The 72,089-nt window shown below is 39.4% G+C and overlaps 2 protein-coding genes across 2 annotated transcripts; one reads left to right on the forward strand and one right to left on the reverse strand.

Moving 5' to 3' along the window:
• The first annotated feature begins 42,635 nt into the window (after positions 1 to 42,635).
• LOC308321010 (cystatin-like protein) lies at positions 42,636 to 46,856 on the forward strand. The gene is made up of 5 exons (XM_080771777.1): positions 42,636 to 42,776; positions 43,461 to 43,646; positions 45,589 to 45,684; positions 45,956 to 46,042; positions 46,196 to 46,856. Exons 2-5 carry the CDS (start codon positions 43,464 to 43,466, stop codon positions 46,283 to 46,285), a joined length of 456 nt encoding a protein of 151 aa, XP_080627903.1. The 5' UTR covers positions 42,636 to 42,776; positions 43,461 to 43,463; the 3' UTR covers positions 46,286 to 46,856.
• Positions 46,857 to 48,457: 1,601 nt separating this feature from the next.
• Positions 48,458 to 50,851, reverse strand: cep20 (centrosomal protein 20). Its single transcript, XM_080771839.1, has 4 exons — positions 50,809 to 50,851; positions 49,786 to 49,983; positions 49,081 to 49,165; positions 48,458 to 49,006 (listed from the first exon to the last, which is right to left on the reverse strand). Exons 1-4 carry the CDS (start codon positions 50,834 to 50,836, stop codon positions 48,832 to 48,834), a joined length of 486 nt encoding a protein of 161 aa, XP_080627965.1. The 5' UTR covers positions 50,837 to 50,851; the 3' UTR covers positions 48,458 to 48,831.
• Between the last annotated feature and the right edge of the window lie 21,238 nt (positions 50,852 to 72,089).

The following is a 72,089-nucleotide window of genomic DNA, read 5'->3' on the forward strand; positions in this document are numbered from 1 at the left end:
CCCATGTTTTTTGAAATTTTGAAAAAAAAAGTTAGCCTCGTTTCTCATCATTTTGGACCGTGGGCTATAGCCCATATCGTACGGCATACTATGGCACGCCGTTTTTCATTATTTTTGAGGATTTAAAAAAAATGAAAAATGAAAAAAACGGTGGGCTATAGCCCATGTTTTTTGAAATTTTGAAAAAAAAAGTTAGCCTCGTTTCTCATCATTTTGGACCGTGGGCTATAGCCCATATCGTACGGCATACTATGGCACGCCGTTTTTCATAATTTTTGAGGATTTGAAAAAAATGAAAAATGAAAAAAACGGTGGGTTATAGCCCATGTTTTTTGAAATTTTGAAAAAAAAAGTTAGCCTCGTTTCTCATCATTTTGGACCGTGGGCTATAGCCCATATCGTACGGCATACTATGGCACGCCGTTTTTCATCATTTTTGAGGATTTGAAAAAAATGAAAAATGAAAAAAACGGTGGGTTATAGCCCATGTTTTTTGAAATTTTGAAAAAAAAAGTTAGCCTCGTTTCTCATCATTTTGGACCGTGGGCTATAGCCCATATCGTACGGCATACTATGGCACGCCGTTTTTCATCATTTTTGAGGATTTGAAAAAAATGAAAAATGAAAAAACCGGTGGGTTATAGCCCATGTTTTTTTAAATTTTGAAAAAAAAAGTTAGCCTTGTTTCTCATCATTTTGGACCGTGGGCTATAGCCCATATCGTACGGCATACTATGGCACGCCATTTTTCATCATTTTTGAGGATTGGAAAAAAATGAAAAATGAAAAAAAACGGTGGGTTATAGCCCATGTTTTTTGAAATTTTGAAAAAAAAAGTTAGCCTCGTTTCTCATCATTTTGGACCGTGGGCTATAGCCCATATCGTACGGCATACTATGGCACGCCGTTTTTCATTCTTTTTGAGGATTTGAAAAAAATGAAAAATGAAAAAAACGGTGGGCTATAGCCCATGTTTTTTGAAATTTTGGAAAAAAAAGTTAGCCTCGTTTCTCATCATTTTGGACCGTGGGCTATAGCCCATATCGTACGGCATACTATGGCACGCCGTTTTTCATCATTTTTGAGGATTTGAAAAAAACGGTGGGTTATAGCCCATGTTTTTTGAAATTTTGAAAAAAAAAGTTAGCCTCGTTTCTCATCATTTTGGACCGTGGGCTATAGCCCATATCGTACGGCATACTATGGCACGCCGTTTTTCATCATTTTTGAGGATTTGAAAAAAATGAAAAAAACGGTGGGTTATAGCCCATGTTTTTTGAAATTTTGAAAAAAAAAGTTAGCCTCGTTTCTCATCATTTTGGACCGTGGGCTATAGCCCATATCGTACGGCATACTATGGCACGCCGTTTTTCATTATTTTTGAGGATTTAAAAAAAATGAAAAATGAAAAAAACGGTGGGCTATAGCCCATGTTTTTTGAAATTTTGAAAAAAAAAGTTAGCCTCGTTTCTCATCATTTTGGACCGTGGGCTATAGCCCATATCGTACGGCATACTATGGCACGCCGTTTTTCATAATTTTTGAGGATTTGAAAAAAATGAAAAATGAAAAAAACGGTGGGTTATAGCCCATGTTTTTTGAAATTTTGAAAAAAAAAGTTAGCCTCGTTTCTCATCATTTTGGACCGTGGGCTATAGCCCATATCGTACGGCATACTATGGCACGCCGTTTTTCATTATTTTTGAGGATTTAAAAAAAATGAAAAATGAAAAAAACGGTGGGCTATAGCCCATGTTTTTTGAAATTTTGAAAAAAAAAGTTAGCCTCGTTTCTCATCATTTTGGACCGTGGGCTATAGCCCATATCGTACGGCATACTATGGCACGCCGTTTTTCATAATTTTTGAGGATTTGAAAAAAATGAAAAATGAAAAAAACGGTGGGTTATAGCCCATGTTTTTTGAAATTTTGAAAAAAAAAAGTTAGCCTCGTTTCTCATCATTTTGGACCGTGGGCTATAGCCCATATCGTACGGCATACTATGGCACGCCGTTTTTCATAATTTTTGAGGATTTGAAAAAAATGAAAAATGAAAAAAACGGTGGGTTATAGCCCATGTTTTTTGAAATTTTGAAAAAAAAAGTTAGCCTCGTTTCTCATCATTTTGGACCGTGGGCTATAGCCCATATCGTACGGCATACTATGGCACGCCGTTTTTCATTATTTTTGAGGATTTAAAAAAAATGAAAAATGAAAAAAACGGTGGGCTATAGCCCATGTTTTTTGAAATTTTGAAAAAAAAAGTTAGCCTCGTTTCTCATCATTTTGGACCGTGGGCTATAGCCCATATCGTACGGCATACTATGGCACGCCGTTTTTCATAATTTTTGAGGATTTGAAAAAAATGAAAAATGAAAAAAACGGTGGGTTATAGCCCATGTTTTTTGAAATTTTGAAAAAAAAAAGTTAGCCTCGTTTCTCATCATTTTGGACCGTGGGCTATAGCCCATATCGTACGGCATACTATGGCACGCCGTTTTTCATCATTTTTGAGGATTTGAAAAAAATGAAAAATGAAAAAAACGGTGGGTTATAGCCCATGTTTTTTGAAATTTTGAAAAAAAAAGTTAGCCTCGTTTCTCATCATTTTGGACCGTGGGCTATAGCCCATATCGTACGGCATACTATGGCACGCCGTTTTTCATTATTTTTGAGGATTTGAAAAAAATGAAAAATGAAAAAAACGGTGGGCTATATCCCATGTTTTTGAAATTTTGAAAAAAAAAGTTAGCCTCGTTTCTCATCATTTTGGACCGTGGGCTATAGCCCATATCGTACGGCATACTATGGCACGCCGTTTTTCATAATTTTTGAGGATTTGAAAAAAATGAAAAATGAAAAAAACGGTGGGCTATAGCCCATGTTTTTGAAATTTTGAAAAAAAAAGTTAGCCTCGTTTCTCATCATTTTGGACCGTGGGCTATAGCCAATATCGTACGGCATACTATGGCACGCCGTTTTTCATCATTTTTGAGGATTTGAAAAAAATGAAAAATGAAAAAAACGGTGGGTTATAGCCCATGTTTTTTGAAATTTTGAAAAAAAAAGTTAGCCTCGTTTCTCATCATTTTGGACCGTGGGCTATAGCCCATATCGTACGGCATACTATGGCACGCCGTTTTTCTTCATTTTTGAGGATTTGAAAAAAATGAAAAATGAAAAAAACGGTGGGTTATAGCCCATGTTTTTTGAAATTTTGAAAAAAAAAGTTAGCCTCGTTTCTCATCATTTTGGACCGTGGGCTATAGCCCATATCGTACGGCATATGGCACGCCGTTTTTCATCATTTTTGAGGATTTGAAAAAAATGAAAAATGAAAAAAACGGTGGGTTATAGCCCATGTTTTTTGAAATTTTGGAAAAAAAAGTTAGCCTCGTTTCTCATCATTTTGGACCGTGGGCTATAGCCCATATCGTACGGCATACTATGGCACTCCGTTTTTCATCATTTTTGAGGATTTGAAAAAAATGAAAAATGAAAAAAAAACGGTGGGTTATAGCCCATGTTTTTTGAAATTTTGAAAAAAAAAGTTAGCCTCGTTTCTCATCATTTTAGACCGTGGGCTATAGCCCATATCGTACGGCATACTATGGCACGCCGTTTTTCATCATTTTTGAGGATTTGAAAAAAATGAAAAATGAAAAAAACGGTGGGTTATAGCCCATGTTTTTTGAAATTTTGAAAAAAAAAGTTAGCCTCGTTTCTCATCATTTTGGACCGTGGGCTATAGCCCATATCGTACGGCATACTATGGCACGCCGTTTTTCATTATTTTTGAGGATTTGAAAAAAATGATAAATGAAAAAAACGGTGGGCTATAGCCCATGTTTTTTAAAATTTTGAAAAAAAAAGTTAGCCTCGTTTCTCATCATTTTGGACCGTGGGCTATAGCCCATATCGTACGGCATACTATGGCACGCCGTTTTTCATCATTTTTGAGGATTTGAAAAAAATGAAAAATGAAAAAAACGGTGGGTTATAGCCCATGTTTTTTGAAATTTTGAAAAAAAAAGTTAGCCTCGTTTCTCATCATTTTGGACCGTGGGCTATAGCCCATATCGTACGGCATACTATGGCACGCCGTTTTTCATCATTTTTGAGGATTTGAAAAAAATGAAAAATGAAAAAAACGGTGGGTTATAGCCCATGTTTTTTGAAATTTTGAAAAAAATAGTTAGCCTCGTTTCTCATCATTTTGGACCGTGGGCTATAGCCCATATCGTACGGCATACTATGGCACGCCGTTTTTCATCATTTTTGAGGATTTGAAAAAAATGAAAAATGAAATAAACGGTGGGTTATAGCCCATGTTTTTTGAAATTTTGAAAAAAAAAGTTAGCCTCGTTTCTCATCATTTTGGACCGTGGGCTATAGCCCATATCGTACGGCATACTATGGCACGCCGTTTTTCATCATTTTTGAGGATTTAAAAAAAATGAAAAATGAAAAAAACGGTGGGTTATAGCCCATGTTTTTTGAAATTTTGAAAAAAAAAGTTAGCCTCGTTTCTCATCATTTTGGACCGTGGGCTATAGCCCATATCGTACGGCATACTATGGCACGCCGTTTTTCATCATTTTTGAGGATTTGAAAAAAATGAAAAATGAAAAAAACGGTGGGTTATAGCCCATGTTTTTTGAAATTTTGAAAAAAAAAGTTAGCCTCGTTTCTCATCATTTTGGACCGTGGGCTATAGCCCATATCGTACGGCATACTATGGCACGCCGTTTTTCATCATTTTTGAGGATTTGAAAAAAAAGAAAAATGAAAAAAACGGTGGGTTATAGCCCATGTTTTTTGAAATTTTGAAAAAAAAAGTTAGCCTCATTTCTCATCATTTTGGACCGTGGGCTATAGCCCATGTCGTACGGCATACTCTGGCACGCCGTTTTTCATCATTTTTGAGGATTTTAAAAAAATGAAAAATGAAAAAAACGGTGGGTTATAGCCCATGTTTTTTGAAATTTTGAAAAAAAACGTTAGCCTCGTTTCTCATCATTTTGGACCGTGGGCTATAGCCCATATCGTACGGCATACTATGGCACGCCGTTTTTCATCATTTTTGAGGATTTGAAAAAAATGAAAAATGAAAAAAACGGTGGGTTATAGCCCATGTTTTTTGAAATTTTGAACAAAAAAGTTAGCCTCGTTTCTCATCATTTTGGACCGTGGGCTATAGCCCATATCGTACGGCATACTATGGCACGCCGTTTTTCATTATTTTTGAGGATTTGAAAAAAATGAAAAATGAAAAAAACGGTGGGCTATAGCCCATGTTTTTTGAAATTTTGAAAAAAAAAGTTAGCCTCGTTTCTCATCATTTTGGACCGTGGGCTATAGCCCATATCGTACGGCATACTATGGCACGCCGTTTTTCATTATTTTTGAGGATTTGAAAAAAATGAAAAATGAAAAAAACGGTGGGCTATAGCCCATGTTTTTTGAAATTTTGAAAAAAAAAGTTAGCCTCGTTTCTCATCATTTTGGACGGTGGGCTATAGCCCATATCGTACGGCATACTATGGCACGCCGTTTTTCATCATTTTTGAGGATTTGAAAAAAATGAAAAATGAAAAAAACGGTGGGTTATAGCCCATGTTTTTTGAAATTTTGAAAAAAAAAGTTAGCCTCGTTTCTCATCATTTTGGACCGTGGGCTATAGCCCATATCGTACGGCATACTATGGCACGCCGTTTTTCATTATTTTTGAGGATTTGAAAAAAATGAAAAATGAAAAAAACGGTGGGCTATAGCCCATGTTTTTTGAAATTTTGAAAAAAAAAGTTAGCCTCGTTTCTCATCATTTTGGACCGTGGGCTATAGCCCATATCGTACGGCATACTATGGCACGCCGTTTTTCATTATTTTTGAGGATTTGAAAAAAATTAAAAATGAAAAAAACGGTGGGCTATAGCCCATGTTTTTTGAAATTTTGAAAAAAAAAGTTAGCCTCGTTTCTCATCATTTTGGACCGTGGGCTATAGCCCATATCGTACGGCATACTATGGCACGCCGTTTTTCATTATTTTTGAGGATTTGAAAAAAATGAAAAATGAAAAAAACGGTGGGCTATAGCCCATGTTTTTTGAAATTTTGAAAAAAAAAGTTAGCCTTGTTTCTCATCATTTTGGACCGTGGGCTATAGCCCATATCGTACGGCATACTATGGCACGCCGTTTTTCATCATTTTTGAGGATTTGAAAAAAATGAAAAATGAAAAAAACGGTGGGTTATAGCCCATGTTTTTTGAAATTTTGAAAAAAGAAAGTTAGCCTCGTTTCTCATCATTTTGGACCGTGGGCTATAGCCCATATCGTACGGCATACTATGGCACGCCGTTTTTCATCATTTTTGAGGATTTGAAAAAAATGAAAAATGAAAAAAACGGTGGGTTATAGCCCATGTTTTTTGAAATTTTGGAAAAAAAAGTTAGCCTCGTTTCTCATCATTTTGGACCATGGGCTATAGCCCATATCGTACGGCATACTATGGCACGCCGTTTTTCATCATTTTTGAGGATTTGAAAAAAATGAAAAATGAAAAAAACGGTGGGTTATAGCCCATGTTTTTTGAAATTTTGAAAAAAAAAGTTAGCCTCGTTTCTCATCATTTTGGACCGTGGGCTATAGCCCATATCGTACGGCATACTATGGCACGCCGTTTTTCATCATTTTTGAGGATTTGAAAAAAATGAAAAATGAAAAAAACGGTGTGTTATAGCCCATGTTTTTTGAAATTTTGGAAAAAAAAGTTAGCCTCGTTTCTCATCATTTTGGACCGTGGGCTATAGCCCATATCGTACGGCATACTATGGCACGCCGTTTTTCATCATTTTTGAGGATTTGAAAAAAATGAAAAATGAAAAAAACGGTGGGTTATAGCCCATGTTTTTTGAAATTTTGAAAAAAAAAGTTAGCCTCGTTTCTCATCATTTTGGACCGTGGGCTATAGCCCATATCGTACGGCATACTATGGCACGCCGTTTTTCATTATTTTTGAGGATTTGAAAAAATTAAAAAATGAAAAAAACGGTGGGCTATAGCCCTTTTTTTTAGAAATTTTGAAAAAAAAAGTTAGCCTCGTTTCTCATCATTTTGGACCGTGGGCTATAGCCCATATCGTACGGTATACTATGGCACGCCGTTTTTCATTATTTTTGAGGATTTAAAAAAAATGAAAAATGAAATAAACGGTGGGCTATAGCCCATGTTTTTTGAAATTTTGAAAAAAAAAGTTAGCCTCGTTTCTCATCATTTTGGACCGTGGGCTATAGCCCATATCGTACGGCATACTATGGCACGCCGTTTTTCATCATTTTTGAGGATTTGAAAAAAATGAAAAATGAAAAAAACGGTGGGTTATAGCCCATGTTTTTTGAAATTTTGAAAAAAAAAGTTAGCCTCGTTTCTCATCATTTTGGACCGTGGGCTATAGCCCATATCGTACGGCATACTATGGCACGCCGTTTTTCATCATTTTTGAGGATTTGAAAAAAATGAAAAATGAAAAAAACGGTGGGTTATAGCCCATGTTTTTTGAAATTTTGAAAAAAAAAGTTAGCCTCGTTTCTCATCATTTTGGACCGTGGGCTATAGCCCATATCGTACGGCATACTATGGCACGCCGTTTTTCATCATTTTTGAGGATTTGAAAAAAATGAAAAATGAAAAAAACGGTGGGTTATAGCCCATGTTTTTTGAAATTTTGAAAAAAAAAGTTAGCCTCGTTTCTCATCATTTTGGACCGTGGGCTATAGCCCATATCGTACGGCATACTATGGCACGCCGTTTTTCATCATTTTTGAGGATTTGAAAAAAATGAAAAATGAAAAAAACGGTGGGTTATAGCCCATGTTTTTTGAAATTTTGAAAAAAAAAGTTAGCCTCGTTTCTCATCATTTTGGACCGTGGGCTATAGCCCATATCGTACGGCATACAATGGCACGCCGTTTTTCATCATTTTTGAGGATTTGAAAAAAATGAAAAATGAAAAAAACGGTGGGTTATAGCCCATGTTTTTTGAAATTTTGAAAAAAAAAGTTAGCCTCGTTTCTCATCATTTTGGACCGTGGGCTATAGCCCATATCGTACGGCATACTATGGCACGCCGTTTTTCATTATTTTTGAGGATTTGAAAAAAATTAAAAATGAAAAAAACGGTGGGCTATAGCCCATGTTTTTTGAAATTTTGAAAAAAAAAGTTAGCCTCGTTTCTCATCATTTTGGACCGTGGGCTATAGCCCATATCGTACGGCATACTATGGCATGCCGTTTTTCATTATTTTTGAGGATTTGAAAAAAATTAAAAATGAAAAAAACGGTGGGCTATAGCCCATGTTTTTTGAAATTTTGAAAAAAAAAGTTAGCCTCGTTTCTCATCATTTTGGACCGTGGGCTATAGCCCATATCGTACGGCATACTATGGCACGCCGTTTTTCATTATTTTTGAGGATTTGAAAAAAATGAAAAATGAAAAAAACGGTGGGCTATAGCCCATGTTTTTTGAAATTTTGAAAAAAAAAGTTAGCCTCTTTTCTCATCATTTTGGACCGTGGGCTATAGCCCATATCGTACGGCATACTATGGCACGCCGTTTTTCATCATTTTTGAGGATTTGAAAAAAATGAAAAATGAAAAAAAACGGTGGGTTATAGCCCATGTTTTTTGAAATTTTGAAAAAAAAAGTTAGCCTCGTTTCTCATCATTTTGGACCGTGGGCTATAGCCCATATCGTACGGCATACTATGGCACGCCGTTTTTCATCATTTTTGAGGATTTGAAAAAAATGAAAAATGAAAAAAACGGTGGGTTATAGCCCATGTTTTTTGAAATTTTGAAAAAAAAAGTTAGCCTCGTTTCTCATCATTTTGGACCGTGGGCTATAGCCCATATCGTACGGCATACTATGGCACGCCGTTTTTCATCATTTTTGAGGATTTGAAAAAAATGAAAAATGAAAAAAACGGTGGGTTATAGCCCATGTTTTTTGAAATTTTGAAAAAAAAAGTTAGCCTCGTTTCTCATCATTTTGGACCGTGGGCTATAGCCCATATCGTACGGCATACTATGGCACGCCGTTTTTCATCATTTTTGAGGATTTGAAAAAAATGAAAAATGAAAAAAACGGTGGGCTATAGCCCATGTTTTTTGAAATTTTGAAAAAAAAAGTTAGCCTCGTTTCTCATCATTTTGGACCGTGGGCTATAGCCCATATCGTACGGCATACTATGGCACGCCGTTTTTCATTATTTTTGAGGATTTAAAAAAAATGAAAAATGAAAAAAACGGTGGGCTATAGCCCATGTTTTTTGAAATTTTGAAAAAAAAAGTTAGCCTCGTTTCTCATCATTTTGGACCGTGGGCTATAGCCCATATCGTACGGCATACTATGGCACGCCGTTTTTCATCATTTTTGAGGATTTGAAAAAAATGAAAAATGAAAAAAACGGTGGGTTATAGCCCATGTTTTTTGAAATTTTGAAAAAAAAAGTTAGCCTCGTTTCTCATCATTTTGGACCGTGGGCTATAGCCCATATCGTACGGCATACTATGGCACGCCGTTTTTCATCATTTTTGAGGATTTGAAAAAAATGAAAAATGAAAAAAACGGTGGGTTATAGCCCATGTTTTTTTAAATTTTGAAAAAAAAAGTTAGCCTCGTTTCTCATCATTTTGGACCGTGGGCTATAGCCCATATCGTACGGCATACTATGGCACGCCGTTTTTCATCATTTTTGAGGATTTGAAAAAAAATGAAAAATGAAAAAAACGGTGGGTTATAGCCCATGTTTTTTGAAATTTTGAAAAAAAAAAAGTTAGCCTCGTTTCTCATCATTTTGGACCGTGGGCTATAGCCCATATCGTACGGCATACTATGGCACGCCGTTTTTCATCATTTTTGAGGATTTGAAAAAAATGAAAAATGAAAAAAACGGTGGGTTATAGCCCATGTTTTTTGAAATTTTGAAAAAAAAAGTTAGCCTCGTTTCTCATCATTTTGGACCGTGGGCTATAGCCCATATCGTACGGCATACTATGGCACGCCGTTTTTCATCATTTTTGAGGATTTGAAAAAAATGAAAAATGAAAAAAACGGTGGGTTATAGCCCATGTTTTTTGAAATTTTGAAAAAAAAGTTAGCCTCGTTTCTCATCATTTTGGACCGTGGGCTATAGCCCATATCGTACGGCATACGATGGCACGCCGTTTTTCATCATTTTTGAGGATTTGAAAAAAATGAAAAATGAAAAAAACGGTGGGTTATAGCCCATGTTTTTTGAAATTTTGAAAAAAAAAGTTAGCCTCGTTTCTCATCATTTTGGACCGTGGGCTATAGCCCATATCGTACGGCATACTATGGCACGCCGTTTTTCATCATTTTTGAGGATTTGAAAAAAATGAAAAATGAAAAAAACGGTGGGTTATAGCCCATGTTTTTTGAAATTTTGAAAAAAAAAGTTAGCCTCGTTTCTCATCATTTTGGACCGTGGGCTATAGCCCATATCGTACGGCATACTATGGCACGCCGATTTTCATCATTTTTGAGGATTTGAAAAAAATGAAAAATGAAAAAAACGGTGGGTTATAGCCCATGTTTTTTGAAATTTTGGAAAAAAAAGTTAGCCTCGTTTCTCATCATTTTGGACCGTGGGCTATAGCCCATATCGTACGGCATACTATGGCACGCCGTTTTTCATCATTTTTGAGGATTTGAAAAAAATGAAAAATGAAAAAAACGGTGGGTTATAGCCCATGTTTTTTGAAATTTTGAAAAAAAAAGTTAGCCTCGTTTCTCATCATTTTGGACCGTGGGCTATAGCCCATATCGTACGGCATACTATGGCACGCCGTTTTTCATCATTTTTGAGGATTTGAAAAAAATGAAAAATGAAAAAAACGGTGGGTTATAGCCCATGTTTTTTGAAATTTTGAAAAAAAAAGTTAGCCTCGTTTCTCATCATTTTGGACCGTGGGCTATAGCCCATATCGTACGGCATACTATGGCACGCCGATTTTCATCATTTTTGAGGATTTGAAAAAAATGAAAAATGAAAAAAACGGTGGGTTATAGCCCATGTTTTTTGAAATTTTGGAAAAAAAAGTTAGCCTCGTTTCTCATCATTTTGGACCGTGGGCTATAGCCCATATCGTACGGCATACTATGGCACGCCGTTTTTCATCATTTTTGAGGATTTGAAAAAAATGAAAAATGAAAAAAACGGTGGGTTATAGCCCATGTTTTTTGAAATTTTGGAAAAAAAAGTTAGCCTCGTTTCTCATCATTTTGGACCGTGGGCTATAGCCCATATCGTACGGCATACTATGGCACGCCGTTTTTCATCATTTTTGAGGATTTGAAAAAAATGAAAAATGAAAAAAACGGTGGGTTATAGTCCATGTTTTTTGAAATTTTGAAAAAAAAAGTTAGCCTCGTTTCTCATCATTTTGGACCGTGGGCTATAGCCCATATCGTACGGCATACTATGGCACGCCGTTTTTCATCATTTTTGAGGATTTGAAAAAAATGAAAAATGAAAAAAACGGTGGGTTATAGCCCATGTTTTTTGAAATTTTGAAAAAAAAAGTTAGCCTCGTTTCTCATCATTTTGGACCGTGGGCTATAAACCATATCGTACGGCATACTATGGCACGCCGGTTTTCATTATTTTTGAGGATTTGAAAAAAATGAAAAATGAAAAAAACGGTGGGTTATAGCCCATGTTTTTTGAAATTTTGAAAAAAAAAGTTAGCCTCGTTTCTCATCATTTTGGACCGTGGGCTATAGCCCATTTCGTACGGCATACTATGGCACGCCGTTTTTCCTCATTTTTGAGGATTTGAAAAAAATGAAAAATGAAAAAAACGGTGGGTTATAGCCCATGTTTTTTGAAATTTTGAAAAAAAAAGTTAGCCTCGTTTCTCATCATTTTGGACCGTGGGCTATAGCCCATATCGTACGGCATACTATGGCACGCCGTTTTTCATCATTTTTGAGGATTTGAAAAAAATGAAAAATGAAAAAAACGGTGGGTTATAGCCCATGTTTTTTGAAATTTTGAAAAAAAAAGTTAGCCTCGTTTCTCATCATTTTGGACCGTGGGCTATAGCCCATATCGTACGGCATACTATGGCACGCCGTTTTTCATAATTTTTGAGGATTTGAAAAAAATGAAAAAAACGGTGGGTTATAGCCCATGTTTTTTGAAATTTTGGAAAAAAAAGTTAGCCTCGTTTCTCATCATTTTGGACCGTGGGCTATAGCCCATATCGTACGGCATACTATGGCACGCCGTTTTTCATCATTTTTGAGGATTTGAAAAAAATGAAAAATGAAAAAAACGGTGGGTTATAGCCCATGTTTTTTGAAATTTTGAAAAAAAAAGTTAGCCTCGTTTCTCATCATTTTGGACCGTGGGCTATAGCCCATATCGTACGGCATACTATGGCACGCCGTTTTTCATCATTTTTGAGGATTTGAAAAAAATGAAAAATGAAAAAAACGGTGGGTTATATCCCATGTTTTTTGAAATTTTGAAAAAAAAAGTTAGCCTCGTTTCTCATCATTTTGGACCGTGGGCTATAGCCCATATCGTACGGCATACTATGGCACGCCGTTTTTCATCATTTTTGAGGATTTGAAAAAAATGAAAAATGAAAAAAAACGGTGGGTTATAGCCCATGTTTTTTGAAATTTTGAAAAAAAAAGTTAGCCTCGTTTCTCATCATTTTGGACCGTGGGCTATAGCCCATATCGTACGGCATACTATGGCACGCCGTTTTTCATCATTTTTGAGGATTTGAAAAAAATGAAAAATGAAAAAAACGGTGGGTTATAGCCCATGTTTTTTGAAATTTTGAAAAAAAAAGTTAGCCTCGTTTCTCATCATTTTGGACCGTGGGCTATAGCCCATATCGTACGGCATACTATGGCACGCCGATTTTCATCATTTTTGAGGATTTGAAAAAAATGAAAAATGAAAAAAACGGTGGGTTATAGCCCATGTTTTTTGAAATTTTGGAAAAAAAAGTTAGCCTTGTTTCTCATCATTTTGGACCGTGGGCTATAGCCCATATCGTACGGCATACTATGGCACGCCGTTTTTCATCATTTTTGAGGATTTGAAAAAAATGAAAAATGAAAAAAACGGTGGGTTATAGCCCATGTTTTTTGAAATTTTGAAAAAAAATGTTAGCCTCGTTTCTCATCATTTTGGACCGTGGGCTATAGCCCATATCGTACGGCATACTATGGCACGCCGTTTTTCATTATTTTTGAGGATTTGAAAAAAATGAAAAATGAAAAAAACGGTGGGTTATAGCCCATGTTTTTTGAAATTTTGAAAAAAAAAGTTAGCCTCGTTTCTCATCATTTTGGACCGTGGGCTATAGCCCATATCGTACGGCATACTATGGCACGCCGTTTTTCATCATTTTTGAGGATTTGAAAAAAATGAAAAATGAAAAAAACGGTGGGTTATAGCCCATGTTTTTTGAAATTTTGAAAAAAAAAGTTAGCCTCGTTTCTCATCATTTTGGACCGTGGGCTATAGCCCATATCGTACGGCATACTATGGCACGCCGGTTTTCATTATTTTTGAGGATTTGAAAAAAATGAAAAATGAAAAAAACGGTGGGTTATAGCCCATGTTTTTTGAAATTTTGAAAAAAAAAGTTAGCCTCGTTTCTCATCATTTTGGACCGTGGGCTATAGCCCATATCGTACGGCATACTATGGCACGCCGATTTTCATCATTTTTGAGGATTTGAAAAAAATGAAAAATGAAAAAAACGGTGGGTTATAGCCCATGTTTTTTGAAATTTTGGAAAAAAAAGTTAGCCTCGTTTCTCATCATTTTGGACCGTGGGCTATAGCCCATATCGTACGGCATACTATGGCACGCCGTTTTTCATCATTTTTGAGGATTTGAAAAATATGAAAAATGAAAAAAACGGTGGGTTATAGCCCATGTTTTTTGAAATTTTGGAAAAAAAAGTTAGCCTCGTTTCTCATCATTTTGGACCGTGGGCTATAGCCCATATCGTACGGCATACTATGGCACGCCGTTTTTCATCATTTTTGAGGATTTGAAAAAAATGAAAAATGAAAAAAACGGTGGGTTATAGCCCATGTTTTTTGAAATTTTGAAAAAAAAAGTTAGCCTCGTTTCTCATCATTTTGGACCGTGGGCTATAGCCCATATCGTACGGCATACTATGGCACGCCGGTTTTCATTATTTTTGAGGATTTGAAAAAAATGAAAAATGAAAAAAACGGTGGGTTATAGCCCATGTTTTTTGAAATTTTGAAAAAAAAAGTTAGCCTCGTTTCTCATCATTTTGGACCGTGGGCTATAGCCCATATCGTACGGCATACTATGGCACGCCGATTTTCATCATTTTTGAGGATTTGAAAAAAATGAAAAATGAAAAAAACGGTGGGTTATAGCCCATGTTTTTTTAAATTTTGGAAAAAAAAGTTAGCCTCGTTTCTCATCATTTTGGACCGTGGGCTATAGCCCATATCGTACGGCATACTATGGCACGCCGTTTTTCATCATTTTTGAGGATTTGAAAAAAATGAAAAATGAAAAAAACGGTGGGTTATAGCCCATGTTTTTTGAAATTTTGGAAAAAAAAGTTAGCCTCGTTTCTCATCATTTTGGACCGTGGGCTATAGCCCATATCGTACGGCATACTATGGCACGCCGTTTTTCATCATTTTTGAGGATTTGAAAAAAATTAAAAATGAAAAAAACGGTGGGTTATAGTCCATGTTTTTTGAAATTTTGAAAAAAAAAGTTAGCCTCGTTTCTCATCATTTTGGACCGTGGGCTATAGCCCATATCGTACGGCATACTATGGCACGCCGTTTTTCATCATTTTTGAGGATTTGAAAAAAATGAAAAATGAAAAAAACGGTGGGTTATAGCCCATGTTTTTTGAAATTTTGAAAAAAAAAGTTAGCCTCGTTTCTCATCATTTTGGACCGTGGGCTATAGCCCATATCGTACGGCATACTATGGCACGCCGTTTTTCATCATTTTTGAGGAGTTGAAAAAAATGAAAAATGAAAAAAACGGTGGGTTATAGCCCATGTTTTTTGAAATTTTGAAAAAAAAAGTTAGCCTCGTTTCTCATCATTTTGGACCGTGGGCTATAGCCCATATCGTACGGCATACTATGGCACGCCGGTTTTCATTATTTTTGAGGATTTGAAAAAAATGAAAAATGAAAAAAACGGTGGGTTATAGCCCATGTTTTTTGAAATTTTGAAAAAAAAAGTTAGCCTCGTTTCTCATCATTTTGGACCGTGGGCTATAGCCCATATCGTACGACATACTATGGCACGCCGTTTTTCATCATTTTTGAGGATTTGAAAAAAATGAAAAATGAAAAAAACGGTGGGTTATAGCCCATGTTTTTTGAAATTTTGAAAAAAAAAGTTAGCCTCGTTTCTCATCATTTTGGACCGTGGGCTATAGCCCATTTCGTACGGCATACTATGGCACGCCGTTTTTCCTCATTTTTGATGATTTGAAAAAAATTAAAAATGAAAAAAACGGTGGGTTATAGCCCATGTTTTATGAAATTTTGAAAAAAAAAGTTAGCCTCGTTTCTCATCATTTTGGACCGTGGGCTATAGCCCATATCGTACGACATACTATGGCACGCCGTTTTTCATCATTTTTGAGGATTTGAAAAAAATGAAAAATGAAAAAAACGGTGGGTTATAGCCCATGTTTTTTGAAATTTTGAAAAAAAAAGTTAGCCTCGTTTCTCATCATTTTGGACCGTGGGCTATAGCCCATATCGTACGGCATACTATGGCACGCCGTTTTTCATCATTTTTGAGGATTTGAAAAAAATGAAAAAAACGGTGGGTTATAGCCCATGTTTTTTGAAATTTTGGAAAAAAAAGTTAGCCTCGTTTCTCATCATTTTGGACCGTGGGCTATAGCCCATATCGTACGGCATACTATGGCACGCCGTTTTTCATCATTTTTGAGGATTTGAAAAAAATGAAAAATGAAAAAAACGGTGGGTTATAGTCCATGTTTTTTGAAATTTTGAAAAAAAAAGTTAGCCTCGTTTCTCATCATTTTGGACCGTGGGCTATAGCCCATATCGTACGGCATACTATGGCACGCCGTTTTTCATCATTTTTGAGGATTTGAAAAAAATGAAAAATGAAAAAAACGGTGGGTTATAGCCCATGTTTTTTGAAATTTTGAAAAAAAAGTTAGCCTCGTTTCTCATCATTTTGGACCGTGGGCTATAGCCCATATCGTACGGCATACTATGGCACGCCGTTTTTCATCATTTTTGAGGATTTGAAAAAAATGAAAAATGAAAAAAACGGTGGGTTATAGCCCATGTTTTTTGAAATTTTGAAAAAAAAAGTTAGCCTCGTTTCTCATCATTTTGGACCGTGGGCTATAGCCCATATCGTACGGCATACTATGGCACGCCGTTTTTCATCATTTTTGAGGATTTGAAAAAAATGAAAAAAACGGTGGGTTATAGCCCATGTTTTTTGAAATTTTGAAAAAAAAAGTTAGCCTCGTTTCTCATCATTTTGGACCGTGGGCTATAGCCCATATCGTACGGCATACTATGGCACGCCGTTTTTCATCATTTTTGAGGATTTGAAAAAAATGAAAAATGAAAAAAACGGTGGGTTATAGCCCATGTTTTTTGAAATTTTGAAAAAAAAAGTTAGCCTCGTTTCTCATCATTTTGGACCGTGGGCTATAGCCCATATCGTACGGCATACTATGGCACGCCGATTTTCATCATTTTTGAGGATTTGAAAAAAATGAAAAATGAAAAAAACGGTGGGTTATAGCCCATGTTTTTTGAAATTTTGGAAAAAAAAGTTAGCCTCGTTTCTCATCATTTTGGACCGTGGGCTATAGCCCATATCGTACGGCATACTATGGCACGCCGTTTTTCCTCATTTTTGAGGATTTGAAAAAAATGAAAAATGAAAAAAACGGTGGGTTATAGCCCATGTTTTTTGAAATTTTGAAAAAAAAAGTTAGCCTCGTTTCTCATCATTTTGGACCGTGGGCTATAGCCCATATCGTACGGCATACTATGGCACGCCGTTTTTCATCATTTTTGAGGATTTGAAAAAAATGAAAAATGAAAAAAACGGTGGGTTATAGCCCATGTTTTTTTAACTTAAAAAAAAAAAAGTTAGCCTCGTTTCTCATCATTTTGGACCGTGGGCTATAGCCCATATCGTACGGCATACTATGGCACGCCGATTTTCATCATTTTTGAGGATTTGAAAAAAATGAAAAATGAAAAAAACGGTGGGTTATAGCCCATGTTTTTTGAAATTTTGGAAAAAAAAGTTAGCCTCGTTTCTCATCATTTTGGACCGTGGGCTATAGCCCATATCGTACGGCATACTATGGCACGCCGTTTTTCATCATTTTTGAGGATTTGAAAAAAATGAAAAATGAAAAAAACGGTGGGTTATAGCCCATGTTTTTTGAAATTTTGGAAAAAAAAGTTAGCCTCGTTTCTCATCATTTTGGACCGTGGGCTATAGCCCATATCGTACGGCATACTATGGCACGCCGTTTTTCATCATTTTTGAGGATTTGAAAAAAATGAAAAATGAAAAAAACGGTGGGTTATAGTCCATGTTTTTTGAAATTTTGAAAAAAAAAGTTAGCCTCGTTTCTCATCATTTTGGACCGTGGGCTATAGCCCATATCGTACGGCATACTATGGCACGCCGTTTTTCATCATTTTTGAGGATTTGAAAAAAATGAAAAATGAAAAAAACGGTGGGTTATAGCCCATGTTTTTTGAAATTTTGAAAAAAAAAGTTAGCCTCGTTTCTCATCATTTTGGACCGTGGGCTATAGCCCATATCGTACGGCATACTATGGCACGCCGTTTTTCATCATTTTTGAGGATTTGAAAAAAATGAAAAATGAAGAAAAACGGTGGGTTATAGCCCATGTTTTTTGAAATTTTGAAAAAAAAAGTTAGCCTCGTTTCTCATCATTTTGGACCGTGGGCTATAGCCCATATCGTACGGCATACTATGGCACGCCGGTTTTCATTATTTTTGAGGATTTGAAAAAAATGAAAAATGAAAAAAACGGTGGGTTATAGCCCATGTTTTTTGAAATTTTGAAAAAAAAAGTTAGCCTCGTTTCTCATCATTTTGGACCGTGGGCTATAGCCCATTTCGTACGGCATACTATGGCACGCCGTTTTTCCTCATTTTTGAGGATTTGAAAAAAATGAAAAATGAAAAAAACGGTGGGTTATAGCCCATGTTTTTTGAAATTTTGAAAAAAAAAGTTAGCCTCGTTTCTCATCATTTTGGACCGTGGGCTATAGCCCATATCGTACGGCATACTATGGCACGCCGTTTTTCATCATTTTTGAGGATTTGAAAAAAATGAAAAATGAAAAAAACGGTGGGTTATAGCCCATGTTTTTTGAAATTTTGAAAAAAAAAGTTAGCCTCGTTTCTCATCATTTTGGACCGTGGGCTATAGCCCATATCGTACGGCATACTATGGCACGCCGTTTTTCATAATTTTTGAGGATTTGAAAAAAATGAAAAAAACGGTGGGTTATAGCCCATGTTTTTTGAAATTTTGGAAAAAAAAGTTAGCCTCGTTTCTCATCATTTTGGACCGTGGGCTATAGCCCATATCGTACGGCATACTATGGCACGCCGTTTTTCATCATTTTTGAGGATTTGAAAAAAATGAAAAATGAAAAAAACGGTGGGTTATAGCCCATGTTTTTTGAAATTTTGAAAAAAAAAGTTAGCCTCGTTTCTCATCATTTTGGACCGTGGGCTATAGCCCATATCGTACGGCATACTATGGCAAGCCGTTTTTCATCATTTTTGAGGATTTGAAAAAAATGAAAAATGAAAAAAACGGTGGGTTATAGCCCATGTTTTTTGAAATTTTGAAAAAAAAAGTTAGCCTCGTTTCTCATCATTTTGGACGGTGGGCTATAGCCCATATCGTACGGCATACTATGGCACGCCGTTTTTCATCATTTTTGAGGATTTAAAAAAATGAAAAATGAAAAAAACGGTGGGTTATATCCCATGTTTTTTGAAATTTTGAAAAAAAAAGTTAGCCTCGTTTCTCATCATTTTGGACCGTGGGCTATAGCCCATATCGTACGGCATACTATGGCACGCCGTTTTTCATCATTTTTGAGGATTTGAAAAAAATGAAAAATGAAAAAAAACGGTGGGTTATAGCCCATGTTTTTTGAAATTTTGAAAAAAAAAGTTAGCCTCGTTTCTCATCATTTTGGACCGTGGGCTATAGCCCATATCGTACGGCATACTATGGCACGCCGTTTTTCATCATTTTTGAGGATTTGAAAAAAATGAAAAATGAAAAAAACGGTGGGTTATAGCCCATGTTTTTTGAAATTTGAAAAAAAAAGTTAGCCTCGTTTCTCATCATTTTGGACCGTGGGCTATAGCCCATATTGTACGGCATACTATGGCACGCCGATTTTCATCATTTTTGAGGATTTGAAAAAAATGAAAAATGAAAAAAACGGTGGGTTATAGCCCATGTTTTTTGAAATTTTGGAAAAAAAAGTTAGCCTCGTTTCTCATCATTTTGGACCGTGGGCTATAGCCCATATCGTACGGCATACTATGGCACGCCGTTTTTCATCATTTTTGAGGATTTGAAAAAAATGAAAAAAACGGTGGGTTATAGCCCATGTTTTTTGAAATTTTGAAAAAAAAAGTTAGCCTCGTTTCTCATCATTTTGGACCGTGGGCTATAGCCCATATCGTACGGCATACTATGGCACGCCGTTTTTCATCATTTTTGAGGATTTGAAAAAAATGAAAAATGAAAAAAACGGTGGGTTATAGCCCATGTTTTTTGAAATTTTGAAAAAAAAAGTTAGCCTCGTTTCTCATCATTTTGGACCGTGGGCTATAGCCCATATCGTACGGCATACTATGGCACGCCGTTTTTCATCATTTTTGAGGATTTGAAAAAAATGAAAAATGAAAAAAACGGTGGGTTATAGCCCATGTTTTTTGAAATTTTGAAAAAAAAAGTTAGCCTCGTTTCTCATCATTTTGGACCGTGGGCTATAGCCCATATCGTACGGCATACTATGGCACGCCGGTTTTCATTATTTTTGAGGATTTAAAAAAAATGAAAAATGAAAAAAACGGTGGGTTATAGCCCATGTTTTTTGAAATTTTGAAAAAAAAAGTTAGCCTCGTTTCTCATCATTTTGGACCGTGGGCTATAGCCCATATCGTACGGCATACTATGGCACGCCGATTTTCATCATTTTTGAGGATTTGAAAAAAATGAAAAATGAAAAAAACGGTGGGTTATAGCCCATGTTTTTTGAAATTTTGAAAAAAAAAGTTAGCCTCGTTTCTCATCATTTTGGACCGTGGGCTATAGCCCATTTCGTACGGCATACTATGGCACGCCGTTTTTCCTCATTTTTGAGGATTTGAAAAAAATGAAAAATGAAAAAAACGGTGGGTTATAGCCCATGTTTTTTGAAATTTTGAAAAAAAAAGTTAGCCTCGTTTCTCATCATTTTGGACCGTGGGCTATAGCCCATATCGTACGGCATACTATGGCACGCCGTTTTTCATCATTTTTGAGGATTTGAAAAAAATGAAAAATGAAAAAAACGGTGGGTTATAGTCCATGTTTTTTGAAATTTTGAAAAAAAAAGTTAGCCTCGTTTCTCATCATTTTGGACCGTGGGCTATAGCCCATATCGTACGGCATACTATGGCACGCCGATTTTCATCATTTTTGAGGATTTGAAAAAAATGAAAAATGAAAAAAACGGTGGGTTATAGCCCATGTTTTTTGAAATTTTGGAAAAAAAAGTTAGCCTCGTTTCTCATCATTTTGGACCGTGGGCTATAGCCCATATCGTACGGCATACTATGGCACGCCGTTTTTCATCATTTTTGAGGATTTGAAAAAAATGAAAAAAACGGTGGGTTATAGCCCATGTTTTTTGAAATTTTGGAAAAAAAAGTTAGCCTCGTTTCTCATCATTTTGGACCGTGGGCTATAGCCCATATCGTACGGCATACTATGGCACGCCGTTTTTCATCATTTTTGAGGATTTGAAAAAAATGAAAAATGAAAAAAACGGTGGGTTATAGCCCATGTTTTTTGAAATTTTGAAAAAAAAAGTTAGCCTCGTTTCTCATCATTTTGGACCGTGGGCTATAGCCCATATCGTACGGCATACTATGGCACGCCGTTTTTCATAATTTTTGAGGATTTGAAAAAAATGAAAAAAACGGTGGGTTATAGCCCATGTTTTTTGAAATTTTGGAAAAAAAAGTTAGCCTCGTTTCTCATCATTTTGGACCGTGGGCTATAGCCCATATCGTACGGCATACTATGGCACGCCGTTTTTCATCATTTTTGAGGATTTGAAAAAAATGAAAAATGAAAAAAACGGTGGGTTATAGCCCATGTTTTTTGAAATTTTGAAAAAAAAAGTTAGCCTCGTTTCTCATCATTTTGGACCGTGGGCTATAGCCCATATCGTACGGCATACTATGGCACGCCGTTTTTCATCATTTTTGAGGATTTGAAAAAAATGAAAAATGAAAAAAACGGTGGGTTATAGCCCATGTTTTTTGAAATTTTGAAAAAAAAAGTTAGCCTCGTTTCTCATCATTTTGGACGGTGGGCTATAGCCCATATCGTACGGCATACTATGGCACGCCGTTTTTCATCATTTTTGAGGATTTAAAAAAAATGAAAAATGAAAAAAACGGTGGGTTATATCCCATGTTTTTTGAAATTTTGAAAAAAAAAGTTAGCCTCGTTTCTCATCATTTTGGACCGTGGGCTATAGCCCATATCGTACGGCATACTATGGCACGCCGTTTTTCATCATTTTTGAGGATTTGAAAAAAATGAAAAATGAAAAAAAACGGTGGGTTATAGCCCATGTTTTTTGAAATTTTGAAAAAAAAAGTTAGCCTCGTTTCTCATCATTTTGGACCGTGGGCTATAGCCCATATCGTACGGCATACTATGGCACGCCGTTTTTCATCATTTTTGAGGATTTGAAAAAAATGAAAAATGAAAAAAACGGTGGGTTATAGCCCATGTTTTTTGAAATTTTGAAAAAAAAAGTTAGCCTCGTTTCTCATCATTTTGGACCGTGGGCTATAGCCCATATTGTACGGCATACTATGGCACGCCGATTTTCATCATTTTTGAGGATTTGAAAAAAATGAAAAATGAAAAAAACGGTGGGTTATAGCCCATGTTTTTTGAAATTTTGGAAAAAAAAGTTAGCCTCGTTTCTCATCATTTTGGACCGTGGGCTATAGCCCATATCGTACGGCATACTATGGCACGCCGTTTTTCATCATTTTTGAGGATTTGAAAAAAATGAAAAAAACGGTGGGTTATAGCCCATGTTTTTTGAAATTTTGAAAAAAAAAGTTAGCCTCGTTTCTCATCATTTTGGACCGTGGGCTATAGCCCATATCGTACGGCATACTATGGCACGCCGTTTTTCATCATTTTTGAGGATTTGAAAAAAATGAAAAATGAAAAAAACGGTGGGTTATAGCCCATGTTTTTTGAAATTTTGAAAAAAAAAGTTAGCCTCGTTTCTCATCATTTTGGACCGTGGGCTATAGCCCATATCGTACGGCATACTATGGCACGCCGTTTTTCATCATTTTTGAGGATTTGAAAAAAATGAAAAATGAAAAAAACGGTGGGTTATAGCCCATGTTTTTTGAAATTTTGAAAAAAAAAGTTAGCCTCGTTTCTCATCATTTTGGACCGTGGGCTATAGCCCATATCGTACGGCATACTATGGCACGCCGGTTTTCATTATTTTTGAGGATTTAAAAAAAATGAAAAATGAAAAAAACGGTGGGTTATAGCCCATGTTTTTTGAAATTTTGAAAAAAAAAGTTAGCCTCGTTTCTCATCATTTTGGACCGTGGGCTATAGCCCATATCGTACGGCATACTATGGCACGCCGATTTTCATCATTTTTGAGGATTTGAAAAAAATGAAAAATGAAAAAAACGGTGGGTTATAGCCCATGTTTTTTGAAATTTTGAAAAAAAAAGTTAGCCTCGTTTCTCATCATTTTGGACCGTGGGCTATAGCCCATTTCGTACGGCATACTATGGCACGCCGTTTTTCCTCATTTTTGAGGATTTGAAAAAAATGAAAAATGAAAAAAACGGTGGGTTATAGCCCATGTTTTTTGAAATTTTGAAAAAAAAAGTTAGCCTCGTTTCTCATCATTTTGGACCGTGGGCTATAGCCCATATCGTACGGCATACTATGGCACGCCGTTTTTCATCATTTTTGAGGATTTGAAAAAAATGAAAAATGAAAAAAACGGTGGGTTATAGTCCATGTTTTTTGAAATTTTGAAAAAAAAAGTTAGCCTCGTTTCTCATCATTTTGGACCGTGGGCTATAGCCCATATCGTACGGCATACTATGGCACGCCGATTTTCATCATTTTTGAGGATTTGAAAAAAATGAAAAATGAAAAAAACGGTGGGTTATAGCCCATGTTTTTTGAAATTTTGGAAAAAAAAGTTAGCCTCGTTTCTCATCATTTTGGACCGTGGGCTATAGCCCATATCGTACGGCATACTATGGCACGCCGTTTTTCATCATTTTTGAGGATTTGAAAAAAAATGAAAAAAACGGTGGGTTATAGCCCATGTTTTTTGAAATTTTGGAAAAAAAAGTTAGCCTCGTTTCTCATCATTTTGGACCGTGGGCTATAGCCCATATCGTACGGCATACTATGGCACGCCGTTTTTCATCATTTTTGAGGATTTGAAAAAAATGAAAAATGAAAAAAACGGTGGGTTATAGCCCATGTTTTTTGAAATTTTGAAAAAAAAAGTTAGCCTCGTTTCTCATCATTTTGGACCGTGGGCTATAGCCCATATCGTACGGCATACTATGGCACGCCGTTTTTCATCATTTTTGAGGATTTGAAAAAAATGAAAAATGAAAAAAACGGTGGGTTATAGCCCATGTTTTTTGAAATTTTGAAAAAAAAAGTTAGCCTCGTTTCTCATCATTTTGGACCGTGGGCTATAGCCCATATCGTACGGCATACTATGGCACGCCGGTTTTCATTATTTTTGAGGATTTAAAAAAAATGAAAAATGAAAAAAACGGTGGGTTATAGCCCATGTTTTTTGAAATTTTGAAAAAAAAAGTTAGCCTCGTTTCTCATCATTTTGGACCGTGGGCTATAGCCCATATCGTACGGCATACTATGGCACGCCGATTTTCATCATTTTTGAGGATTTGAAAAAAATGAAAAATGAAAAAAACGGTGGGTTATAGCCCATGTTTTTTGAAATTTTGAAAAAAAAAGTTAGCCTCGTTTCTCATCATTTTGGACCGTGGGCTATAGCCCATTTCGTACGGCATACTATGGCACGCCGTTTTTCCTCATTTTTGAGGATTTGAAAAAAATGAAAAATGAAAAAAACGGTGGGTTATAGCCCATGTTTTTTGAAATTTTGAAAAAAAAAGTTAGCCTCGTTTCTCATCATTTTGGACCGTGGGCTATAGCCCATATCGTACGGCATACTATGGCACGCCGTTTTTCATCATTTTTGAGGATTTGAAAAAAATGAAAAATGAAAAAAACGGTGGGTTATAGCCCATGTTTTTTGAAATTTTGAAAAAAAAAGTTAGCCTCGATTCTCATCATTTTGGACCGTGGGCTATAGCCCATATCGTACGGCATACTATGGCACGCCGTTTTTCATCATTTTTGAGGACTTGAAAAAAATGAAAAATGAAAAAAACGGTGGGTTATAGCCCATGTTTTTTGAAATTTTGGGAAAAAAAGTTAGCCTCGTTTCTCATCATTTTGGACCGTGGGTTATAGCCCATATCGTACGGCATACTATGGCACGCCGTTTTTCATCATTTTTGAGGATTTGAAAAAAATGAAAAATGAAGAAAACGGTGGGTTATAGCCCATGTTTTTTGAAATTTTGAAAAAGAAAGTTAGCCTCGTTTCTCATCATTTTGGACCGTGGGCTATAGCCCATATCGTACGGCATACTATGGTATGGCACGCCGTTTTTCATCATTTTTGAGGATTTAAAAAAAATGAAAAATGAAAAAAACGGTGGGTTATAGCCCATGTTTTTTGAAATTTTGAAAAAAAAAGTTAGCCTCGTTTCTCATCATTTTGGACCGTGGGCTATAGCCCATATCGTACGGCATACTATGGCACGCCGTTTTTCATCATTTTTGAGGATTTGAAAAAAATGAAAAATGAAAAAAACGGTGGGTTATAGCCCATGTTTTTTGAAATTTTGGAAAAAAAAGTTAGCCTCGTTTCTCATCATTTTGGACCGTGGGCTATAGCCCATATCGTACGGCATACTATGGCACGCCGTTTTTCATCATTTTTGAGGATTTGAAAAAAATGAAAAATGAAAAAAACGGTGGGTTATAGCCCATGTTTTTTGAAATTTTGAAAAAAAGAAGTTAGCCTCGTTTCTCATCATTTTGGACCGTGGGCTATAGCCCATATCGTACGGCATACTATGGCACGCCGTTTTTCATCATTTTTGAGGATTTGAAAAAAATGAAAAATGAAAAAAACGGTGGGTTATAGCCCATGTTTTTTGAAATTTTGAAAAAAAAAGTTAGCCTCGTTTCTCATCATTTTGGACCGTGGGCTATAGCCCATATCGTACGGCATACTATGGCACGCCGTTTTTCATCATTTTTGAGGATTTGAAAAAAATGAAAAATGAAGAAAACGGTGGGTTATAGCCCATGTTTTTTGAAATTTTGAAAAAGAAAGTTAGCCTCGTTTCTCATCATTTTGGACCGTGGGCTATAGCCCATATCGTACGGCATACTATGGCACGCCGTTTTTCATCATTTTTGAGGATTTAAAAAAAATGAAAAATGAAAAAAACGGTGGGTTATATCCCATGTTTTTTGAAATTTTGAAAAAAAAAGTTAGCCTCGTTTCTCATCATTTTGGACCGTGGGCTATAGCCCATATCGTACGGCATACTATGGCACGCCGTTTTTCATCATTTTTGAGGATTTGAAAAAAATGAAAAATGAAGAAAACGGTGGGTTATAGCCCATGTTTTTTGAAATTTTGAAAAAAAAAGTTAGCCTCGTTTCTCATCATTTTGGGCCGTGGGCTATAGCCCATATCGTACGGCATACTATGGCACGCCGTTTTTCATCATTTTTGAGGATTTGAAAAAAATTAAAAATTAAAAAAACGGTGGGTTATAGCCCATGTTTTTTGAAATTTTGAAAAAAAAAGTTAGCCTCGTTTCTCATCATTTTGGACCGTGGGCTATAGCCCATATCGTACGGCATACTATGGCACGCCGTTTTTCATCATTTTTGAGGATTTGAAAAAAATGAAAAATGAAAAAAACGGTGGGTTATAGCCCATGTTTTTTGAAATTTTGGAAAAAAAAGTTAGCCTTGTTTCTCATCATTTTTGACCGTGGGCTATAGCCCATATCGTACGGCATACTATGGCACGCCGTTTTTCATCATTTTTGAGGATTTGAAAAAAATGAAAATTGAAAAAAACGGTGGGTTATAGCCCATGTTTTTTGAAATTTTGAAAAAAAAAGTTAGCCTCGTTTCTCATCATTTTGGACCGTGGGCTATAGCCCATATCGTACGGCATACTATGGCACGCCGTTTTTCATCATTTTTGAGGATTTGAAAAAAATGAAAAATGAAAAAAACGGTGGGTTATAGCCCATGTTTTTTGAAATTTTGAAAAAAAAATTAGCCTCGTTTCTCATCATTTTGGACCATGGGCTTTAGCCCATATCGTACGGCATACTATGGCACGCCGTTTTTCATCATTTTTGAGGATTTGAAAAAAATTAAAAATGAAAAAAACGGTGGGTTATAGCCCATGTTTTTTGAAATTTTGAAAAAAAAAGTTAGCCTCGTTTCTCATCATTTTGGACCGTGGGCTATAGCCCATATCGTACGGCATACTATGGCACGCCGTTTTTCATCATTTTTGAGGATTTAAAAAAAATGAAAAATGAAAAAAACGGTGGGTTATAGCCCATGTTTTTTGAAATTTTGAAAAAAAAAGTTAGCCTCGTTTCTCATCATTTTGGACTGTGGGCTATAGCCCATATCGTACGGCATACTATGGCACGCCGTTTTTCATAATTTCTGAGGATTTAAAAAAAATGAAAAATGAAAAAAACGGTGGGTTATAGCCCATGTTTTTTGAAATTTTGAAAAAAAAAGTTAGCCTCGTTTCTCATCATTTTGGACCGTGGGCTATAGCCCATATCGTACGGCATACTATGGCACGCCGTTTTTCATCATTTTTGAGGATTTGAAAAAAATGAAAAATGAAGAAAACGGTGGGTTATAGCCCATGTTTTTTGAAATTTTGAAAAAGAAAGTTAGCCTCGTTTCTCATCATTTTGGACCGTGGGCTATAGCCCATATCGTACGGCATACTATGGCACGCCGTTTTTCATCATTTTTGAGGATTTAAAAAAAATGAAAAATGAAAAAAACGGTGGGTTATAGCCCATGTTTTTTGAAATTTTGAAAAAAAAAGTTAGCCTCGTTTCTCATCATTTTGGACTGTGGGCTATAGCCCATATCGTACGGCATACTATGGCACGCCGTTTTTCATAATTTCTGAGGATTTAAAAAAAATGAAAAATGAAAAAAACGGTGGGTTATAGCCCATGTTTTTTGAAATTTTGAAAAAAAAAGTTAGCCTCGTTTCTCATCATTTTGGACCGTGGGCTATAGCCCATATCGTACGGCATACTATGGCACGCCGTTTTTCATCATTTTTGAGGATTTGAAAAAAATGAAAAATGAAGAAAACGGTGGGTTATAGCCCATGTTTTTTGAAATTTTGAAAAAGAAAGTTAGCCTCGTTTCTCATCATTTTGGACCGTGGGCTATAGCCCATATCGTACGGCATACTATGGCACGCCGTTTTTCATCATTTTTGAGGATTTAAAAAAAATGAAAAATGAAAAAAACGGTGGGTTATATCCCATGTTTTTTGAAATTTTGAAAAAAAAAGTTAGCCTCGTTTCTCATCATTTTGGACCGTGGGCTATAGCCCATATCGTACGGCATACTATGGCACGCCGTTTTTCATCATTTTTGAGGATTTGAAAAAAATGAAAAATGAAGAAAACGGTGGGTTATAGCCCATGTTTTTTGAAATTTTGAAAAAAAAAGTTAGCCTCGTTTCTCATCATTTTGGGCCGTGGGCTATAGCCCATATCGTACGGCATACTATGGCACGCCGTTTTTCATCATTTTTGAGGATTTGAAAAAAATGAAAAATGAAAAAAACGGTGGGTTATAGCCCATGTTTTTTGAAATTTTGAAAAAAAAAGTTAGCCTCGTTTCTCATCATTTTGGACCGTGGGCTATAGCCCATATCGTACGGCATACTATGGCACGCCGTTTTTCATCATTTTTGAGGATTTGAAAAAAATGAAAAATGAAAAAAACGGTGGGTTATAGCCCATGTTTTTTGAAATTTTGGAAAAAAAAGTTAGCCTCGTTTCTCATCATTTTGGACCGTGGGCTATAGCCCATATCGTACGGCATACTATGGCACGCCGTTTTTCATCATTTTTGAGGATTTGAAAAAAATGAAAAATGAAAAAAACGGTGGGTTATAGCCCATGTTTTTTGAAATTTTGAAAAAAAAAAGTTAGCCTCGTTTCTCATCATTTTGGACCGTGGGCTATAGCCCATATCGTACGGCATACTATGGCACGCCGTTTTTCATCATTTTTGAGGATTTGAAAAAAATGAAAAATGAAAAAAAACGGTGGGTTATAGCCCATGTTTTTTGAAATTTTGAAAAAAAAATTAGCCTCGTTTCTCATCATTTTGGACCATGGGCTATAGCCCATATCGTACGGCATACTATGGCACGCCGTTTTTCATCATTTTTGAGGATTTGAAAAAAATGAAAAATGAAAAAAACGGTGGGTTATAGCCCATGTTTTTTGAAAATTTGAAAAAAAAAGTTAGCCTCGTTTCTCATCATTTTGGACCGTGGGCTATAGCCCATATCGTACGGCATACTATGGCACGCCGTTTTTCATCATTTTTGAGGATTTAAAAAAAATGAAAAATGAAAAAAACGGTGGGTTATAGCCCATGTTTTTTGAAATTTTGAAAAAAAAAGTTAGCCTCGTTTCTCATCATTTTGGACCGTGGGCTATAGCCCATATCGTACGGCATACTATGGCACGCCGTTTTTCATCATTTCTGAGGATTTAAAAAAAATGAAAAATGAAAAAAACGGTGGGTTATAGCCCATGTTTTTTGAAATTTTGAAAAAAAAAGTTAGCCTCGTTTCTCATCATTTTGGACCGTGGGCTATAGCCCATATCGTACGGCATACTATGGCACGCCGTTTTTCATCATTTTTGAGGATTTGAAAAAAATGAAAAATGAAGAAAACGGTGGGTTATAGCCCATGTTTTTTGAAATTTTGAAAAAAAAAGTTAGCCTCCTTTCTCATCATTTTGGACCGTGGGCTATAGCCCATATCGTACGGCATACTATGGCACGCCGTTTTTCATCATTTTTGAGGATTTGAAAAAAATGAAAAATGAAAAAAACGGTGGGTTATAGCCCATGTTTTTTGAAATTTTGAAAAAAAAAGTTAGCCTCGTTTCTCATCATTTTGGACCGTGGGCTATAGCCCATATCGTACGGCATACTATGGCACGCCGTTTTTCATCATTTTTGAGGATTTGAAAAAAATGAAAAATGAAGAAAACGGTGGGTTATAGCCCATGTTTTTTGAAATTTTGAAAAAGAAAGTTAGCCTCGTTTCTCATCATTTTGGACCGTGGGCTATAGCCCATATCGTACGGCATACTATGGCACGCCGTTTTTCATCATTTTTGAGGATTTAAAAAAAATGAAAAATGAAAAAAACGGTGGGTTATATCCCATGTTTTTTGAAATTTTGAAAAAAAAAGTTAGCCTCGTTTCTCATCATTTTGGACCGTGGGCTATAGCCCATATCGTACGGCATACTATGGCACGCCGTTTTTCATCATTTTTGAGGATTTGAAAAAAATGAAAAATGAAGAAAACGGTGGGTTATAGCCCATGTTTTTTGAAATTTTGAAAAAAAAAGTTAGCCTCGTTTCTCATCATTTTGGGCCGTGGGCTATAGCCCATATCGTACGGCATACTATGGCACGCCGTTTTTCATCATTTTTGAGGATTTGAAAAAAATTAAAAATTAAAAAAACGGTGGGTTATAGCCCATGTTTTTTGAAATTTTGAAAAAAAAAGTTAGCCTCGTTTCTCATCATTTTGGACCGTGGGCTATAGCCCATATCGTACGGCATACTATGGCACGCCGTTTTTCATCATTTTTGAGGATTTGAAAAAAATGAAAAATGAAAAAAACGGTGGGTTATAGCCCATGTTTTTTGAAATTTTGGAAAAAAAAGTTAGCCTCGTTTCTCATCATTTTGGACCGTGGGCTATAGCCCATATCGTACGGCATACTATGGCACGCCGTTTTTCATCATTTTTGAGGATTTGAAAAAAATGAAAAATGAAAAAAACGGTGGGTTATAGCCCATGTTTTTTGAAATTTTGAAAAAAAAAGTTAGCCTCGTTTCTCATCATTTTGGACCGTGGGCTATAGCCCATATCGTACGGCATACTATGGCACGCCGTTTTTCATCATTTTTGAGGATTTGAAAAAAATGAAAAATGAAAAAAAACGGTGGGTTATAGCCCATGTTTTTTGAAATTTTGAAAAAAAAAATTAGCCTCGTTTCTCATCATTTTGGACCATGGGCTTTAGCCCATATCGTACGGCATACTATGGCACGCCGTTTTTCATCATTTTTGAGGATTTGAAAAAAATGAAAAATGAAAAAAACGGTGGGTTATAGCCCATGTTTTTTGAAATTTTGAAAAAAAAAGTTAGCCTCGTTTCTCATCATTTTGGACCGTGGGCTATAGCCCATATCGTACGGCATACTATGGCACGCCGTTTTTCATCATTTTTGAGGATTTAAAAAAAATGAAAAATGAAAAAAACGGTGGGTTATAGCCCATGTTTTTTGAAAATTTGAAAAAAAAAGTTAGCCTCGTTTCTCATCATTTTGGACCGTGGGCTATAGCCCATATCGTACGGCATACTATGGCACGCCGTTTTTCATCATTTTTGAGGATTTGAAAAAAATGAAAAATGAAGAAAACGGTGGGTTATAGCCCATGTTTTTTGAAATTTTGAAAAAGAAAGTTAGCCTCGTTTCTCATCATTTTGGACCGTGGGCTATAGCCCATATCGTACGGCATACTATGGCACGCCGTTTTTCATCATTTTTGAGGATTTAAAAAAAATGAAAAATGAAAAAAACGGTGGGTTATATCCCATGTTTTTTGAAATTTTGAAAAAAAAAGTTAGCCTCGTTTCTCATCATTTTGGACCGTGGGCTATAGCCCATATCGTACGGCATACTATGGCACGCCGTTTTTCATCATTTTTGAGGATTTGAAAAAAATGAAAAATGAAGAAAACGGTGGGTTATAGCCCATGTTTTTTGAAATTTTGAAAAAAAAAGTTAGCCTCGTTTCTCATCATTTTGGGCCGTGGGCTATAGCCCATATCGTACGGCATACTATGGCACGCCGTTTTTCATCATTTTTGAGGATTTGAAAAAAATGAAAAATGAAAAAAACGGTGGGTTATAGCCCATGTTTTTTGAAATTTTGAAAAAAAAAGTTAGCCTCGTTTCTCATCATTTTGGACCGTGGGCTATAGCCCATATCGTACGGCATACTATGGCACGCCGTTTTTCATCATTTTTGAGGATTTGAAAAAAATGAAAAATGAAAAAAACGGTGGGTTATAGCCCATGTTTTTTGAAATTTTGGAAAAAAAAGTTAGCCTCGTTTCTCATCATTTTGGACCGTGGGCTATAGCCCATATCGTACGGCATACTATGGCACGCCGTTTTTCATCATTTTTGAGGATTTGAAAAAAATGAAAAATGAAAAAAACGGTGGGTTATAGCCCATGTTTTTTGAAATTTTGAAAAAAAAAGTTAGCCTCGTTTCTCATCATTTTGGACCGTGGGCTATATCCCATATCGTACGGCATACTATGGCACGCCGTTTTTCATCATTTTTGAGGATTTGAAAAAAATGAAAAATGAAAAAAACGGTGGGTTATAGCCCATGTTTTTTGAAATTTTGGAAAAAAAAATTGCCTCGTTTCTCATCATTTTGGACCATGGGCTATAGCCCATATCGTACGGCATACTATGGCACGCCGTTTTTCATCATTTTTGAGGATTTGAAAAAAATGAAAAATGAAAAAAACGGTGGGTTATAGCCCATGTTTTTTGAAATTTTGAAAAAAAAAGTTAGCCTCGTTTCTCATCATTTTGGACCGTGGGCTATAGCCCATATCGTACGGCATACTATGGCACGCCGTTTTTCATCATTTTTGAGGATTTAAAAAAAATGAAAAATGAAAAAAACGGTGGGTTATAGCCCATGTTTTTTGAAATTTTGAAAAAAAAATTAGCCTCGTTTCTCATCATTTTGGACCGTGGGCTATAGCCCATATCGTACGGCATACTATGGCACGCCGTTTTTCATCATTTCTGAGGATTTAAAAAAAATGAAAAATGAAAAAAACGGTGGGTTATAGCCCATGTTTTTTGAAATTTTGAAAAAAAAAGTTAGCCTCGTTTCTCATCATTTTGGACCGTGGGCTATAGCCCATATCGTACGGCATACTATGGCACGCCGTTTTTCATCATTTTTGAGGATTTGAAAAAAATGAAAAATGAAGAAAACGGTGGGTTATAGCCCATGTTTTTTGAAATTTTGAAAAAAAAAGTTAGCCTCCTTTCTCATCATTTTGGACCGTGGGCTATAGCCCATATCGTACGGCATACTATGGCACGCCGTTTTTCATCATTTTTGAGGATTTGAAAAAAATGAAAAATGAAAAAAACGGTGGGTTATAGCCCATGTTTTTTGAAATTTTGGGAAAAAAAGTTAGCCTCGTTTCTCATCATTTTGGACCGTGGGCTATAGCCCATATCGTACGGCATACTATGGCACGCCGTTTTTCATCATTTTTGAGGATTTGAAAAAAATGAAAAATGAAGAAAACGGTGGGTTATAGCCCATGTTTTTTGAAATTTTGAAAAAAAAAGTTAGCCTCGTTTCTCATCATTTTGGACCGTGGGCTATAGCCCATATCGTACGGCATACTATGGCACGCCGTTTTTCATCATTTTTGAGGATTTGAAAAAAATGAAAAATGAAAAAAACGGTGGGTTATAGCCCATGTTTTTTGAAATTTTGGAAAAAGAAGTTAGCCTCGTTTCTCATCATTTTGGACCGTGGGCTATAGCCCATATCGTACGGCATACTATGGCACGCCGTTTTTCATCATTTTTGAGGATTTGAAAAAAATGAAAAATGAAAAAAACGGTGGGTTATAGCCCATGTTTTTTGAAATTTTGAAAAAAAAATTAGCCTCGTTTCTCATCATTTTGGACCATGGGCTTTAGCCCATATCGTACGGCATACTATGGCACGCCGTTTTTCATCATTTTTGAGGATTTGAAAAAAATGAAAAATGAAAAAAACGGTGGGTTATAGCCCATGTTTTTTGAAATTTTGAAAAAAAAAGTTAGCCTCGTTTCTCATCATTTTGGACCGTGGGCTATAGCCCATATCGTACGGCATACTATGGCACGCCGTTTTTCATCATTTTTGAGGATTTGAAAAAAATGAAAAATGAAGAAAACGGTGGGTTATAGCCCATGTTTTTTGAAATTTTGAAAAAAAAAGTTAGCCTCCTTTCTCATCATTTTGGACCGTGGGCTATAGCCCATATCGTACGGCATACTATGGCACGCCGTTTTTCATCATTTTTGAGGATTTGAAAAAAATGAAAAATGAAAAAAACGGTGGGTTATAGCCCATGTTTTTTGAAATTTTGGGAAAAAAAGTTAGCCTCGTTTCTCATCATTTTGGACCGTGGGCTATAGCCCATATCGTACGGCATACTATGGCACGCCGTTTTTCATCATTTTTGAGGATTTGAAAAAAATGAAAAATGAAGAAAACGGTGGGTTATAGCCCATGTTTTTTGAAATTTTGAAAAAAAAAGTTAGCCTCGTTTCTCATCATTTTGGACCGTGGGCTATAGCCCATATCGTACGGCATACTATGGCACGCCGTTTTTCATCATTTTTGAGGATTTGAAAAAAATGAAAAATGAAAAAAACGGTGGGTTATAGCCCATGTTTTTTGAAATTTTGGAAAAAGAAGTTAGCCTCGTTTCTCATCATTTTGGACCGTGGGCTATAGCCCATATCGTACGGCATACTATGGCACGCCGTTTTTCATCATTTTTGAGGATTTGAAAAAAATGAAAAATGAAAAAAACGGTGGGTTATAGCCCATGTTTTTTGAAATTTTGAAAAAAAAAATTGCCTCGTTTCTCATCATTTTGGACCATGGGCTTTAGCCCATATCGTACGGCATACTATGGCACGCCGTTTTTCATCATTTTTGAGGATTTGAAAAAAATGAAAAATGAAAAAAACGGTGGGTTATAGCCCATGTTTTTTGAAATTTTGAAAAAAAAAGTTAGCCTCGTTTCTCATCATTTTGGACCGTGGGCTATAGCCCATATCGTACGGCATACTATGGCACGCCGTTTTTCATCATTTTTGAGGATTTAAAAAAAATGAAAAATGAAAAAAACGGTGGGTTATAGCCCATGTTTTTTGAAAATTTGAAAAAAAAAGTTAGCCTCGTTTCTCATCATTTTGGACCGTGGGCTATAGCCCATATCGTACGGCATACTATGGCACGCCGTTTTTCATCATTTTTGAGGATTTGAAAAAAATGAAAAATGAAAAAAACGGTGGGTTATAGCCCATGTTTTTTGAAATTTTGGAAAAAGAAGTTAGCCTCGTTTCTCATCATTTTGGACCGTGGGCTATAGCCCATATCGTACGGCATACTATGGCACGCCGTTTTTCATCATTTTTGAGGATTTGAAAAAAATGAAAAATGAAAAAAACGGTGGGTTATAGCCCATGTTTTTTGAAATTTTGAAAAAAAAAGTTAGCCTCGTTTCTCATCATTTTGGACCGTGGGCTATAGCCCATATCGTACGGCATACTATGGCACGCCGTTTTTCATCATTTTTGAGGATTTGAAAAAAATGAAAAATGAAGAAAACGGTGGGTTATAGCCCATGTTTTTTGAAATTTTGAAAAAAAAAGTTAGCCTCCTTTCTCATCATTTTGGACCGTGGGCTATAGCCCATATCGTACGGCATACTATGGCACGCCGTTTTTCATCATTTTTGAGGATTTGAAAAAAATGAAAAATGAAAAAAACGGTGGGTTATAGCCCATGTTTTTTGAAATTTTGGGAAAAAAAGTTAGCCTCGTTTCTCATCATTTTGGACCGTGGGCTATAGCCCATATCGTACGGCATACTATGGCACGCCGTTTTTCATCATTTTTGAGGATTTGAAAAAAATGAAAAATGAAGAAAACGGTGGGTTATAGCCCATGTTTTTTGAAATTTTGAAAAAAAAAGTTAGCCTCGTTTCTCATCATTTTGGACCGTGGGCTATAGCCCATATCGTACGGCATACTATGGCACGCCGTTTTTCATCATTTTTGAGGATTTGAAAAAAATGAAAAATGAAAAAAACGGTGGGTTATAGCCCATGTTTTTTGAAATTTTGGAAAAAGAAGTTAGCCTCGTTTCTCATCATTTTGGACCGTGGGCTATAGCCCATATCGTACGGCATACTATGGCACGCCGTTGTTCATCATTTTTGAGGATTTGAAAAAAATGAAAAATGAAAAAAACGGTGGGTTATAGCCCATGTTTTTTGAAATTTTGAAAAAAAAATTAGCCTCGTTTCTCATCATTTTGGACCATGGGCTTTAGCCCATATCGTACGGCATACTATGGCACGCCGTTTTTCATCATTTTTGAGGATTTGAAAAAAATGAAAAATGAAAAAAACGGTGGGTTATAGCCCATGTTTTTTGAAATTTTGAAAAAAAAAGTTAGCCTCGTTTCTCATCATTTTGGACCGTGGGCTATAGCCCATATCGTACGGCATACTATGGCACGCCGTTTTTCATCATTTTTGAGGATTTAAAAAAAATGAAAAATGAAAAAAACGGTGGGTTATAGCCCATGTTTTTTGAAAATTTGAAAAAAAAAGTTAGCCTCGTTTCTCATCATTTTGGACCGTGGGCTATAGCCCATATCGTACGGCATACTATGGCACGCCGTTTTTCATCATTTCTGAGGATTTAAAAAAAAAAAAATGAAAAATGAAAAAAACGGTGGGTTATAGCCCATGTTTTTTGAAATTTTGAAAAAAAAAGTTAGCCTCGTTTCTCATCATTTTGGACCGTGGGCTATAGCCCATATCGTACGGCATACTTCTTGCACGCCGTTTTTCATTATTTTTGAGGATTTGAAAAAAATGAAAAATGAAAAAAACGGTGGGTTATAGCCCATGTTTTTTGAAATTTTGGAAAAAAAAGTTAGCCTCGTTTCTCATCATTTTGGACCGTGGGCTATAGCCCATATCGTACGGCATACTATGGCACGCCGATTTTCATCATTTTTGAGGATTTGAAAAAAATGAAAAATGAAAAAAACGGTGGGTTATAGCCCATGTTTTTTGAAATTTTGGAAAAAAAAGTTAGCCTCGTTTCTCATCATTTTGGACCGTGGGCTATAGCCCATATCGTACGGCATACTATGGCACGCCGTTTTTCATCATTTTTGAGGATTTGAAAAAAATGAAAAATGAAAAAAACGGTGGGTTATAGCCCATGTTTTTTGAAATTTTGAAAAAAAAAGTTAGCCTCGTTTCTCATCATTTTGGACCGTGGGCTATAGCCCATATCGTACGGCATACTATGGCACGCCGTTTTTCATTATTTTTGAGGATTTGAAAAAAATGAAAAATGAAAAAAACGGTGGGTTATAGCCCATGTTTTTTGAAATTTTGAAAAAAAAAGTTAGCCTCGTTTCTCATCATTTTGGACCGTGGGCTATAGCCCATATCGTACGGCATACTATGGCACGCCGATTTTCATCATTTTTGAGGATTTGAAAAAAATGAAAAATGAAAAAAACGGTGGGTTATAGCCCATGTTTTTTGAAATTTTGAAAAAAAAAGTTAGCCTCGTTTCTCATCATTTTGGACCGTGGGCTATAGCCCATATCGTACGGCATACTATGGCACGCCGTTTTTCATCATTTTTGAGGATTTGAAAAAAATTAAAAATGAAAAAAACGGTGGGTTATAGCCCATGTTTTTTGAAATTTTGGAAAAAAATAGTTAGCCTCGTTTCTCATCATTTTGGACCGTGGGCTATAGCCCATATCGTACGGCATACTATGGCACGCCGTTTTTCATCATTTTTGAGGATTTGAAAAAAATGAAAAATGAAAAAAACGGTGGGTTATAGCCCATGTTTTTTGAAATTTTGGAAAAAAAAGTTAGCCTCGTTTCTCATCATTTTGGACCGTGGGCTATAGCCCATATCGTACGGCATACTATGGCACGCCGATTTTCATCATTTTTGAGGATTTGAAAAAAATGAAAAATGAAAAAAACGGTGGGTTATAGCCCATGTTTTTTGAAATTTTGGAAAAAAAAGTTAGCCTCGTTTCTCATCATTTTGGACCGTGGGCTATAGCCCATATCGTACGGCATACTATGGCACGCCGTTTTTCATCATTTTTGAGGATTTGAAAAAAATGAAAAATGAAAAAAACGGTGGGTTATAGCCCATGTTTTTTGAAATTTTGAAAAAAAAAGTTAGCCTCGTTTCTCATCATTTTGGACCGTGGGCTATAGCCCATATCGTACGGCATACTATGGCACGCCGTTTTTCATTATTTTTGAGGATTTGAAAAAAATGAAAAATGAAAAAAACGGTGGGTTATAGCCCATGTTTTTTGAAATTTTGAAAAAAAAAGTTAGCCTCGTTTCTCATCATTTTGGACCGTGGGCTATAGCCCATATCGTACGGCATACTATGGCACGCCGATTTTCATCATTTTTGAGGATTTGAAAAAAATGAAAAATGAAAAAAACGGTGGGTTATAGCCCATGTTTTTTGAAATTTTGAAAAAAAAAGTTAGCCTCGTTTCTCATCATTTTGGACCGTGGGCTATAGCCCATATCGTACGGCATACTATGGCACGCCGTTTTTCATCATTTTTGAGGATTTGAAAAAAATTAAAAATGAAAAAAACGGTGGGTTATAGCCCATGTTTTTTGAAATTTTGGAAAAAAATAGTTAGCCTCGTTTCTCATCATTTTGGACCGTGGGCTATAGCCCATATCGTACGGCATACTATGGCACGCCGTTTTTCATCATTTTTGAGGATTTGAAAAAAATGAAAAATGAAAAAAACGGAGGGTTATAACCCATGTTTTTTGAAATTTTGAAAAAAAAAGTTAGCCTCGTTTCTCATCATTTTGGACCGTGGGCTATAGCCCATATCGTACGGCATACTATGGCACGCCGTTTTTCATCATTTTTGAGGATTTGAAAAAAATGAAAAATGAAAAAAACGGTGGGTTATAGCCCATGTTTTTTGAAATTTTGAAAATAAAAGTTAGCCTCGTTTCTCATCATTTTGGACCGTGGGCTATAGCCCATATCGTACGGCATACTATGGCACGCCGTTTTTCATCATTTTTGAGGATTTGAAAAAAATGAAAAAAACGATGGGTTATAGCCCATGTTTTTTGAAATTTTGAAAAAAAAAGTTAGCCTCGTTTCTCATCATTTTGGACCGTGGGCTATAGCCCATATCGTACGGCATACTATGGCACGCCGTTTTTCATCATTTTTGAGGATTTGAAAAAAATGAAAAATGAAAAAAACGGTGGGTTATAGCCCATGTTTTTTGAAATTTTGAAAAAAAAAGTTAGCCTCGTTTCTCATCATTTTGGACCGTGGGCTATAGCCCATATCGTACGGCATACTATAGCACGCCGTTTTTCATCATTTTTGAGGATTTGAAAAAAATGAAAAATGAAAAAAACGGTGGGTTATAGCCCATGTTTTTTGAAATTTTGAAAAAAAAAGTTAGCCTCGTTTCTCATCATTTTGGACCGTGGGCTATAGCCCATATCGTACGGCATACTATGGCACGCCGTTTTTCATCATTTTTGAGGATTTGAAAAAAATGAAAAATGAAAAAAACGGTGGGTTATAGCCCATGTTTTTTGAAAATTTGAAAAAAAAAAGTTAGCCTCGTTTCTCATCATTTTGGACCGTGGGCTATAGCCCATATCGTACGGCATACTATGGCACGCCGTTTTTCATCATTTTTGAGGATTTGAAAAAAATGAAAAATGAAAAAAACGGTGGGTTATAGCCCATGTTTTTTGAAATTTTGGAAAAAAAAGTTAGCCTCGTTTCTCATCATTTTGGACCGTGGGCTATAGCCCATATCGTACGGCATACTATGGCACGCCGTTTTTCATCATTTTTGAGGATTTGAAAAAAATGAAAAATGAAAAAAACGGTGGGTTATAGCCCATGTTTTTTGAAATTTTGAAAAAAAAAAAGTTAGCCTCGTTTCTCATCATTTTGGACCGTGGGCTATAGCCCATATCGTACGGCATACTATGGCACGCCGTTTTTCATCATTTTTGAGGATTTGAAAAAAATGAAAAATGAAAAAAACGGTGGGTTATAGCCCATGTTTTTTGAAATTTTGAAAAAAAAAGTTAGCCTCGTTTCTCATCATTTTGGACCGTGGGCAATAGCCCATATCGTACGGCATACTATGGCACGCCGTTTTTCATCATTTTTGAGGATTTGAAAAAAATGAAAAATGAAAAAAACGGTGGGTTATAGCCCATGTTTTTTGAAATTTTGAAAAAAAAAGTTAGCCTCGTTTCTCATCATTTTGGACCGTGGGCTATAGCCCATATCGTACGGCATACTATGGCACGCCGTTTTTCATCATTTTTGAGGATTTGAAAAAAATGAAAAATGAAAAAAACGGTGGGTTATAGCCCATGTTTTTTGAAATTTTGGAAAAAAAAGTTAGCCTCGTTTCTCATAATTTTGGACCGTGGGCTATAGCCCATATCGTACGGCATACTATGGCACGCCGTTTTTCATCATTTTTGAGGATTTGAAAAAAATGAAAAATGAAAAAAACGGTGGGTTATAGCCCATGTTTTTTGAAATTTTGAAAAAAAAAGTTAGCCTCGTTTCTCATCATTTTGGACCGTGGGCTATAGCCCATATCGTACGGCATACTATGGCACGCCGTTTTTCATCATTTTTGAGGATTTGAAAAAAATGAAAAATGAAAAAAACGGTGGGTTATAGCCCATGTTTTTTGAAATTTTGAAAAAAAAAGTTAGCCTCGTTTCTCATCATTTTGGACCGTGGGCTATAGCCCATATCGTACGGCATACTATGGCACGCCGTTTTTCATCATTTTTGAGGATTTGAAAAAAATGAAAAAAACGGTGGGTTATAGCCCATGTTTTTTGAAATTTTGAAAAAAAAAGTTAGCCTCGTTTCTCATCATTTTGGACCGTGGGCTATAGCCCATATCGTACGGCATACTATGGCACGCCGTTTTTCATCATTTTTGAGGATTTGAAAAAAATGAAAAATGAAAAAAACGGTGGGTTATAGCCCATGTTTTTTGAAATTTTGAAAAAAAAAGTTAGCCTCGTTTCTCATCATTTTGGACCGTGGGCTATAGCCCATATCGTACGGCATACTATGGCACGCCGTTTTTCATCATTTTTGAGGATTTGAAAAAAATGAAAAATGAAAAAAACGGTGGGTTATAGGCTGTATTGTTCTTTCTGCTTTGGCAATGTAAACGTATGTTTTCTCATGCCAATAAAGCCCTTTGAATTTAATTGATTGTATGGCTGATTCTGTGTGTAGTCACACCTGTCCTGAATCAAAGGACCAGATCAAAATGACCACATTGGGCCAAAATGTAAAGCAAAGATGCTTCAGTGGCACCGCCAGCAAGAGTTTGACAATTATGGTTATTCCCTTTGGTGGCTTTCTTCTTGTACAGATCTTAAAGGAGAATTCCATGCTAGAATGCTTTCTTATCTTTCTTACCTTTCTTTGTAGTGTCCAGGTCCAGGTGTTTTTTTGTGCAAAAACTCCTTATTGGCTATTTTCCCTACCATAAGCCCTCAATGAATTGCATTGCATTGAATGGGAATTGAATGGGGCTATGCAGGGTGTTATGCTAGTTCGCTTATTTCCATCGAAAGAAGTAGTAAAGTGTGCCGCTTGGGATATTATTTACATTATGAAGAGAGGATATATACAAAGAAATTATAATTTTGAGCGATGGAAATAAGCGAATTAGCACAACACCCCATAGCCCCATTAAATTCAATGCAATTCATTTAGGGCTTATGGTAGGGGAAATAGCCAATAAGGAGCTTTTGCACAAAATAACACCTGGACCTCTTTGGTGGGGACGTAACAACTACAAAGAAAGGTAAGAAAGCCTTTTAGTATGGAATTCTCCTTTAAGTGTTATTGGTCAGCATCTTGCAAATTCTTGGCTGTAGGGCATTCTGGAGGAAAGTGGTGTGTTTGGAAAGAACACAGCTGCAAACATTATGAAGGGAAAATGATGGAACTGTGTAGCCCAGGCATGCACAAACTGGCATTTGAAGCACCTTTGACGTTTTCTGCAATGGATGGATGGAGGATAAGTTAACGACAGCAAAATAGACAACAGTTGCTTTGAGCTTTGAGCTATAAGTCACCAATCAGTTGTGGACGATAGAAGGCAGGCTGCGTTGGTCTTGGTCCCCAAGCTTTCTATTGGAGATGCAAGGAAGTCAGGGCGCACGCAGCGACCAACAGCAAAGAGTTTTGGTTTGATGTTCATGTCCATATGTTTTGTTTATGTCCATATGTTTATGTCCATATGTTTTGTTTATGTCCATATGTTTATGTCCACATGTTTTGTTTATACGTTTCAAACCTCTATAATCTGCTGTAAACCTATAATTTCCCCCCCGGGGACGCTAATAATAAAGAACTTTGAACTTTAACCGAAGAACCTCTACAGGCCAGATGGCTTGGAACTGTGAAAGTGAAAGTGAAAACCAGGCGCAGCAGTGTGTGTCAGTGTGTGTGTGTGTGTGTGTGTGTGTGTGCACACGTGCACGCGCGCGTGCGTGCGGGGAGTGGTCACAGCTCCCAGTAGGTATTTTCTCAGTCACAGAGCATGCCCATACTCGTCAAACAGTCGTACTGATCCTAAGTGATCACTGCTACTGTCTATTGTTAACAGTCGAATCGGGTGCACAGCTATAGGGTCAGTTCAGTTATAACCGGACCGACAGTCTTGCGAAGCAGAACTTTCTCTACAAACTCAACCAGACTGTAGACAGCACCACATTCTGCTCAACTAGACGGCACCACTTTCTGCTCAACCAGACTGTAGACGGCACCACTTTCTGCTCAACTAGACGGCACCACATTCTGCTCAACTAGACGGCACCACATTCTGCTCAACCAGACTGTAGACAGCACCACTTTCTGCTCAACTAGACGCCACCACATTCTGCTCAACTAGACGGCACCACATTTCCTCCCTCTGAAGCTAAAGGTATTTTTTTTAAATCTTTCATTTGTTTTTTTATTTTCCATTGCTTTTGACTTTTAACAAGTTTTTGCAGCGAGTTTGCCTGTTTTAATTTAGTTTCAACGGCTGTTTTATTTTAGTTTATATTGCGATTTATTTTTTTAAGAAAAACTAAAGAAATTATACATTGCTGAAGGACAATGTATTTAGTATTTTTGTTTGTTTTGAAAACGGACAATACAGTTTCAGTTGGTCATTAGTCCTAAACCAATGGTTTCCAAATTGGGGTCCATGGGACCCCCAGGGGTCCAGCAGTTCCAGGGGATCCCCAGCTAAATGATAGTTTGGAACCAAATGGACCCTTATGGTAACCCAAGGTGGACCCTTACGTCTGTAACTCCAAATGCACCCTAACGGTTCTATTTGTACACTCTCAGACTTAAATTAATATTGATTTCACAATATAAATTGGGGTTCCCATAGATAGAAATGACATTAAATGGGGGTCCGTAGACTAATGCATGTCAAACTGGGGGTCCGGTTTCGCCATGAGAATCTTCTCTTATGGAGGGGGTCCTTAATTGGCACTCTTCAAACGGGGGTCTGATAAGTGTCAAGTTGGGGGTCCTTGATGTTATCTTCTCCTGTTCAGCGTCCACGCTGCAGAATAATAATAATAATAATAATAATAACTATCTTCTCCTGTAGAAGATGATGCTGGTGTTATTCCTGAGCGTGGCGTCCTGCCTGCAGGTGGCAGCACAGACGGACTACAATCAGCTGTCAGCAGCTGGCCTGAAGAGCTACGTGGACACAGCTCTGGTTAGAGCCAACCAAGAGCTCTCATCAAACGGACATCTCAACTTCTACAAGATGGGTGATGCTTCTAAAGTGGTGAGTGTCGATTTCGACAACTCAAATCTTTGCTTCTGGGCGGTCCCAGCTGGAACAACATAATTTGAGATTGTGTTCTGCGGCCAAATACATATATATAATTCTGGCCTTGGCATGAAATAGTTTGAGAACCACTGAGTCATATAAACATAGTTTCTTTTTTTAGTAAACTGTCATGATTTAGAAGACATTTGTAGAATCATCCTCAGGTCTAAATGGGTTAAAAACTAACGCTATCATGAATATAAATATGACTATACTGACAATTTCGTCAAAAATGTAAAACTAGTGGAGATCCAGAACTAAAAGACAAATGTTATGTTTGGCTGTGTGCTGGTGTCACTGCTCTCTGCTATTTTCAGCACACAGCTGAGAATAAATCAGACTTTTCATCGCCTGCTAAGATACATTTTAGTCGACTAAATCAACCATAGATTTAGTTGACTAAAGTCTCATGGTCAATTAAAACTAAACGCCAGACCATAGAAGGGCAGTGATTTAAAGTAACTAAGTACAAACATAAGTACAACTTTGATGTATTTGTACTTTACTTGAGTATTTCCAATTTCTAGTTACTCCACTTATATGTATTTGAAAACTTTAGTGACTTTGTAGATTTTGATTATTATTACAAAACATGAATTCCCCTCTGCAGCCCTATATCCTTTCCGCCATTTGAAAATAACCGATCTACAAGCTCACAATGCGTTGCGACACGACACATTGTGATCTTGTAGATCTGCTGTTTTCAAAAAGACGTTTAAACATTTGAAAACTTGAAATGGGACATTATGCATAGTGAGTACTTTCTACGGTTTACTACTTTACGTACATTTCTATACCAATACTTTTGGTACTTTAAGTACATTTCTATACCAATCCTTTTGTACTTTTACTCAAGTACAATTTTAATTCCGGACTTTAAAGGGATAGTTCAGATTTTTTTAACTTAAGCTGTATGAAATACTTGCCATTAATATAGTGGTTGCAACTGTATTCATTGATTGCCCGAGTCCTGAAATGTAGCCATTTGAATGAGTCTAGCACTTTTCAGTCTCTCGTTTTTGATCATTCATATTACAAGACACATATCAAACTGTGTTAGTAGACACAGTTATAACTAGAACTGCACTCTGTCGAGTGCATACTTGCTTGTTGCACACTAGTAGGCCATAAATGGCCAACTAGTGCGCAAGCAGAGCGAGCAAGTACTTTCGACCGTTATAAACTGCCACTTTTGATGCGTATGCACCGTCCCAGCAAATTGTGCCTGATACGGCAGTGGTGCCAGATTACATACGTGTATACACAGGAGCATTACCTTTAATCCTCTGAACACTAAAACATATCGTCGTTACGTCACCATCGAAAACCAATTACACTCTGGCATTGGGTCCTTTAATGCACATATTTTTACGTCATCATTGAGAGCTAGTTATACATATACTATGTATATATGTATAATGTAATTTGTAAGTTGATTAGCGGTATACTGTGGTTACTTTGCGCCGTACGCACGTCCCAGCCAACCCGCCACTTTTGATGCGTATGCTATGCACCGTCGCAGCAAATTGTGCCTGATACGGCAGTGGTGCCAGATTACATACATGTATACACAGATTACATACATGTATACACAGATTACATACATGTATACACAGATTACATACAGTACGTGTATACACAGATTACATACATGTATACACAGATTACATGCATGTATACACAGGAGCATTACCTTTAATCCTCTGAACACTAAAACATATCGTTAGTATGTTGATGTCGATGATGACGTGACACACGCACGCACACACACATGTGCACGCACGCGCACATGTGCACACACGCATGCACACATGTGCACGCACACACGCACACACACATGTGCACGAATCTACTTGAATTTCATTTAATGGAGTTGTGTTGACTTGTTGTCTTGCAGACCGGGTCCTGGGTGAATATTGATGTGCGTTTAAAGAACACCTTTTGCAACAAACAGACCCAGCACAGACATCGCCCTGAATGTACATTCAAACGGGTTGGTCACTTTACATTCACTATTATGCAACTAAATGGGTGGAGTTGTCCTTTAAACACATGTGTATTCCTTTTCACAACATTAATACTGGTCTGTCTGTCTGTCTGTCTGTCTGTCTGTCTGTCTGTCTGTCTGTCTGTCTGTCTGTCTGTCTGTCTGTCTGTCTGTCTGTCTGTCTGTCTGTCTGTCTGTCTGTCTGTCTGTCTGTCTGTCTGTCTGTCTGTCTGTCTGTCTGTCCGTCCGTCCGTCCGTCTGTCTGTCCGTCTGTCAGCTCGAGGTTACATGTCGTGTGTGTGGGCCGGTTGGAAGACAGCCAACGTTCATCGACTGTGTTCGCATGAAATACCTGCAGAAAGCGGTAAATATCTTGTTTCTACTGCCTGTCTGTCTGAAAAAGCGACCAAACATTTGCTTGATTGCTGTTTGGTACGTGTTGTGAACTAGGCCTATGACATGTTAATTCTGCTAACAATGCACTGAAAAGTGTCTTAACACATTATTTATCTTCCAGCGTTTTGCGACTTGGGACCAGAACTGTCTCCAGAGGTGGCCAGGCAGCATTAGTATCATGCACCTGGCAAAGACGACGGCCACTCCCTGAAAACAGCGCCCTGAAAATCCACCTGTTCAGAACAGCCTTCCTGAGGTCACTTTAATTTCAACTTAACCTAATAGAGTAGTCCTTTCTTTTGTCCTCTCCAAGATATCTTGCCCCACTAATTAACCCATTCTAATGTGGTGCAAATCTTTGAATATATATTCTTTCAGGGCGACCGTTTTTAACTGGGGGGGGGGGGGGTGCCTGGAACAACATATTTTCAGACGGGGGTCGGCGGCCAATTACATATATTCTTTGGGGGTCCTTGACATTAAATAGTTTGAGAACCACTGACACTGTATTTCAGAAAACTGAAATACCCGTTTATACGTGCACCTTTGTTCGCCCCTGTCCAGACCCCATATATGGAGTCTGGGTAGGGGCCCTGTCGCAGGGGCCCTACCCAGACTCCATATATTGTTCTTCTTTTCATGTCTTTGAAGCATGTCGTTAGAGGACAGTTTCCCACTACTTTACACAGTATACACAGTCCATTATTATCGAACTCTGCCAGATCTTTTGAGATGCATTTTGTTAAGGCTCAAGATGGAAAATAAAGGAGTGAAGTGACTAATTTTCTTTATATTATAATTTTTATCCCACGATTTTGCATGTTTCCCAAAAATCTGTTTCTCTCATAAACAGATTTTTGAGAACCATGCAACAACATTGTTTTATGCAGCCGTAGACATTGTACTGCTATTGCTATGTGAACATAATGTATATCCAAATACAGCATAGAATGTCCACTTCCAGCCAAACATCATAATAATCTTCTACCATGTGCCATTTCAGAGTTCTCAGCAGCCAAAGACGGTTTGAGGCCACCAAGTACAGCAGTATGTTTACACGCATGCTGCATTGTACAGGCCCATATTTTGATAATGCAATTTCTTTTTTAATCTTTTTTCTTTTTACAATTACACTCGACAACCTCAGGTTTAATTTGTTATATAGCATGAATATGTCGCTATAGTAGAACCTAGACTAGAGGTGTTTGAAACATTCAAATGTGTCTCACGCTAATAGTCGTTTTCAGACAAGGGTACACATGGAGAACAAGCTTTATTTATCTGTTGATATCTACATAACAAAATATGTTATCAATTCAGTTAATTTTTTCCATGAATCCAGACATTTTCTTTCGATACATTTCGTGTTCATATAGGTCCAACAGAGAATTAAAAAAAAATGAAATTAAATGAATGGGTGGTCAATGGTGGCATAGGTTAGCTCAGTTCTTGGGCAGACTGGTTGGCACAGATAGAGTTGGGAGATTCACCAGTAAATATATAATTGCCATGAGAAATGTATGTATGCTACAGCTGTCAGAATTCTTGCTATTGAAATATTTCATATAATATGATAACTATATAACTATTATGTAACAACTTGGGTGAGGTTGCCACCATGTGGTGCAGAGAGGAACAGCAACATTAAAATGATTCAGCAATATAAAAATATTTATTCCAAATGCAACATACCAAATTAAAGACAGATATTTTACACATGATGAGCAAATACTTACAAACATGTTTGGGGACGTTAGGTCTAAAACACACGTTTCACACAAACACCATGAATCACATACGATGGGTATGATTTGGCCCTCAGCCAACATTTGGCAACAGCTCAACAAGAGCAGTTCAAAGACTTCATTCATATTCATTGTAGCAGAATTATTGTTCCATATTCTAATGCAGGCGTTCTCAACCCGTGGGTCGCGACGTCGCCAAATCATTTTGGGTTATTTCTGGGGGTCCCCAGCCAGAAACGGGAAACGGGAAATACTTCGGGGCAACGTAGAATAATATGGTTACCATTGGGAAATGTCGAGGCACCTTGTTGGACCGTACTGTACTGTACTGTACTGTACTGTACATCAGTATCTCTCAAACCTTCTAGTACTGTACTGTACTGTACTGTACATCAGTATCTCTCAAACCTTCTAGTACTGTACTGTACTGTACTGTACTGTACTGTACTGTACTGTACTGTACTGTACATCAGTATCTCTCAAACCTTCTCATTTCAAGGATCCCCTGTTTGGTATTCATTAGGCCACAGACACCCCCCTGTGTCTGTGGCCACAGACACCCCCCTGTGTCTGTGGCCACAGACACCCCCCCCCCCCCCCCCTGTACAAATGGAACCATTGGTTCCATCTGTACACTGTTAGAGTTAACACTGTTAAGAGTTAACACTGTCATCAGAGTTACAGACATAAGTGTCCACTTGGTTCTTAACTGTGAAATCATTATGCTGGTCGAGACTAGCCTGGCTAATAAGCCACTATAGCCAGACCGAATCAGCCGTTGCAGTGTCATGTGATATTAGTCTGGCTTATTAGCCAGGCTAGGTCGAGAACTCGAGACCCCTTGGAACAACTCATTACAGAACCACTGTACCTGAATCTAACCCTAACCCACCCACAGAACTACTGTACCTGAATCTAACCCTAACCCACCCACTCAAGGACTCCTGGGGGTCCGCAGACTGCACTTTGGGAACAACTAAATGGACATTAAGAACATTCCAGTGGTCAATGTTTAGACGTCAGGTCCAGACTCCTGGTGACCCCCTGGGACAGGGTGACCCAGGGGGTCAGGGTGACCCTGGGACGACGGGTAACCCCCTGGGACAGGGTGACCTCGCAGGAACACCTTCCCTCCGTCGTCACCCCTGCGTGTCAGGAAGTGAGACACCAAGCCATACAGGAGGGGCCTGCAGAAAGAGCACTGTATCAGCTGACATGCATGAGTAACAATAATATTGACTTCAAGTCCTGATGAACTTACACAGATTTGGACCTGTCGTCCTCCACTACGCTCAGTTCATTGGCCAAGAACTGTCTGTCCAGAGGAAGTCCAGGCTGGCCGGACTCTGCAAGAAGAAACAATCTGTGTCAACAACATGCTTTAATTACTTCAGTCTATATATGTAGTTTAATGACTAGGATTAAAATGGCACTGTCTTTTTTTTTATGAACAATTAGCCCTTCACTAAGTCCCTCCCCAACCCGTCCTTAGTTCATAAAGTTAACTGATGTTAAATGTATTTGAAATTAAATTAAAAAAAAAGGTTACTTTTCAGAATTCCAATTAAAAAAAAGCTAAAAGAATTCAGGATATCAATTCAAATATAGCAAAAACAGACGATCTACAAGCTCAACACGTGTCGCAGTGCGCCGTGTTTTGAGTTTGTAGATTGGCTATTTTTTTTCTATAACAGAAATATACATATGTGGCCCCTCTGGAGTGAGTGTGGAAATATAGTGGCCCTCTGATCTAGACTCACCCGCTGTGAGCACCGAGGCCGTGTAGCGGTACTTGTTGTGGTCATTTAGTGGTACTTGTTGTGGTCATTTAGCGGTACTTGTTGTGGTCATTTAGTGGTACTTGTTGTGGTCATTTAGTTCCACTAACTAGACTCACCCGCTGTGAGCACCGAGGCCGTGTAGCGGTACTTGTTGTGGTCATTTAGTTCTAACTAACTAGACTCACCCGCTGTGAGCACCGAGGCCGTGTAGCAGTACTTGTTGAACTCCAGGTACTCGCGGATGAGCTCGTTGACGAGCAGGTTCTCGTGGGACAGCGCGGGCCGAGTCTCGCTCTGGTCGTCCAGCGCGCTGAACACCTCGGCTCTGATGCGGGCCTTCAGCTGGGCCAGAACACCGCGGGATTCCAGCGTTTCTCTCACGGCTGCATGGGGGGGGGGGAATAGAAGGTTTGCATTAGGTCAACGTACAGTCATGAATCAGTGGTTAAATTAACTAAAGTACCCCAATTATCTAAGTCTAGGGTGATCCAAAATGTTCATTTGAGGGACAGAAGTATCACATGTGTGGGACGGGGGACCCACACAGGCTATTAATAGCCTTGAATGATGTCATATTCGACCATAGGCCTAATATTGGCTATCCTAAAAATCATGCTTTATTTTTATGCTATTTTGACAGGCTTAAAAACACTTGCAGGTTGAGACAATGAGAGAGCAGAAGGCCAACTATTAGGGGACTAAACTATTAGGGCATTTGAACACTGATGCAATATTGCCTGCCAGTCACAATGTGGGACAGACAGGGTCTCAATATGTGGGACGCCTGAAAAGTCTTGGAAATGAGGGACTGTCCCACGCAAAGAGGGACATCTGGTCACATGGTCACAGTGAGTCTGTAACCCAGAGAGTAACGGGTCCATTTGGTTCCATTTGCTTTGAGTTCAATTTACATTGATTTTACAATATAAACTGGGGTCCCAGAGATAGAAATGTCATTAAATGCCATGGGGGTCCGTCTAGACTAGACTAATGCAGGTCAAACTGTGGGTGAAAATGGTTGAGAATCACTACTCTTCACTATAATCTCTTCTCAGAATCTTCTCAGAATATCTCTTCAAATGGGGGGTCCGCGGGCATAATTAGTGTAAATTTGGGGGTCCTTGTCATGAAAACATTTAACGGTAACACATAATTAACATGAAACAAACAGAACATGAATCATAATTATTTATAGCGTGTCTATTTACCACTCTTCAGTTCTGTGGTGGTCGCCATTGCAACGACTGTAAACAATGCAAGCCACGCCCAGTCAGTGTCGCGCTGCAAGACGCGAATGGATGACGTAAGGATTTGCCCTGCAAGGGTTGCCAGGTTTTTCCGAGAGAAACAAGTAAACAGACACTGAGAGAGACACCTGTTTTGTGTTTACGTTTAGTCCTGCTTTTTGTTATAGTTTGGAAGTAGGAGAAAGAGTCGAATAAACAAACAACTCATAATAATAGGCCTGTAAGACATGGACGTCGAGTCGAGTCGTCCGACGTCCGTGTTTAATTACGACGATGGTGGAGAAGAAGAAGCTTCTAAAACAAGAAGTAGATCCATGCGTACCTGGTGAAGGTGAAGCGACTGCGAGCTTAAGACTGAGGTGAGTTCATTTCTACCATTTGGTTCCATTTCTACACTCTCAGAGTTAAATTAACATTGATTTTTACAATGTAAATTGAGTGCATGCCTTTTGTCCGACGGGGGTCCCATAGATTACAAAAAATCCCATTAAATGGGGGTCCGTAGACTAATGCATGTGAAACTGTGGGTCCTTGAAATTAAACGGGTTGAATCATTGCTATGGAGCTGTAAAATTGTAAAAAATCATGTGTTATTATATGGAGGTCTCTGGCATATCTCTTCAAATGGGGGGTCCGCGGGGATAATTAGTCATTATTTGGTGGTCCTTGACATGAAAGAGTTGGTTACGGAACCACTGCTTTATAAAGGAATTGGTGGACTTTTCACTTTGATATGCCAGTTGGTAAAGTCAACTATATCCGCAAAACTCAGCATAGCACTTGTTGTGTGATGTTGAGTGACTCAGTGAATATGTTGTATGTAGTAATATTCAGTGGTGTAAAGTAACTATATTTACTGTAGGCCTACTTATAAGTAGGCCTACAACTTTGAGGTATTTGCACTTTACTTGATACGTATTTCCAACTTCCAATACTCTTACTTCACTCTCCACTACATCTCGGATCCAAATATTGTACTTTTTATTATTTATTTTGACAGCTTTAGTTACTTTGTAGATTTAGATTATTATTACAAAACATAAATTAACCACTTCACTCAGCCCTGTAAGCCTATACATTTTTTTTATATACATTTGAAAATAAAATTGCAGATCTACAAGCTCACAGTGCGTCATGAATGATGCAACACATTGTGAGCAATTGTAGATTTGCATTTTTTTTTAAAGATTGTTATACATTTGAAAACTTATTGAAATGGGACTATTCTGCTTCTGCATAATGAGTACTTTTTCTTTTGGTACTTTAAATCACATTTATAGTATTTCTATATTATGATTTATGAGGTATTGAAACGGAGTTCCTGAAGCCTGAGGTATAGGCTATAGGCTGTAGGCTATAGGGTATAGGCTATAGGGTATAGTCTATAGTCTGGTGCGTCTCAGAGGCAGGACTGATGAATAGGAAGTTGGTGGTGGCGGCGGTGGTTCAGCGGTAGAGTGGGCTGGATGGTAACCGTAAGGTTGCCAGTTCGAACCCTGTGGTGCTCCCCCAGAGTTAGTGTGGAAGTGTCCCTGAGCAAGACTCTGAACCCCTGATTGCTAGTCCTGATGTGCAGGTTGGTGCCTTGCATTGTTTCCGCCGCCATCGGTGTATGAATGTGTGTGTGAATGGGTGAATGTGCATTCTATGTAAAGGTGTGTGAATGGATGAATGTAATGCACAATCTATGTAAAGGTGTGTGTGAATGGATGAATGTTATGCACAATCTATGTAAAGGTGTGTGAATGGGTGAATGTGCAATCTATGTAAAGGTGTGTGAATGTGTGTGTGAATGGGTGAATGGGTGTGTGTGAATCAGGCCTATAGTTTACTTTTGTACTTTTACTCAAGTACATTTTGAATTCAGGACTTCTACTATTTGAGTACTTTTTTCCACCAAGACTTCCCCTCTCTTGAATTAGTATTTTATTATATTCAGTGGCCAGTAGATGGCAGTCTTGCACAGACAAGCCTTCTGGGAACAAGGACATGAACTCACCTGCCTGGTGCAGAATGGAGAAGGCACCCCTCAAGGGCTTCTGACAGATATATGGGGAGGGGATGGGCAGATATGTCCCACAAGCTTGACACGAAGGACCCCCCCCTTAACCCAGACCTGGGTTAGACCTGCCCGATTCTATAAAAAAGTCTTCTAAATCCTGACAGTTTTCTGAAAAACCCCATGTTTCTATGTGTCAGTGGTCCTCACAGGGTTAAACCCTATGTTTCTATGTGTCAGTGGTTCTCACAGGGTTAAACCCTATGTTTCTATGTGTCAGTGGTTCTCACAGGGTTAAACCCTATGTTTCTATGTGTCAGTGGTCCTCACAGGGTTAAACCCTATGTTTCTATATGTGTCAGTGGTTCTCACAGGGTTAAACCCTATGTTTCTATATGTCAGTGGTTCTCACAGGGTTAAACCCTATGTTTCTGTGTGTCAGTTGTTCTCAAACATTTTCATGTCAAGGACCCCCAAAAATATATTATGTAATTGGCCGCCGACCCCCATCTGAAAATATGTTGTCCCAGGGACCCCCCCCCCCCCCAGAAGCAAAGATTTGAGTTAAAAACACTGCGCAGAAAACACTGCTGCAAGATTGGTGAGCTGCTGTGATAGGAGAAGGATATCAAATGGAACACAACCACACTAAAGACTAATCACTGTGTGATCTTGGTACATAGAAATTGATTTACTGGAGATTGACTTTACATTTACATTTTGTTTTGATTTTATTGTTCCACTTTTTGCTTTGGCAATGCACACACACACCCTAAACACACACCCTAAACACACGGGCACATGGCTATAGCTACTCTTTTTAATTTGAGGTTTAATTCGTTCCAAATGTGTTTTTAATTGTGTGTGCTGACCATACGACATCAAATCAAATCAAACTTTATTTATATGGCACATTTAAAACAACAGAAGCTGACCAAAGTGCTGTACAGGTTAAAACAGTCAGTGGCCAAACCTCACAGAATATTCCTCTAATTCCTTTAATATTCCTCTTATTCCTGTATACACATCGGTGGTGTTCAACCCTTCTCACATCAAGGTCCATTATTTATTTATTCAGCATTTCAGCCACGTACCACCATTTGATGACATTTAGCCTCTCAGATTAGATCAGTTTTTATGGATAGTTATATAAAACATGTTATGTCTCTATTTTATGGATAGTCTCTGACATTATTGAATTGTTTACACTCGAAAATATCCTCTTGTGCAACATTCATATACCTAATTAAACCACTGTTAACCACCTGTTTTCATCAACATCGTGTGTTTAAGCCATTTTGGACTGAGGTCGATTAAAAAAAGGCTTCTAAATCAAAAAATAATTCTGAAAAACCTATGTTTGTGTGTCAGTGGTGCTCAACCTTTGTCATGTCAAGGACCCCCAGAATTCTCTCTATTGGTCCACTGACCCCCATCTCAAAATATGTAGTTCCAGGAACCCCCCCCAGAAGGAAATATTTTAGTTAAAAATCTGAAATAATATAATCAATGATTTGCGCCACATTTGAACGACTTTTCAAAAATAGCAGACCTACAAGCTCGTAGGGCGCCACTCGGTGGCGCGCTATGAGCTTGTAGATCTGCTATTTTTCAATAGCTAAATTATAACATTAATTATAACAAAACACCAAAAGGGGTTCCCGCCCCAAAATGGTTTAAGCCTCGTCTTTCACTCGAGTTCAGTTCACTGGCACTTGTACTGTCTAGAAGTGATCCTCGATTGGTCTGTTGTTAAACATCAAAGCGACTGAATATCGTGTTCAAATAATCTGCTCCTGAACGTTGGTGGGATTATAAGAAAACGCTGCATGTTTAACTTTAGACAACACTTTTTATTTTTTTTCACCCTCAAGATTGCGATTTCTCAATGAAACGAGTCTGATAATAACCACTATAGGAAGCCAGCGGAGAAAACATATTCATTACTCACATTTTTTACAATGTCTACGAACCACCACTGCATGGTTGGAGACCGTTTAGAGGCTCAGCATGTAAACAAGACGAGGGGAAAATTAGTCCAAACTCCAAAGTGTATTATTTTGTTATAGTTTGAAAAGATTTTGCCCACGATTACATTATATAATGTTGCCATTGGTACCATTAGGAGAGATATTAACAGGCAAGCTATTTTTCTACATTCTCTAATGGTGTAGAACTAGACTTCTTGTGAATTAAGTGATGCAGCTGTTTAACAAGAATTTCACACATTTAAAGATCTAATTAGGGTCCATTTGGTTACCAACTCTCCCATCATTTAGCTGGGGACCACCTGGAAGCCCCTCAAGGACCCCTGGTGGTCCCCGGACCACTGGCTGAGAACCACTGCTCTACATTAGCCCATTTTTGGCGGGAACCCCTTTTGGTGTTTGAAGCATTATGTTATACTTTAGCTATTGAAAAATAGCAGATCTACAAGCTCATATAGCGCGGCCACGCTATGAACTTGTAGGTCTGCTATTTTTGAAAAATCGTGAAAATGCGGCACAAATCTTTGAATATATATATTCTTTCAGAGCGAACGTTTTTAACTCAAATCTTTGCTTCTGTGGCACTACTGACATAGAAACATAGGGTTTTTCAGAAAGCTGTCAGGATTTAGAAGACATTTGTAGAATCGTCCTCGGGTCCAAATGGGTTAATCAGACCAGTGTGTGTCCAGTGGAAACCTCGTATGAATCTGATCTCGGGTCAGAATGGGTTAAGTCCTTCATGCCTTTGATGATCAGACTCTGTGAACCTGCATGATGAAGTGTCGTGTCGGTCCATAAGAATCCCAGGAATGGTGAGGGTTTGACTGCTATAGAGTCGCGATGGTCCTGGGTAAACAGCCCTGTGAATGACGGGGTGTGTTAGTTCGTCTGCACGTGCATGTTTGTGGTGAGACTGTGTGTGTGTGTGTGTGTGTGTGTGTGTGTGTGTGTGGAGGGGGAGAGTTGGAGTGCGGATGCAGGGTGTGGGTGTCTGAGTTTGTGTCTATAAGTGTAGGGGGCTGATGTGCAAAGCGGGGCCTGCATTTGTGTCTGCATTTCTTTCTGTCCTGTGTGATTGTGCGCACGCGCACGCGCGTGTGTGTGCGTGCACGGGGCGGCGCGTGAGCTGATAGTAAGTAAAGTAAGTAAGTAAGTAGCCTTGCCGAGCCATAGGCCCATAGAGCAGGAGCCTATCTCCTGTTTCTGTAGCCATGAGGCCCATAGGGGCAGGAGCCTATCTCCTGTTTCTGTAGCCATGAGGCCCATAGGGGCAGGAGCCTATCTCCTGTTTCTGTAGCCATGAGGCCCATAGGGCAGGAGCCTATCTCCTGTTTCTGTAGCCATGAGGCCCATAGGGGCAGGAGCCTATCTCCTGTTTCTGTAGCCATGAGGCCCATAGGGCAGGAGCCTATCTCCTGTTTCTGTAGCCATGAGGCCCATAGGGCAGGAGCCTATCTCCTGTTTCTGTAGCCATGAGGCCCATAGGGGCAGGAGCCTATCTCCTGTTTCTGTAGCCATGAGGCCCATAGGGGCAGGAGCCTATCTCCTGTTTCTGTAGCCATGAGGCCCATAGGACAGGAGCCTATCTCCTGTTTCTGTAGCCATGAGGCCCATAGGGGCAGGAGCCTATCTCCTGTTTCTGTAGCCATGAGGCCCATAGGGCTGGAGCCTATCTCCTGTTTCTGTAGCCATGAGGCCCATAGGGGCAGGAGCCTATCTCCTGTTTCTGTAGCCATGAGGCCCATAGGGGCAGGAGCCTATCTCCTGTTTCTGTAGCCATGAGGCCCATAGGGCTGGAGCCTATCTCCTGTTTCTGTAGCCATGAGGCCCATAGGGGCAGGAGCCTATCTCCTGTTTCTGTAGCCATGAGGCCCATAGGGCTGGAGCCTATCTCCTGTTTCTGTAGCCATGAGGCCCATAGGGGCAGGAGCCTATCTCCTGTTTCTGTAGCCATGAGGCCCATAGGGGCAGGAGCCTATCTCCTGTTTCTGTAGCCATGAGGCCCATAGGGCAGGAGCCTATCTCCTGTTTCTGTAGCCATGAGGCCCATAGGGCAGGAGCCTATCTCCTGTTTCTGTAGCCATGAGGCCCATAGGGGCAGGAGCCTATCTCCTGTTTCTGTAGCCATGAGGCCCATAGGGGCAGGAGCCTATCTCCTGTTTCTGTAGCCATGAGGCCCATAGGACAGGAGCCTATCTACTGTTTCTGTAGCGTTGAGGCCCATAGGACAGGAGCCTATCTCCTGTTTCTGTAGCCATGAGGCCCATAGGACAGGAGCCTATCTCCTGTTTCTGTAGCCATGAGGCCCATAGGGGCAGGAGCCTATCTCCTGTTTCTGTAGCGTTGATGCCCATAGGGCAGGAGCCTATCTCCTGTTTCTGTAGCCATGAGGCCCATAGGGCAGGAGCCTATGTCCTGTTTCTGTAGCGTGAGGCAGCTTGATGTACAAGTACACCCCCTGGACATGACGCTAGTATGTCACAGGGACTTACCCCCCCAATCCAACCCTTGATGCTGAGTGTCAAGCAGGGAGGCACTGGGTCCCATTTTTACAGTCTTTGGTATGACCCGGCCGGGGATCGAACCCCGACCTCCCAGTCTCAGGGCGGACACTCTAACCACAAGGCCACTGAGCTGGTGTGCTGATACCTGAACTATAATGTCCCGATACACTTTTACGGTTACGCCGCAGACAAAGCCAACTCGGATCGTGACAAATCATGACAATAAACACAATGTTTTGGGCCAAAACATTGTGTTCATTGTCATGATTTGTCACGATCCGAGTTCGCTTTGTCCGCGGCGTAACCGTCTTTAAATAAATACTTTTTGAAAAGCCTATGGAGAGTACAAGTTTCTGATGCATATACAGTTACAGTAAGACAAACAGAAAGCTCCTGTGTTGCCCCTCGTGTGTTGTTGGTTCTGACTGAATTAATCCATTCTGGGCGGGAACCCCTTTTGGGTGTTAGCATTATGCTATGCTTTATAGCTATTGAAAAACAGCAGATCTACAAGCTCGTAGCGCGCCACTCGGTGGCGCGCTACGAGCTTGTAGGTCTGCTATTTTTTTTAAACCGAAGAGCGACTGACATAGAAACACATCTTTTTCAGAAAACTGTCAGGATGTAGAAGAACATTTATAGAATCTGATCTCGGGTCAGAATGGGTTAAAGGGCAAACCACAGACTGAGACTGTGTGTGTGTGTGTGTGTGTGTGTGTGTGTGTGTGTGTGTGTGTGTGTGTGTGTGTGTGTGTGTGTGTGTGTGTGTGTGTGTGTGTGTGTGTGTGTGTGTGTGCGTGCGCGCATTAATTCACTGCGTTGTGAGGTGCGTCTGTGTGTTTGTTGTCTATGCTTGCTTCGTGCGGACTGTGTGTGTGTGTGTGTGTGTGTGTGTAAGAGCGAGAGTCTACACACACACACACACACACACACACCCATGCTCCGAGGCTCTGGTCAGACGGTGCATAGCTGTGGTGGGACACAGGCTACGGGCCTCCGGGCTACACTGAGTCAACAGTGTCTGCTCACACCCAGAGGAGAGACGGGATACGTCCTGTCTTGCTCGGTCCCTTAGTATACGCACTGCCTGGTGTGTGTGTGTGTGTGTGTGTGTGTGTGTGTGTGTGTGTGTGTGTGCGGTGTGCGCGTGTGTATGGGTGGTTGCTGTGTTTATGAGTCTATGCTGGGGGGGGGAGGGAGGGGGGGGGGGATGTACTTTTGTATATCATGTCAATCCACAGCATCCCTATTCTGGGTGGGGAACAACGTTCACCAACGTTGTGTTGTGTAGATGGAAAAACAACCTAACCAAAGTAGGTCCGTTTGACGAAGTATTACACTCAGTGGAAACGTTACGGTATATATATATACATTACAGATAGATGTCGGATGCTTAAGAAATATTACACAGAGGGGGTGATTTAACGTCATTAAAGGGACGTGTTGTTTTATGTTAATGACGTTTAGAAGATGTACAGTACAGTAGAACACTTCCCTGGGGGTCTTTATGTATGTGTAATATGTGGTTTTAGATGTCATTGACACTGGGCTCACTTCCTTCCTGGACTGCAATTCCCATAATGCTTTGGTGCACTGCTCCTCCTCGTGGATAGGGGGGAGGGCTGTCTTACTGAGACAACATGTAGTCCAGGAAGTAAGTAAGTAAGTGAGCCCAGTGTCCATGACATCAGAGACACTGGGCTCACTGCTACAATCTATCTAAATCACATAAACACCCCCAGGAAAGTGTTCTAAGGGCCGATTCATACTCCTGTTTCGGCGCTGTAGTGCCGAAATGATTTCGGCTCGTCAGAAAATTTCAGTAGCACCGAAGAGCCGACTTTAGGACGGTACCCGCCCCCCCGAACCTCAAATGACGTCAAATTGTAGGCTCTACAGCGCCGAACCGACTTTTATTCGGCTCTAAAATAGGAGTATGAATCGACCCTAAATCTTGTACGTGTCATTAACATATATTTTGGAAAATAAAAACGCCTGCTGCGATGCTGCTATAAGTTATGCATTTTACAAGTTATTCATAAATGATGGATACATACATTTATTCATCCATCCTGTATTAACTTTTGCTTGTCAGTCAAGTCACTGAAATACTGGATGCAGGATGCTACCCTCGGACAATTCTAGGGCTTGTGAGTTGTGAGACAGTATAGATTAATTTGGAGGTATTGGTGTTGTGAAGCAAAGCAAAGGCTCGCAACTCACTTCTGTAATGCTCCAAGTATCTATTTCACAATCACAGCAGGTCAGAAGATACAACGTTTCTATTTCACAATCACAGCAGGTCAGGATATACGTTTCTGTGTGGAGTTTGCATGTTCTCCCCGTGTCCCCTAGGGTAGGTACCCTCACAAAAACATGCAGTGATCCTGGTCTCTAAACTGCCTCCCCCTGGCCAGCCGGGGCGCCTGATGGAGGGGAAAGGAACTGGTTGGAATAACGTGTTCCTTCCACGCGCTACGACGTCCAACCAGGGAAACTCCCCCCTGTCAGGTGTAAAGGAGCAACTTGGACACTCAGGCATGAAGGGAGCATGAGTTAAGTCCGTTGCTCTCCCCAGGTTGGCGGAGGGTGTGTAGAGCCCAGGATCGCAGTAGATGATTGGCACAGGGGTGAAAAATGGGTTACAAAATCGTGGGATAATAATAATAATTAAAAAAAAAAGGATATACGTTTCTATTTCACAATCACAGCAGGTCAGGAGATACAACGTTTCGACCAGTATTGGTCTTTTTCAAGTATGAAAACAACTTGAAAAAGACTAATACCGGTCGATGTCCTGCCTGCTGTGATTGGGATGGTGAATAGACACTTCATGGAGCATTACAGAAGTGAGTTGCGAGCTTTTGTTTTTCTTCACGATATCTGTTAGTTTAACAGTTTGGCTCAGCACCAAAGATCGGAGGACGTACGTGGGCTTTTATTCTGAAGGTATTGATGTTGGCCGATAGGCTGCAATGTTTTCACAGACGTGTTTGCGTATTATATTCTTGTGTCACCATAAACGTGAGGAAAAACATCAAATTGCAAGAAAACTATGTTTAAAGAAGAAAAATGTAAATTATGTAACGCCACCGGATAAAAAAAACCCAAGCATTTTTATAGCTTAGTGGTGTCCCTCTGGAAAAGGACCCAATGATGTCTCATAAAACACAGACAAGAAAAAAACAAGATTTTAAATTTACCAAGTGTCCCAGAAAGCCAGCCGTTTTTTATGGATAGTTATATAAAACATGTTATTTTTATGGATAGTTACATAAAACATGTTATGTCTCTATTTTATGGATAGTTATATAAAACATGTTATGTCTCTGACATTATTGAATTGTTTACACTCGAAAATATCCTCTTGTGCAACATTCATACCTAATTAAACCACTGTTAACCGCCTGTTTTCATCAACATCGCACAGTGTGTGTTTAAACGGGAACCCCTTTTGGTGTTTTAAAGCATTATGTTATACTTTAGCTATTGAAAAATAGCAGATCTACAAGCTCATAGCGCGGTGCCGAGTTTTTGGGGGGAGGGGAGGACGTGAAACTGTGGCGCAAATCTTTTCAATTCTTTCAGAGTGAATGTTTTTAACTCAAATCTTTGCCTCTGGGGGGGTCCCTGGAACAACATATTTTCAGATGGGGGTCGGCGGCCAATTACATATATATTGACATGAAATATTGAGCACCGCTGATACAGAAACATGAGGTGTTTTTTTTTATTTCCACGTCAGCTGAGTTAAAAACGTTCGCTCTGAAAGAATATATTGAATGATTTGCGCCACATTTTCACAATCTTCCAAAAGAAGTAGCAGACCTACAAGCTCGTAACGCGGCACTCGGTGCCACGCTACGAGCTTGTAGATCTCTCAATAGCTAAAGTATAACATAATTCTTAAAACACCAAAGGGGGTTCTATAGCTCGCCCTGAACGGGTTAAACATCAAAGCGACTGAATATCGTGTTCAAATAATCTGCTCCTGAACGTTGGTGGGATTATAAGAAAACCCTGCATGTTTAGACAACACTTTTTATTTTTTTCACCCTCAAGATTGTGATTTCTCAATGAAACGAGTCTGATAATAACCACTATAGGAAGCCAGCGGAGAAAACATATTCATTACTCACATTTTTTACGATGTCTACGAACCACCACTGCATGGTTGGAGACCGTTTAGAGGCTCAGCATGTAAACAAGACCAGGGGGAAAGGAGTCTAAAATGAGGGTCTAATTCACGGGGAGGAGGTCTAGCTCTCCGTCAGCCTCGTGCAGGGACATGTCAAAGGGCTTCTTATTATGTATAAGAAATACCTACGGCATGATACAGTATACTGTATATATGAAATGGAAATGGAACTGATACAGTATACTGTATATATACATGATACAGTATACTGTATATGTGTATATGATACAGTATACTGTATATATGAAATGGAAATGGAACTGATACAGTATACTGTATATATACATGATACAGTATACTGTATATGTGTATATGATACAGTATACTGTATATATGAAATGGAAATGGAACTGATACAGTATACTGTATATATACATGATACAGTATACTGTATATGTGTATATGATACAGTATACTGTATATGTGTATATGAAATGGAACCCTAACCCTAACCCTAACCCATGATACAGTATACTGTATATGTGTATATGAAATGGAAATGGAACTGATACAGTATACTGTATATGTGTATATGAAATGGAATGGAACTGGGAGCATCACATGATACAGTATACTGTATATGTGTATATGAACATGATACAGTATACTGTATATGTGTATATGAAATGGAATGGAACTGGGAGCATCACATGATACAGTATACTGTATATGTGTATATGAACATGATACAGTATACTGTATATGTGTATATGAAATGGAAATGGAACTGATACAGTATACAGTATATATATATATATATATACTGTATATATACATGATACAGTATACTGTATATGTGTATATGAAATGGAACCCTAACCCTAACCCTAACCCTAACCCATGATACAGTATACAGTATATGTGTATATGGAATGGTAATGGAACTGGGAGCATCATTATTATTATTTCAGTAACAAAATGCTCCGGATCAGTGACATTGTGGGGCAGTGGTGGAACAATCACTTAAAGGGACACTTCACCCTTTTTGCAAAAAGATATATGTTAATGACGTTTAGAAGCTTTAGAACACTTTCCTGGGGGTCTTTGTGTGTGTAATATGTGGTTTTAGATATTTTAGATTGTAGCAGTGAGCCCGGTGTCTCTGATGTCATGGACACTGGGGATGGATGGAGGGATGGAGGGAAGGATGGAGGGAGGCATGGAGGGAGGGATGGATGGAGGGAGGGAGAGAGGGAGGGAGAGAGGGAGGGAGGGATGGATGGAGGGAGGGATGGAGGCACACAACTTGAAGCTCACATTTGCAAAGATCATCAAATCCAGATGCGGAGCGAGGTTGATAAAAAATGATTTACGGAAGCAGGGATCTATTTGATGGGTGTGTGTGTGTGTGTGTGTGTGTGTGTGTGTGTGTGTGTGTGTGTGTGTGTGTGTGTGTGTGTGTGTGATGGCAAACCAGGCCTTATTTTATGAAGCCTATCATTTTAACCTAGCATTTCCTGTTCGCCACAGGATGTGGTCATATATATACCATTACGTCGTTACCAACATGGTCTCTCCGGAAGTTACGTTTTAACCCCTTCAGATCTGAGGACCATTCTACTAAACGTCTTCTAAATCCTGACAGTTTTGTGTTTCTATGTCAGTGGTTCTCAATGTTCACGTCAAGGACCCCAGAATTATCTGTAATTGGCCGCCGACCCCCACCCATCTGAAAATATGTTATTCCAGGAACCCCTCAGAAGCAAAGATTTGAGTTAAAAAACGCAATTTTCACGATTTTCCAAAAATAAGTCTAGATCTACAAGCTATGAGCTTGTAGATCTGCTATTTTTCAACAGCTAAAGCACAACACAATGCTCAAAACACCATCCCGTCCAGAATGGGTTAACTCTCTATTTGCCTCGGCACAAACTGTGGGATTCCAATATAACACAGCATGACGGCCCAGTGGAAATAGAAAGGCTAGGAGGGGTTAGATAATGACGGGTGTGCTTCATGCGGAGAGCCGCGGGGAAACACATGTGGCTTGGATTGACATGATTGCATGTCTGTAGCATGTTTCTGTTTTTTTACACCGTTATTAGCAGTTATAGTTGATCACAAAGTCAAAGTCGTATACGATTTGTCACGGCTACTGTTTTCACCGTGGCGCGTTGTCCGACAATACAAACCCTATAGCACTAAATCTTACCCTAACCTCAGTTTTAACCGGCCACGTAAGTCCCCTAACCTCATATCAGTCTTAACCGACCACGTCAGTCCCCTAACCTCAGTCTTAACCCACCACGTTAGTCCCCTAACCTCACATCAGTCTTAACCTATGGAGATCTACTGGTAGTTCAGTCACCCTGTGAAAGACCTACAGAGATCTACTGGTAGGCCAGTCACCCTGTGAAAGACCTACAGAGATCTACTGGTAGGTCAGTCACCCTGTGAAAGACCTACAGAGATCTACTGGTAGGTCAGTCACCCTGTGAAAGACCTACAGAGATCTACTGGTAGGTCAGTCACCCTGTGAAAGACCTACAGAGATCTACTGGTAGGTCAGTCGCCCTGTGAAAGACCTACAGAGATCGGAAGTTGTTTTTGGTTCTTGTAGCAATGGAAGAAAAAAGACCATATCGTTTTTACTTATTCTTTAATGAATGCATCAAAAATCCACAGTTGTCTTTTTCTAGCAGTATTTCATGGTACAGTAGCAGTCGAACACAAATATAAGACCTCATAACAACATAACAGTAACGCATGAAGGTGCAATTCAAAGAGGCCAGCTTCTCAACTCGTCTCCAATTGGTTCTATTATAGAAAATTGCCGATCTACAAGCTCACAACTCATTGCAAGATGACGCACAGTTAGTGTGAAGATCGTAAATATTTACTATTGTTTTGATATTGGGGGGGGGGGACGGGGACATGGGGCATACTTGCAGGTGATAAAGTATTGTTTTAATGTGTTCCAGGCCTGGTGGTAACAAAGGTGAAAACAACTGAAGGAAAAAACAACTCGAACAACAAAACTCAACATAACTTCAACAGAGAGCTACTGGAGTCAACTTCCCCATACCATGAGGTACAATGAATGTGTGTTGTTGAACAGCTATAAATACAATGAATGTGTGTTGTTGAACAGCTATAAATACAATGAATGTGTGTTGTTGAACAGCTATAAATACAATGAATGTGTGTTGTTGAACAGCTATAAATACAATGAATGTGTGTTGTTGAACAGCTATAAATACAATGAATGTGTGTTGTTGAACAGCTATAAATACAATGAATGTGTGTTGTTGAACAGCTATAAATACAATGAATGTGTGTTGTTGAACAGCTATAAATACAATGAATGTGTGTTGTTGAACAGCTATAAATATAATGAATGTGTGTTGTTGAACAGCTATAAACTGCTCTGTCTGTCACAATGCTATATTATGCACCCCCCAGAGTTGGGAGGCCAGGACCTAAAGTGCCTAAAGCATTATATCCACAGTCACTAACGGCGCGAACAACGCGAGCGTGTTTTTACAGTGCATAATGTTTTACAGTGCATAATGGTGTCTGTAGGAGGGGACGACACCCCTATAAATGTCACCAATACGTTCACCCGGCCTCCCCCTCAACACGGCCTCAGATATTTATAGCAGAGCTCGGTTAACAATCATCACATAAAGCGCTGTCTGTGTCAACATGTGTCTGTCTGTCTTTAATACCACTGTACATGTGTCAGCGCTAGTGGTGGAAACTAACTAGGTACGACTGTACAATTCTGAGGGATGTGTAATTCCAACTTCCACTATTCTTTTACCAAATACTGTACTTCTACTCCACAGCATTTATTTGAACACTCTATAGTTACCAAGTTATACTTTGTCGTTTTTGATTATCATCACAAAACATATATACTTAAACAACACTTCAGCCCTTAATATAATAATATGCATTCTGGAAGTTTGAAAATACTTTACTACTTTTGGAGCACAGCACATCAAACAAGTGCATTTTGATGCCAATACGTTCGTACTTTTTTACTCAAGTAAACTTTGAATTCCGGACGTTTTACTTGCAACAACAACAGAGTATACTTCTGCATTGCATTATTGATACCTTTACTTTTTACTTTAATGAGTCAATCCCTTGTACAATTCCTTGTAACAAATACATAACCATAATTTGATTCATGTCACTGTTGTTGGCTGACTTTGACCCGTTGTTCTGTGTGCATACATACATACAGGACAGACACATATTTCAACACAAGAAAACACAGAGAGAAAAATAAAATAAATAAGAAAAAAGACAAGAAGATACTTTTACAACACTTGAGTACTTTTTGACCTGACCTTACATGACCTGTGACCTTACATGACCTGACCTTACATGACCTGACCTTACATGACCTGTGAGACAACGGAGCCGTTCTACGTCAGCAGCAGCAGCGTGTGTGTGTGTGTGTGTGTGTGTGTGTGTGTGTGTGTGTGTGTGTGTGTGTGTGTGTGTGTGTGTGTGTGTGCGTGTGTGTGTGTTGGGAGCTTGGCTCCGTGCTCTATTAAGGGGAAGCCAGTCTTCATGTTATTGGGCGCGTGTGTGTGTGTGTGTGCGTGTGCGTGTCTTCATGTTATTGGGCGTGTGTGTGTGCGTGTCTTCATGTTATTGGGCATGTGTGTGTGTGTGCGTGCGTGCGTGTGTGTGTGTGACTGCGTGTGTGCGTGTCTTCATGTTATTGGGCAACAGTGACGCAGGCAGAGTCGTCGTTGCGTGGATTCATTTCCACCCCGTTCTATTTTCAGGCTCGAATTATAAGAAAAAGGGCCTGTTTTCAGTTTGCAGAGAAACCACAACAATATCCTATTAAGCGTTGTTAAAGTGACTGAGCGATGTTTACTCAGAGCCACGGACACGGACGGGCCTGCCGTGGGTTCCACCTGCATCTCTTCAACTAATAAATGTCTTCTAAATCATGACAGTTTTCTGAAAAACCTCATGTTTCTAATATGTCAGTCGTTCTCAAACATGTTCACGTCAAGGACCCCCAAAATTATATGTAATTGGCCGCCGACCCCCATCTGAACATATGTTGTTCCATGAGGGACAATAGCTGATCTATAACTATAAGCTCACCAATAACATCGTGTCGGCAACGCGCTCTGCAGCTTTTAGATCCGCTCTTTTTGGCAGATTCAGTAATTGGGATAATTAACAACTCGTTAAGACGTCAATGAGTTCATCTTCAAAGTCCGTCTCCACCACCGTAGTTAGTCCTTTATGTGTGCAACAACAAACAAGACAAAGCATTTTTAACCCAGTTAGGCCTGACGTAAAAAAAAAAGTCTTCTAAATCATGACAGTTTTCTGAAATACCTCATGTTTCTATCTCAGTGGTGCTCAATATTTCATGTCAAGGACCCCAAAAATTACATGTATTTGGCCTTCGACTCCAATCTGAAAACGTGTTACAGGGACCCCCCCCCCCCCCCCCCAGAAGCAAAGATTTTAGTTAAAAACGTTCGCTCTGAAAGAATAAAGATTCGTTAAGATATTTCACGGTTTTTCAAAAAGAGCAGACCTATACAAGCTCGTAGCGCGGCACTCGGTGCTGCGCTACGAGCTTGTAGATCTGCTATCTTTCAATAGCTATAGAATAGAAAATGTGGCGCAAGTGTGTTGCTCAATATAGTAAAGTAAGTCCAATAGCTAAAGTGAAACACCAAAAGGGGTTCCCGCCCAGAATGAGTTAATGACTCTCTCCTCCGCTAACTCCGCTAATTCCTCGGGCAGTCACCCCCCCCCCCCCCCCCCCCTTGTGGTTTTCCTCTGAAGTGTAATCTCAGCCGGAGTCTCATCACCAACACTTCCTGCTTCCCGGGCATGGTGACTCTATCATATCTCTGCATGCCCGCCGCCCGCGTCTGAGGTTTAGGAGATGTCCCGTTTAAGATTAGAGCTACTGGGAAGAAAGCGCTTGTGGTTGAAAATAAGCTCCTACGAATAGGAATATTCTTCTAGTTGTATTATATAGGACTATTCTACTTTGTGAGGCATAGTATATAGACAGGACTGACCTCATGCTTCCTTCCATGCATGAGGAGTCCAAGCTGCTTCTTTTCACCTGACAGAGGGGAGTTTCCCCGGCCGGACGTATCGCGTGGAAGGAACATATTCCATCAGACGCCCCGGCTGGCCAGGGGGAGGTATAGTTTAGAGACCAGGATTACAGCATGTTTTTTGTCAGGGTACCTACCCTAGGGGACACGGGGAGAACATGTGAGGGTACCTACCCTAGGGGACACAGGGAGAACATGTGAGGGTACCTACCCTAGGGGACACGGGAGAACATGTGAGGGTACCTACCCTAGGGGACACGGGGAGAACATGTGAGGGTACCTACCCTATAGGGGACACGGGGAGAACATGTGAGGGTACCTACCCTAGGGGACACGGGGAGAACATGTGAGGGTACCTACCCTAGGGGACACGGGGAGAACATGTGAGGGTACCTACCCTAGGGGACACGGGAGAACATGTGAGGGTACCTACCCTAGGGGACACGGGAGAACATGTGAGGGTACCTACCCTAGGGGACACGGGGAGAACATGTGAGGGTACCTACCCTATAGGACACGGGGAGAACATGTGAGGGTACCTACCCTATAGGGACACGGGGAGAACATGTGAGGGTACCTACCCTATAGGGACACGGGGAGAACATGCAAACTCCACACAGAAAGGCCCTTTACCTTGTGTTGTTCTTTGCTGTAATTCGTTCTGGTTTACAAGAGCATCTGCTAAATGTCTATGAATTATAAATGGGAAGAGGGAGGGGTAGGAGCGCGTAGCGGGAGGATGCGAGGAGGAGGAGGAGGAGGAGGGAGCGCGTAGCGGGAGGATGGGTGGAGGGAGGAGGAGGAGAGGAGGAGGAGGGAGCGCGTAGCGGGAGGATGGGTGGAGGGAGGAGGAGGGAGCGCGTAGCGGAGGATGGGTGGAGGGAGGAGGAGGGAGCGCGTAGCGGGAGGATGGGTGGAGGGAGGAGGAGGGAGCGCGTAGCGGAAAGACAGTCAGAACCCAGTCATAATTGTTTGCGTAGGCTGACGACGCATCTGGATTTACAGCCTGCTGCCGGCCGGCTCTGAGCTGGAACCTCGCCACAGCGTTTAAGAGTCAGACCGCTCATTTGTGAAGAGAGAGAGAAAAGATATTTTGTTCGCTAGCTGGTTGCTTAATCTGTCTCGGCCCCCCCCTCCACCCCTCCACCCCTCCCTCCCTCCCTCCGCTCTGCTGTTGCTAAATTTATACACCCCCCCCCCTCCCCCTCCTCCTCCATACCCAGCGCTAAGGGCCCCAAAATGACAACATTATTTTGACTAGACTGTTTTTCCTGCGTGGACAGAGAGGCCGGGGGGGGGGGGGAGTGGAGGTGACCCGGCCCGGTTAACCACCGTTTAGACCGCGGGGCTCCGCCCCCACACAGCCCCCCCCTCCCCCTACCCACCGTTTAGACCGCGGGGCTGGTTCTGGGGCTGACCCGCCCCCACACAGCCCCCCTCCTCCTCCTCCCTCCGCCTGCCATTACTACTGGGCTATACTCTATACACGCCACCTCACCACACGCTGGCTATACTCTATACACGCCACCTCCACCACACGCTGCAGGCCACGCTCCAGTGACGGGGCGTCCCATTGGTGCACAGCAGAGCTGCATAGAGGCCCACTTTCTCTCTCTCTCTCTCTCCTCCTCCTATCGGTGTAAACAGTCTGTCTGTCTGTCTGTCTGTCTGTCTGTCTGTCTGTCGTTGTTTTTTGTATTGTTTTTATGGTCCAGACAGTCATTATAATGTGTTTATAATGCTTGTATATTTACACTATATTATACCGACCGTGAGGATATAGCGGCAGCTAGCAAATACGTAGCTCTGCGTGCGTGCGTGCGTGCGTGCGTGCGTGCGTGCGTGCGTGCGTGCGTGCGTGCGTGCGTGCGTGCGTGTGGGCGTGTGTGCGTGCGTATATGAGCTGCAACTTCCCCTGCCAGTGGTGGGAAAAAGTACTCAAATGTTTTACTTAAGTAAAAGTATCAATACTGCAATGTATAAATACTTACACTGTTACAACAAGTAAAAGTCGGGGAATTAAAAATGTACTTGAGTGAAAATGCTTCAAAATGTACTTGACCTAAGGACGATTCTGCAAAATGTCCTAAAAAATCTTCTTTTTATGTCAGTCGTTCTCAAACATTTTCATGTCAAGGACCCCTAGAATGATCTGTATTTGGACCCCTAGAATGATCTGTATCTGGACCCCTAGAATGATCTGTATTTGGACCCTAGAATGATCTGTATCTGGACCCCTAGAATGATCTGTATCTGGACCCCTAGAATGATCTGTATCTGGACCCCTAGAATGATCTGTATCTGGACCCCTAGAATGATCTGTATCTGGACCCCTAGAATGATCTGTATCTGGACCCCTAGAATGATCTGTATCTGGACCCCTAGAATGATCTGTATCTGGACCCCTAGAATGATCTGTATCTGGACCCCTAGAATGATCTGTATCTGGACCCCTAGAATGATCTGTATCTGGACCCCTAGAATGATCTGTATTTGGACCCCTAGAATGATCTGTATTTGGACCCCTAGAATGATCTGTATCTGGACCCTAGAATGATCTGTATCTGGACCCCTAGAATGATCTGTATCTGGACCCCTAGAATGATCTGTATCTGGACCCCTAGAATGATCTGTATCTGGACCCCTAGAATGATCTGTATCTGGACCCCTAGAATGATCTGTATCTGGACCCCTAGAATGATCTGTATCTGGACCCCTAGAATGATCTGTATCTGGACCCCTAGAATGATCTGTATCTGGACCCCTAGAATGATCTGTATCTGGACCCCTATATCTGTATTTGGCTCTGGACCCCCATCTGAAAATATGCCCCCCAGAAGATTTAAAGAGTTAAAAATGTTCGCTGTGAAGAATATATATTCAAAGATTCGCTCCACATTTTCACGATTTTCAAAAAATAGCAGACAGTGCCGCTACGCTACGAGCTCGTAGATCTGCTCGTAACGTAATGCTTTAAAACACCAAAAGGGGTTCCCGCCCAGAATGCATGCAAGTAAGTAATTAAAAGTATAAGTAAGTATGAGTAAATGTGCCGCTGCCTCCTCCTGCCCTTTAGCCCAGCGGTTCTCTGTCTGAGACTAATCTGCTATAAATGTGTGGTTAAGAGGCCAGCTCTGAACACCATGCGGTATGCACTGGCCAGGACGTTTATCTCTAGGAGAAGAAACCAAACCCTAATCACTGTGTCTCTCTCTCTCTCTCTCTCTCTCTCTCTCTGTCTCTCTCTCTCTCTCTCTCTCTCTCTCTCTCTCTCTCTCTCTGTCTCTCTCTGTCTCTCTCTCTGTCTCTCTCTCTCTCTCTCTCTGCCTGCTCTAAATGTATTCACCGTGCACAGGGATGCTCACATGCTCACACCAGAGTCCTTGCAGCGCTGTCGGCCCGCGGGAGAATTAACTGAAGAGGGAATCTTGGAAAAAAAACAAGAAAGTGGCCTCACACACTGTTAGAAAGTGGCAGTGCGACACCTTTTGAGCTTGTAGATCGGCTATTTTTGCTATGACAGAAATGTGCAATGTGACCCTCTGGAGTGAGTGGAAATATATTTAACCTCTGGAGTGAGTGTGGAACTATAGTGGCCCTCTGGAGTGAGTGTGGAACTATAGTGGCCCTCTGGAGTGAGTGTGGAACTATAGTGGCCCTCTGGAGTGAGTGTGGAACTATAGTGGCCCTCTGGAGTGAGTGTGGAACTATAGTGGCCCTCTGGAGTGAGTGTGAAACTATAGTGGCCCTCTGGAGTGAGTGTGGAACTATAGTGGCCCTCTGGAGTGAGTGTGGAACTATAGTGGCCCTCTGGAGTGAGTGTGGAACTATAGTGGCCCTCTGGAGTGAGTGTGGAACTATAGTGGCCCTCTGGAGTGAGTGTGGAACTATAGTGTCCCTCTGGAGTGAGTGTGGAACTATAGTGTCCCTCTGGAGTGAGTGTGGAACTATAGTGGCCCTCTGGAGTGAGTGTGGAACTATAGTGGCCCTCTGGAGTGAGTGTGGAACTATAGTGGCCCTCTGGAGTGAGTGTGGAACTATAAATAATAGATAATAAATACTACAGCATGCAGAGGAGAAGTCATAACAGAACCATCTAAACACTACAGCATGCAGAGCATGCAATTTTGTCCATTTTCAGAATGGACAAAATTATTATAATCTGATGAGATCATATCGACATCAGTAATATAATCAATTAATTATATCGGCCAAAATGTGTCATCGGCACGCCCCTATAGTCTTCACATACTTTCCAAAAGTTTCCAACGGGTGAACGAAGCACTGAAAGAGCATCGCCTGGAAAGAGAAGAGAAAAAAGATGATTCATATTATTTGAGAATAACAGTGTTGTATTTGCATACATGTGGTCAGCAATAGACACACAGCTACTAACCCATTCTGAACGGGAACCCATGTTGGTGTTATAGCATCGTGTTATGCTTTAGCTATTGAAAAATAGCAGATCTAATAGCTCGTAGCGCGCCACGA

This window comes from Protomyctophum bolini (assembly GCF_963924005.1).
Source record: "Protomyctophum bolini genome assembly, chromosome: 9".
Lineage (NCBI taxonomy): Eukaryota > Metazoa > Chordata > Actinopteri > Myctophiformes > Myctophidae > Protomyctophum > Protomyctophum bolini.

Bases quoted from the DNA above. Each gene is read 5' to 3' on its own strand.
- cep20 (XM_080771839.1), bottom strand. From the start codon at position 50,836: ATGGCGACCACCACAGAACTGAAGAGTG. The intron at 49,984-50,808 runs GTAAATAGACAC...CCCCCCATGCAG, and splicing joins CACCACAGAACTGAAGAGTG to CCGTGAGAGAAACGCTGGAA. The intron at 49,166-49,785 runs GTGAGTCTAGTT...TTCTTCTTGCAG, and splicing joins GGCCTCGGTGCTCACAGCGG to AGTCCGGCCAGCCTGGACTT.
- LOC308321010 (XM_080771777.1), top strand. From the start codon at position 43,464: ATGATGCTGGTGTTATTCCTGAGCGTGGCGTCCTGCCTGCAGGTGGCA. The intron at 43,647-45,588 runs GTGAGTGTCGAT...GTTGTCTTGCAG, and splicing joins TGGGTGATGCTTCTAAAGTG to ACCGGGTCCTGGGTGAATAT. The intron at 46,043-46,195 runs GTAAATATCTTG...TTTATCTTCCAG, and splicing joins TGAAATACCTGCAGAAAGCG to CGTTTTGCGACTTGGGACCA.